Genomic DNA, 70,538 nt, shown 5'->3' on the forward strand with positions numbered 1-70,538 from the left:
GTTTTAGATGCCATTTGAAATTGTTTTGCTGCGATTGCGGGGAGTTCTAATGAGGATGCAAACAATGTTGGAGATGTGGCCCTAATACTCTTCCGTATTAAAAAAAAGTCCCTTAGTGATCTTTGTGCGTTTTGGGTTGTTTTTATGTGGCAACAGTCAGAATTGATATAGTCTCAGTCGCGGTCCAGTGTTTTGTGAGCGGACTGGGGTTAAATGCGGAAACAGCGCCACGCCCCGTCGGCCTTCATTCAGCGGTCGGAACGGGTAACTGCAAGCCCCGGCGTGTTGTTCTGGTCCTCTCAGCACGAGAGCCAATTGCGCGTGCGCAATGAGATGAATGGCCGCTGCACCTGACGGCCCACCAGGAAGTGTGGCGGACAAATCCTCGGCCGCTAATCCGCGCTCGGTAACGGTAACCGGTGGAGGTCTGGACAGTGGCATGCTCAGCTGGCCGGAGCGCTCAGCCTGACCGTCAGGACCTTCTGCGCCCCGGGCTCCGGGCCCGTCCGTCTCCCTCCCCCCCCACCCCCGCCGCCTGTCGGGCTGCAGACCGCCGCTGCCGCTCCGTGAAGCTCCGCGAGGCTCCGTGAGGCTCCGGGCACGTTCACCCTGACTGCAATGGGATGCTGCGGTAGCACGGAGGTAAGCCCGGCTCGGCCCGGTCGGGTCCGGCCTGGAGGTAGCCTCTCTCCTCCTCCGCGTTGTCCTTCGCCAGAGCGCCGGTGCCTGGTTATTCCCTCGCCGTGAAAGGGAAACCGGTCCCGGGGAGAAGAGAGGGCCGAGCTCGGATTAGAGCCAACAGCACCGATAATCCAATTAGCTCCTGCCGGGAGAGCGGGCTGCTTACTGGGGCCTGGTGGTGACAAACACCCGCTCCTCCACCCGCCGGCTGCCCGGCTCGGCTCTGGAGGCCGGAGTGGAGGCTGTGTGGACCGGCTCGGCCCGGCTCGGCCCGACCGGGTCCTGTCGTGAAGGCCGGGATGGAGTGTCCCGCTACAGCCCATCCCGACCCGACCCGGCTTGGCTCGGCTCGGTCCCGGAGGCCGGGATGAGAGCAGTGTGTGACCGTGTGTGTGTGTGTGTGTGTGTGTGTGTGTGTGTGTGTGTGTGTTGCAGAGGACAAAGAGAGAATGGAGACCGCTGGAGGAACGGAGCTGCACCGACCTGCCCTGGTTCCTGCTCTTCACAGTCTTCTGCGTCGGCATGGTAACCACATCCAATAATACAATCCTACTACAACAACACGATGACAAAACAGTAATGCAACTCTGCAGCAGAGCCACAATAATTCAATAACACAGCAGAGACAGTGTAATAACACAAGGATGCTACAGGAGCTAACAATAACACCACAGTAATGTTTTCACTGTAACGCAATAACTACAGTAATTGTAAATACACTCCTGCAATGACACGACACCTAGTCAACAGTACAATAGTGCTGTAGCAACACAAAATACCACACACACTCATCATCAGTGACACGTGACAGCCCAGCTACAGTCACTTTAATAATGCTGCAGACGTAACGTATTATACAGTAATGCCTGAGAAGTGTCAACATTACTACAAGATGGCTACAGCACTGTTGACATCACAATGCTATAATATAATAACAATACTTCGGCCACTCCTTTGTGTGACACGCTGATGCTCCAGTCACCCAACAGGAGTTCTCCTGTCACAGAAATGCCGCAGAATGTGAGGGATAACTGTACCGGTGTGTGTGTTTGAACAAGTTGTGTGTATATTTCAGCACCAAACAAGTACATGTGAGACAGTATGACAAAGTAAATACATTGCTGGGCACTTCAGGGAAAGAGCAGAAAAATCTACAGTTCCACTATTCAGCTGCAGGAAGCCTGGAAAAATGGAGAGTCGGTTGTTTCAGTCAGTCACATTCAAACCTGCTGATTCCACCAGAAGGTCCCTGAACTCATCATCTTGAAACTGTCACACCTCAGCCAATAATTAGACCAGGCAGTTTAAAAGATCTATGACAGCATGATGTTTACAGTAAAACATCACATGTGTGAATATTGTGATATGAAGCTATTAGGTGATTGATGACTGGTCAGTGTTTCCTGTCCTGGTTTTTTTTGTGGTCTTTTCACTTTAGCCTCAGGTTTAAAACTCAGAGATGAAACATTCAGGCCGCCCGATTTTCTGCAGACGCGAACGCAACAGCAGAGCAGGCCACTGATTGGCTGCTAGAGTTTCTAAACAGTGACGCCATTGGTCGGGTGGGGGGGGGGGGCATTTTAATTTTACATTTGAGGACAGAAATAGGAACATGAAAGTTTAATGGAGAGTGAAAAGAAGCCCGAAGAAACACGTTTAAATGTTTTTAGCAGAACATCAGGCCTCAAGACCAATACTGACGCGCCGAGCTCACTGCCATTGCTGCCAGTGATGATTGTATGTGTAGCAGACCACGTCTACTAATGATACTAGTACTGTTTAATGAAGTTCAGTCGAGTTTAGTGAAGATCAGTAGATTGGATTAGACACTAGCAGATCACAGACTTGCCCTCTGAACGATCCCCTGCTCTTCCCGTCCCGCAGGGCAGCATCTGCAGCTTCACCATCGTCACCGGCGGCGCAGCTCGCCTCGTCTTTGGGTACGACAGCTACGGAAACACCTGCGGCCGCCGCAACGAGCAGATCGAGGACGTGCGGCTGAGCGGGCTCGACCACACGGACCGCAGGTACCACCGCCGCCGTCATACAGCTGCATCAGTACATCATGATGGGCCAGGATTTACCAATACACCAAAATATCCTAATAGCTTCCAAATATTATTCTATTATATAGCAATAATACACCATTATCTACCAATAATATACCCTTATCTACCAATAATACACCCTTATCTACCAATAATACACCATTATCTACCAATAATACACCCTTATCTACCAATAATACACCCTTATCTACCAATAATACACCATTATCTACCAATAGCGTACCATTATATTCAATAGCGTACAATTAATACACCATTATATACCAATAATACTACAGTAATGCACTATAATAATCCAATAATATACTAAGAATCTTTCAAAGTTACCAGTAACACACCAATAATAATCCCATCACATGCGAGCGATACACCAAATAATACACAGTTATATACCAATAATATACATCGATTGCACAATAATATTCCAATGTTGCGCTGTAATGATTCAGTAACATGCCGTCATAGTAAGAGCATACCAATAATGTATAATAACATGATAATATAAAAATATAAATTTTTGGTATATATGAAAATATACCAATAATAATCCAGTAATACACCATATTTGACCTATAATGTACTCACACCAGCGTGGCCCATCGCAGCAGAATAGTCTGTGTTATCATGTACTTGTTGTACTGTGGTACTTTAAGTTGTGGTATTCCGTCACGGTTTCAGGTTTCATTGTGTTCTTCAGGTTTTTACTCTGATGCTTGTTTGTTTTCCAGGCCTTGTTGGTTTCTTTTAATATCTTTGTTCTATTTCAGAATAAAACTGTAAACTCGCCTCTTTACACTTAAAGTAACAACACTGTAGTATTATTGTAGTGTTGGTGTCACTTCACTGTGACGTCTCTCTATTACTGTCAGGTTGTGGTGTCTACTGAGGTGGGGGGGGTGTCCAGTGGAGATTTGTTGTTGTTTATCTCTGGAGTTTCTGTGTCTCCTGCCGGGTTGTATGTAATCCCCCCTGGACCCCCCCCCCACCCTCATTTGCGCTCTGCTGCTGCTATCTTTACTCAAACTGCCGCTTCTGACTCAGGTGAGGATTAAAGGATGATGATGAGTGTGACTTGTGTCTGTGCGGGACACACAGCTGTCACTTTAACCCCCCCATGGTGTAAAACCCTGCTTTTCTTGGCTCGGATGGTGTGAGCTCTGCTGTGACTTGGAGAAAAAACTGAGGAGGTCAACTGCTATTAAAAAAAAAATGGACATGACGGACGCTCCCTGTCTCCTGCAGGTTCGTCTTCTTCTTGGACCCCTGCAACATTGACATCGTTCAGAGGAAAATCAAGTCCATGGCCCTGTGTGTGACTCTTTGTCCCACCGAGGAGCTGAAGACCTACCAGGACCTGAAGAGGTTCGCCATGGTCAATGGTGAGTTCCTCACGTGGCTGCAGCTCCACCTGAGAAAGTACAAATGTGACATTGTTGTCGGCGTTTTTCCCCCGTCGTGCACAAGTGATCTCCCCCGATATGATGCGGAGCGAACGTCCATTGGATATCAGCTCAAATAATAAATTAAATAGTATATATTTGTATATATTTACTAATAATATTAGAAAATGTGGATTGTTACGATGGTGTTTCACTGTCCGGTGTTCTGGTTTCACTGGTGCCCCTGGTATCTGGTGACTTCTGCCACCAGCTGTTCGCAGCAGTTAGAATAAGACAAACAAAAGGCACAATACTTTAAACTTTAATGGAAGTGCGGTTACATGACGTTCGCCTGGACAGCTGCGGATTTTTAACATCTACTGTGAAAAGGGGAGGCGAGAGGAAGCTGGTCACCATTTAACAAGGAAACCAGTTTGTCCAAAACACTCCCGATACTCGTAGTGGGAAAGCGTCAATAGCGAGTCGAGTCGAATAAAGCTGAACTCGTGGAAAAGCTCCAGATGTGTTTCAACACTTAAAAGGTGATGGGAGGTGTCGTATTACGAGTGGGGTCATGATGTCATGTCGCCGGAGGTGAAAGGTTAAAGTGGTCAGATCTTCGCAAAGATACAAGTTCAGAGGTTTGTTGGCTGCAGAGGAAGCAGTGGTGTCAGCAGTTGGTTGTTCTCTGTCGTCATGGCAATGATTGAATGTCTGCAGACACACGCGGCTTGTAGTGAGGACACACTCACACACACACACACACACACATACACACTCACACACACCATACTGTAACAAAGGCAGCATTAATGTGGGTGGTATCGTTGGTGCCACTCGGCTCCGTTTGTCCCCCCCGTCCACGTCGTCGGTGACTCACAGCGTTCGGAGACGGGCGAATCGAAACGTGACGCAGATATCGGACCAGGTGACCTCACGTCCATGAAAGAAACCACAGTGGCTCAGAGGGAACGTTGGCCCCGAATGCTAACATGCTAACGTTTGTCTGTTTCCACGCTGTCCACATGAGGATGATGATGATGATGAAGAGGGCGTGATGGTGTGTCTTTTGTGTGTCCGTTTCAGGGTCCGAGTTGTGTTCGTACGAGTTAGCAGGTCATAAATATCCCGGTCTCCCTGAGAGGTTCGACAAGTGTCCCAAGCTTCCCGTCCCACCAAGGTGAGACGCTCCGTCCTCCGAGACCCTTCTCTCGCCTCACATCCTCTCCTGTTTAACCTCTGACATTCTCACTGTCCTTGTCCAGGCGCTTTGTCTCTGACCTCTGACTTCTGACCTCTGTCCTCTTAACACTCTGATCTTTGCCATGTGACCTCTGTCCCCAGTAAGCCTCTGCCGGTCTTTAACCGCTGCACGCCGGTGGACGTGTCCTGCTACGCACGCTTCGCGGAGGCCGTGGTGACGTTCGTGGGCGACAACAGCGTCCTGCACCGGCTGATCGCAGGCGTGGCCGCCAGTAAGGAGATCATCATCGGACTGTGCGTGCTGGCTCTGGGTAAGACACCCCCCGCCCCCCCCCCCCGAATCCCCGTCCCTGCCGCCCCGAGACAGACCGTCTCCTCACGCTGGTCCTCTTGTCTTGTCTTTTCCAGTGCTGTCCATGCTGCTGATGGTGATCATCCGGTACATCTCGGCGGTGCTGGTGTGGATCCTCACCGCTCTGGTGGTCCTGGGCTCTCTGGGTGAGCACCTCCGCCCGTTTCCGCAACACTGGGCGATGGGTGTCGCGCCTCACCGCTGACGCCTTGCCCCGTCTGTTTCAGCTGGAACCAGCGTGCTGTGGTGGCTCTACATCGACCACCGGCTCTCGGCCAACCACACGTCCACCAGGGTCCTGAAAGAGGCCAAGGAAGAGGCGGGGCTTGGCAAGGACAACGGGCAGGCGCTGCTCGTGTACGCGGCTGCCGCCACCGTCTTTACCGTACGTGACACACACTTTATGTATCTGCATTGTGTGCGTGTGTGTGTGTGTGTGCCACTGGATAAAAATCTGGCATAGCGAAACCGGTGGGATTTTGGACTGCGCCCGTCTCCTTCAACTTTCCTCTGTACAAGCCTTGTGGCGACGTGCAACGGCAGCAGTCTCAGGTCAAGAATGTGCGTAGGTGGGCCTCGTGGAGCCGTGCTCGCAGGCGGCAGAGGAATGATGGCCGTCAGTCGATATTGAAAACACACACATGAAAACAAAGCATTATTCATTTTGACGTTGTTTCGTGGAAGGTTAAACTCCTTGATCTGATTGAAACTCCTGACGGCTCCAGTCTTATAGGCTTATATTCAGGTGTGCTCACTGGTCTGGTCATTACGGTAAAAATACTAAGCTGACCAGAGAGACGAAACGGTGCACAGCTTATTGGTGTGTGTGTGTGTGTGTGTGTGTGTGTGTGTGTGTGTGTGTGTGTGTGTGTGTGTGTGTGTGTGTAGGTGATCCTGCTGCTGCTGATGCTCTTCATGAGGAAGAGGGTTTCGCTGACCATCGCTCTGTTCCATGTGGCCGGCAAAGTCTTCATCCACCTGCCCCTGCTCACCCTGCAGCCCTTCATCACTTTCATCGCCCTCCTCATCTTCTGGATCTACTGGATCCTGGTGCTGCTCTTCCTGGGGACCACTGGTGGGAGAGAGAGAGAGAGAGAGAGCGAGAGACACAGATTTCAATGCAGAGTGTAAATTTGTCTTTGTTTCTGATGTTCCGCCGTTTCCCCGCCTTCCCTGGTCCTGGTCCTGGTCCTGGTCCTGGACTGTGGTCCTACAGGGAACCCTATGCAGAATGAGGAGACGGGTCTGACAGAGTTCAGACTCACGGGTCCTCTTCAGTACCTGACCTGGTACCACGCCGTGGGTCTGGTGTGGATCAGCGAGTTCATCCTGGCCTGTCAGCAGATGACGGTGGCCGGAGCCGTGGTCACGTACTACTTCACAAGGTGAGTCCTTGAAACTCGGGGGAGCAGGAGTGCGTAGGTACGCAGCTTTATCCAGCTGTCATGTGAAAATGGCTGAGCTGGCAGATGGTCAAATGTCAAGGTGGATCATGTCGGAGGCTTTTGTATTTCAGGGACAAGAACCGGCTACCGGTGACCCCGATCCTGTCCTCGGTCCTGAGGCTGGTCCGGTACCACCTGGGTACTGTTGCCAAGGGATCCTTCATCATCACGCTGGTCAAGATCCCCCGACTCATCCTCATGTACATCCATAACCAGCTGAAAGGAAAGGTACCCAGCTCTTTATTTTACAACCGATGTTAGAGTGTGTGCGCAGTACACGCTGGACCCTCCGGGGGGCGTCGATGCAACGCAGTGAGAAGACGATGAGCGTCGGGCGATGCAGGAGGTTCAGTCTGGAAGAGATGAAGACGTTTCTGGTGTTTTACAGGAGAACGCCTGCGCTCGATGTCTGCTCAAAACCTGCATCTGCTGCCTGTGGTGTTTGGAGAAGTGCCTCAACTATCTCAATCAGGTGAGCAGCCGCCCCGGCGGCCAGAACTCGGAAAAGACCCGAAACAAATTTTTACAAATGGAACCTACCGGAAAGGGGAAAAGTGCCAAATCTGGAGCTCCAGAAAGGCATCGACAACACATGAGAGATGAACCTCGACAACTCAAACTGGGTCGGAAATACTTCATTTCTGTCAGGGTTAGTGGAACTCAATTACACGGCAGACAAGAAGCTCTTACAAAAACCACAGCAGAAGCGAAGTAAGGCAGTCCAAGGTCAAAACCAGCACAAGGTGACTGAGGAGAAAATCCAGGACGCAAAGTCGGGCGGGCAGAAGGTCGAAAGACACAAAGGCAACGCGAGGAAAAAAAATGGCGGGTATGAATGGTGTGAGAACGCAGACGAACTGGCAACCGGAGCTACAAGAGAGGGGAAGTAAATACACACACTGATGACGATTACAAACAGCTGTGACCAGGAGGAGGAAGCAGGAGAGCACGGGGGCGGAGCTAAAGGGAACACAGGAGGGGCACAGGAGGCAGACCAGATATGATACAGAAATCTATACAGTATTTTAACGACGGACACTCGAACGCCGTAATCGTGGACTTAATCATTAATTACTTTCCTGAAACGTACATTCGTTTGGGGGATTTTGTTTGGCGCCTCGCGGCCGCCGCACATCCCTCCCGCTCGCCGCTCGGTCCTGATCCGCCCGTGCCCGTGTCCATTTCCCAGAATGCATATGCAGCCACCGCCATCAACAGCACCAGTTTCTGCACGTCAGCGCGGGACGCCTTCGTCATCCTGGTGGAAAACGCTCTGCGCGTCGCCACAATCAACGCAGTGGGGGACTTCGTGCTCTTCCTGGGAAAGGTGAGCGGGCGGCGAGCGGCGTTTACCGTCCGTGAAGGAACCCTCCGCCACGCCGCCGCGGTCACCGTGTGCGTGTGTGTCGCCCCAGATCCTGATCGTAACGTCGACGGCGTTCGCCGGCGTCCTGCTGCTGAACTACCAGCGGGACTATGCCGAGTGGCTGCTGCCGCTCATCATCGTGTGTCTCTTCGCCTTCCTGGTGGCGCACTGCTTCCTGTCCGTCTTCGAGATCGTGGTGGACGTCCTCTTCCTCTGCTTCGCCATCGACACAAAGTACAACGACGGCACGCCGGGGAAGGAGTTCTTCATGGACAAGGCTCTTATGGTGAGTCCCGAAACGGGAAGTGACGCTGAGGGATGGGGGGTCAAAGGTCGGGCTGAACATTAAGAGGGTGGGGCTTAACAGTTAAAGCCTGTCTGCTCACTGATTCGTCCCGTCAGTACAGGACGGCCGCTCTTCTGGAATAATTTGGGATGAATCGTGGATTTTCATCTGTTGTTTTGGCCGAACAAAATCTTTTTTCATCCCGTCTGTAGAATTTAGTGCACTCTTTGATTTTTCCCGATGGTTATATTCACAAATATAGAAATATGAGGTCAAAATGAGTGTTTCCAAGAGCTAAAGTTTATTAATAATGGCATAAATAATTAAACAGGAAATGTAATATTGTGTTGTCAATTCAACATATCTGAATGATATTACTTGGATTCAATAAAGTAGTAACTTTATCATCGTGGAGTAAATAGTAAAGTAAATAGTTTTTGTATTTAGTGGAGCAAAAGTTGAAAGTACACAGTCATAATTACTTTCCAACTCTGGTAGATATTTAATGTTTAAGAAAGAGTTTTGTTCACTTCTGACGTTGACTTTCTTCACACGTGAGTGTTATTAATTATATTATATCAATTATACATTATATCTAATTATAATTATTATACATTGAATAGACGAGGAGAGATTTATTTACTGTTGATTGATTAGCAAAGAGTTTTACAGGGACACTGAATTCCAGTGACGTTCTAAACTCTTGTTGCTCTTGGCCCCGCCCCCCCCGCCGCCACATGCCCCGCCCCCTGCAGGAATTCGTGGAGAGCAGCCGCCGGTTAGAGCGAGCGGTGGAGCGCGGGCGGAGCCGGGTAAAGGAGGCGGCGTCGGAGGGGGCGGAGATGAAGCCCATGGTGAGTGACAGCGGAGGGGGCGTGGCCAGGCGGGACAGCTCACCGGAGGCGGTGGGGGTGGGCCTGGACGGCGGCGACGGCGGCGAGTGGGACGACCTCCAGGAGTTCCAGGTGTACTACCTGCTGGTGGGCGTGCTGGTGGACTGGGTGCTGACGGAGCAGAGCGACTTTGTGCTCTGCCTCAGCGAGGACGTCGTCCTCTTCCTCTGCGTCTACCTGCCCACCTCCACCCTCTTCCTCTTCGTCAGCCTGCTGCAGTCTCCGAGCCCCGCCCCCTCCAGCCGGCCAGCCGCCGTCACCGCCGCGTGCTAACACAAGCTAACAGATGCATGCTAACAAGACACCCGATGAACACTGATGCATGCTCTGATCCGTCCCCTTCTTCACCGCCGTCACCATCATCATCATCATCGTCGTCATCATCAAGGCTGAACTCACTCTCTATCTAATTTTCTACTTTTGTATCTCCAGTAAGAAGCTATTTTTCTACATTTGTGAACTTTGTTGAGTTTTTTTCTGTGTGTCGGCCTTTTGTTCTCACCGCCGTGCTTCAACCAATCAGAGCGTTCGACTCTCTGATGCTTCGTTTCTGTCATACAGAAGATAAATCTCAGCTGTTTCAGCTTTTTGTTTTATTTTTGTTTTTTTTTTACAAATAAAGTTTAATCTGAATCAGGTTTGTGTCCCGACTCCATGTGAGTAGTTTCAAAACCACATTCGTCACAAAAGTTTGGATCCGTGGGGGCGACCTAGCGTCGTTATTAAAGGAGGAGAATTCATTTAGTTTGATGGAGAGCCGTTTATAACTAACACTTACTGTCAACAACCATTTCCAATGAATAGCTGCTAAATCACCTCCATCATTTATCTCCACTTGTTATTGTTACAGCCACTCAGTCAGTTACACAGTTAATGATAATAATAATTATATTATTTTCTTGTAGTGAGTTTCCAACAGCAAACATCAGATAAAATCACACAGCTGTTGTTTATTACTGCCACACAGAAATAGCAACATGTTCTGTTAATTGCCAAACAAGTACAAAGACCCACAACAAACAAACAAACACAGCGTTGATTTTTTTTTTCTTTCTTGTTTGTATGAAATAAAAGTGAAACGTGACGTTGCCTGCTCGACGTGTTTGATTTCATCCCAACCTCCCATGATCCATCCATCCATCATAATCACCTAATACGGTGTGTGTGTGTGTGTTATTGTGAAAGTCTGCGTATGACAGTTTATATTTTATGTGTGTGTTTGAGAAAAAGAGCCAAACTCAGAATCACTTCGTCGCCGTGGCTCCACATAGAATAAAAAGGATCAGTAAAGTAATATTAAGCGAAGCTCAGCAGTGACGGTGCAGCAGAGCAGGATGAGATTAACAAGCAACACGAGAGTCACCACATTCTAAGAGGAACAAATGCACAGATTATTTCAAGAAAATGTGGCCAATTATGATAAACGTCTGTTTTATCTGAGGTCAGAAGGAGAAAATTCCAGCTCAATCCAGACTTTTACGTCTTTCAGACGGTCTAATTTGTGTTTTTTTCTGCATAACAATGGAAGATAATGGAGTGTTTTCTAATGATATAATATGAACAATACGGTTCCCAACACAGAACCCTGTGGAACGCCATGTTAAACTTTCGTCTGAATTAACACAAAGTGCATGATAAGTATGATTGAACGCAGTTTAGTGCTGCACCTTTACCTTTGATAACACGTTCCAGTCTCTGTAGGAGGAAGTTCTGATCAATGATCTCAAAATACAGGACTGAAATCTCTCGGTGTGTTTTGTGTGTTACTGACTGTAAGTGTGTGTGTGTGTGTGTGTTTTATCTCCAGGCTCCCGGGACGAGTTCAGCCTGATCTGGAGGATCTGCTGGGACGTTTTTGATGTTGTTGAGACATTCCAGAGGTTTTACTTTCAGGTGTAACATGTTTACTGAGCTTCACTCCGGAAGACGTTTTACTAAGAGCCCGCAGAGCTAACAATGTAACCCAGCACTTTATATGGACGCGCTGTTTCTAACCACCTGCGGACCACCTGCCCGGACTCAGCAGGGAGCCGGGGCGGGTGGGGGTGGGGGTGAGGGGGGGCCCTGTGGACCCATTTGTCAGGGGTCAGACTGCAGGAGCCGACACGCGTGATCGGCTGAAACCTCCACAAGCATCCGCCCAAGCTCTCCACTCAGAACCACAGAAGAAGAAGAAGATTGAGTAGTAAGGTGGGGGGGGGGGAGGGGGAGGGAGGGGGGTCGGTGTGTGGGCGGGGCTTCCTGTCAGCTGATTTCAGCAATAAAAACTGCGTCGCGTGACCACGTCAGGAGAACACGTCTTCCTGTTTCAGTTTGGTCCCGAAAGTCCACGCACATCGCTACGCCCAGCCGGGTGGCGTGAGGCGGCGTCGGCCTGAGGTTCACGATCCTCAAACAAAAAAAAACAAACAAAAAAAAAAAAGGGTGGACCGACCGGGAAACTACTTCCTGTTTCCATGTCGACATAGCGTCTGAATCTTGAGCGTCGTCCTCCAGACTGAAACTCCGAGCCGCCGTGTGAGCCGCCCGATCGCAGTGGAGTTTAAATATGTTCTAAGTTTGTACAACTCAGATTTAAAAAACAACAACAAAAAAAACTAAACAGGTTCATCCTGCTGACATTTTTCAAAAAAAATAAAAAAATCTTTTTATTACAAAAATCCAACAAATACCAGATCAAGCATTTAACAACAGCTGCTTCTGACCTGTTGCACTTTGACCTTTCCTTCATCTTCATGGTTCGTTACCATGGCAACCCACTCATGAAGCACAGAGCAAGAAAAATTATTGCACTGGTTAAAAAAAAAAACTGGAGAGTAAAATAGACCAATTTAATAGTTAATTGTCTAAATAACAAGGAAGCTGATTGCTTAGTCAGTGAATTAGCTGAATAAATCACTTATTAACTAGTTTTTTGTTTTGTTGTAGATTTTATATTTAGCGATTTAATTTCAGTTATTTAATTGCTTGGTTAGCTAAATAACTAGCCAGTTTTGAATGTAATTAGTTAACTGGTTGGTTACCTGTGTAACTAGCTGGTCATTTAGCTGAGTGGCTAGTCGCTCACTTAGGTCCTGTTTACGCGACAAAGTTTCAAGTGAAACCGCATAATTTTTGCTTTTTTCGTTTCGGAAAAGTCTTTTTTAAAACATTGACAATTATGTAATTTTCCTTTTGGGCCACAAGAGGGTGCTGTTTCTTTGCTGTTTTTTTTTTTTTTTTTTTAATGAATGAAATCACATACAGATGTACGTGGAGAACAATAAACGAGTAAACGATATTCGTCTGGAGAGAATATATGGAGAATATGGACTGGGTGCGTCACGGCACTTTTCTTATTGTCCATCGATGTGCAGACGTTGCAGCGTTGCAGAAAATTTCCCCATTTCCATTAAAAAAGTTGGAGAGTTTTCGAAAAGTTCCACCGTGGGAGCCGTTTTCAGTAAACGAACGCCCACAACTAATGTTTTCCGTTTTCACTTGACAGTGTAAACAGGGCCTTAGATGAAGCTGGTTATTGAGATGAAGTACCTAGACATTATGCAGGTCGATATCAAGATATCGACAATTAGCTGGTTAATTAGTTGCTCATTTCACTCAACAAGTTGTTGTCGAAGCTGGTTTCATTGACTCTTAGTGGGTTAATTTGCAGGTCAGATAGTTTTGTTAGTATTGTGGATTTAAAAAAAATGTAAAAAGCCGTAAAACTCAAGAGGAGAAGCAGGTTCCTGCTGTGGAAAACGTCCTCCTGTGTGACGGCGGCACGGCCGGGAGCCGGTCGCTTCAGTCTGGAGGTTTTGTTGACCTTCGACGTTCAATCGGACCGGCCGACACCTCCCATCATGCACCTGCCCTCCATCGCCGCACATCCTCGGGGACATCCGAGCCAAAGCTTCTGACGCAGATTGTCGACGGGGAGGCCGGGGCTTCGCCACGGAGCGCGTTCGCCGTCACGCCGAGGTTTTAAACGTACCGTCACCATGTATCCGTCATCAATCCGCCGTCGCGCCTCAGTGTCGCTTGTTACAGCCCGTCGGGAGGAGTCGAAGGTGTTCGGAACGACGTTGACTAACAGATTAAATTTCATTTAGTTAGAACAGAACTGAAACAAAAAAAAAAAAAAAATGTTGGAGGACGGTGTTATTAGTATCTGACGTACTATCAGATAAAGCATCCACGGACACATATATACAAATACATACTGCATATTCACCGAGATATAGAAACACTAGATACAAGCAAGACGTTCATGTTAAGACGTCCTGAAAAGAATTAAATTCTTTCGGGGAAATCAGAACTTAGAACACGTTTTAGTTTGGACCAGCTGAAGGAGAACAGGTTTAAAAAAAAAAAAAAAAAAAAACCCATCTGAATTTTTTTAAAAAGAAGAATCAGATGAAAAATCACAGGGTGATGCAGGACGTCAAAGATCAACTCAAACTGAAGTTAAATGGTGCGAAACGCATTTTTATCTGACTGTTAATGCTTTCTCATGATTACGTGTGTGTGTGTGTGCGTGTGTGTGTGTGCGACGTGTCTCACTGTGATGTCACAGACTATCAGTTCCATTTTATCACAATATGACACTGCAAACCGTTTTTTTTTTTTTAATTTAACTCCCTAAAGTTAAAGGAAACTTTCAGCTTTTCTCACCTCCAAGGTGTGTGTGTGTGTGTGTGTGTGTGTGTGTGTGCGTGCGTGCGTGCGTGTGTGTGTGTGGGTGTGTGTCTGCGTGCGTGTGTGTGTCCCACAGACGCTCCAATCACATCGATCCATCACAAGAGGGTCTCGCCAGGAAGTGACATCATAACTACCTGTGTTGTGAATTGGCTGTTTCTGCTGTTATTTTCTTCAGCTATGAATTTCGGCCACTTCATAATCGACACTTTCTGTCGTCAGTGTGTGGAGGAAACTGTCAGGGATCTGTCTTGCTTTTGTACGCTGTCATCACACGGGCGACGGTCACGCGTGTGACGGTCACAGGGTTTGTTACTCACAGATGCGACGACCACTAATGTGAAAATCACACGTGTGAGAGTCACACGCGATGATCTCAGATGTGATGATTACGACGGGATTCAACACAAAATGTGACGATCACAGAGGGATCGAACACAAATGTGACAGTCACAGATGTAATCATCACACAAGTGATGGTCGCTGATGTGTGCGAACACCAACATGATGGTTTTGTGATGGATTATTACAAATGTAATGGGCACGGATGTGATGACACAAGGATGTGATACTCACACATGTGATTGTCATGGGCCGGTCAGAGGTGTGACTCTCACAGGTCTAATGATCATATTATGCGAGTCACACATGTGAAGATCACAGACGTAACGGTAACGTTTGAATACAGGTGCGATGATTTGAGAAATCAGGCGCGATGATCACGGGAACGACCGCCTTCGACGTACGACGATCACTTATGTGAAACGAACGTCACAAATGCGACGGCCACTGACGTGAAGGTCGTCTATGTGCAGACGTTCACAGACTCTCTTGAGTTTCCTCACGTCAACTCACGAAAACTTGTGAAAAGCATCGACGCCTTCAGGCAAGAAAAAAAAAAAGGTGACCTCTTGAGTTTTTTGCGTCGCTCAAGATTCCACGTCGACCGTTCACACCTTTTTAACCAAAAAAAAAAAAAGTGGGGTTTCTTGGCGACTTATCTTGTCCCCGAGGTGACAGTCGTCACGGTAACAGTCCAATTGGTCCCCGATAGAATTTGGTCGTAATACGCGCGTGAACTTCCTTGTGCTTCCCCCGACGCCTGAGCTTCGGTTCCGACGTGTTTCCTCCGGAGCGAGACGCTGTCGGTCTTTTCTGGTGGGAACCGGGTCCACGTCACTCTGCCAACACTAGTCTGAGGTTTGAAAGGAGGCGTTGAGGCCTGATCGGAGCCGATGAAGGCCGACGACGACGAGGAGAGGGACTGCGCCAGATTAGAAAAAAAAACTAAACAAACAAAAACAAAAAACAAACCAAGTTGCATGTGGGTGTTTTGCAGCGCCGAGAAGAAATTTGCCGTTAGATTCACGTGACTCAAAAAGTCTACCGGTAGACGTCTGAGTCCTGGTGTCGTCGCCGCCACCGGCGGTTACCTAGCAACGGGCCGACACCTGCATCTAGGTGTCCGCTGTAACACTAGTGTTTCGGTTTCCTCTGCAGTGAGAAGTGGTTTGTAACATTCGAGAGCTTTCTCTTCTGTTCTGGGTTCAGTTTGTTTTTATATTTATCATTTCTTATGTATATTTGTTTTTTAAGAAAAATAATAAAAAAGGAAAATTTGACTCTGCGCTCATCCTTTTTGCTCAATTTCATGTCAGAAAAGTAGGTTGTTTTTTTTAATTATTGAATTTTTCCAGAACTGTTAGTTGTTTATTTTTCTTCACTTTAAGCAACAGACAGTGGTTAAGAAACTGAGCGAGTGAAAAATGAACACATGCAGTGTTATATTGGTAAATAACAATCGTTGCAGGAAGGCTCAACTGCACCTCCTGGGGTTAAACGTCAGAGATACTGTATGCATGGCTCCCTCTAGTGGTGGTGGTGATAACGGGAAAAAAAATCACAAATTTCAGTCAAACATTTCTATAATTACCAGAGCTCCAAGGTGAAATCTAGTCTTTGAATACTGAAACTCTTTTTTGTACTTGTTACTATGGCAACAAAGAGTTAAATGACCAGACTTGGATAAAAACCGCCTCAAAACCTCTCCTGAATATGTTTGATTCCATTTTTCTTTCTTTTTTATTAGAACACAGGTTCTCATATATAATAATTCGATCAAAATAGAAACTCATTCACACATTATGGCAACTTAATTCATGAACAGATTATTTGTTTTAACTTGAAGGTCTAAATAAGCATTTCAAGTGTTTATATAATAATTACCTTTCTGTTTTGCTCGAAAACGAGATAGTCTGACAATTCTAGGAATATTTGTCTTTATTTTTTTAAAGAAACAACTGCAGTGACTGTGTACGAGACATCTGGTTGTGTCTACTAAGTTACTTCACTTGTATTTGTCTGGCTTTGGTTTAGTTTATGCGTTTTTGTTCTTGCGTGTGGTTTTCATTTAAGTTTATGGGCCTTCGTGTGTGTGTGTGTGTGTGTGTGTGTTTTGTTTTTGTGTTTGCTGTTGGCCTGAAGCTGTTGTAGTATTGAGTCTTTATTTATCCAGCAGGTTTCAGATGCATTCAAAGAAAAACACAAGCAGACAAATAAAAGAACATTAAAATAAAATTTGAAAATTGAAAAATTAAAAAGAAGTGCTATTGTCAAATATACAAAGTTTAAGGATATGCACATGTGAAAAAGAAAAAAGTCGCCTGAGAACTTCCATCGCCCATAATGCACTTTGAGGAAACAGGGAACAGTTTGTGAAATGAACTCAACCACGTAAAACATTTTTTTTTCAGTTTCAGCAAAACTCTTGCTGCCTCTGATGAACTTTGCCACTCTTCTTCTTCTTGACAGATTTTATGAATCCTCGGACAATCTGAGGTCAGAGGTCATGGTGTTGGGGTAAAAGGTTCTGGTTAAGAGGTCGGCAGTCATTGATTTGAAGTCAGACTAGTTCAGGGTTAGTGTGTTTAGTTTGTGGTCAAATATCCTGATCTATGATTCTGGGGTCATAATTGTGTGTCAGAATTGTTGGTTTGCGATCAGACATCCTGGTCTGGACGTCCAAGGTCTTCGGGAGGTAAGAGTCAGATGTCGTCGTCATCCTCGCTGGCCGCCGTGTCCACGTCCTTGTCTTTGTGCTCGGCGCTTTCTGTGAGGAACGCCTTCTGCTGCTCCTCCAGCTCATGCAGCTCCCCCTGCAGGCGGTCCAGGTGAAACGTCCGGCGGTTTCTCAGCAGGCGGCGGGGAAATGGGTTCATGTCATTGAAGGCGATGTTGATCAGCTTCCTGCAGGGGCACGAGGGTGGACACGAGAAAAGCCGAGTCAGGAGTTTGAATAAACTGTCACGAGGATCTGTGAAGTCCTGAATATGAACAGGACTTGTTCATGTCCCCCATCAGACCCTCAGGTGGTGACAATCTCATGGTTCCATTGAGCTACCCTGAGTGCTGCACCTTCATTGCTGAATTTTCAGAGATTCATTTAAAGAAACTAAAAAAACAAAACCGTGTACCTGCCGTCAGAGATGGTCTTGGTGAAGAAACGCAGGTACTGATAGATCTCCACACTGTCACTGATCTTCAAGATGTCCTCCTCTTTGTATTTGAACAGAGCCAGAGCGTACCTGAACATCACCTGTGGAATGCACACACACCTTAAAAGCCCCTGTGGTGCACACACACACACACACACACACACACACACACACACACACACACACACACCTGGACATCACATGTGGTATTGTGTGTGTGCACCTTTCTTAGATTAGATAAATAGAAGAAACAGGAAGCAAATATATTTCAGAAGATTTCAATATTCATAAACAAGAAAGGATCTATACCACAACAGAGCACGGCCACAAATGTCTTCAGCCTAATTTTCATTTGGATCATAAGATCAATAGTTGATTTATGGACTTCCTTGCCCTTCATAAAGAGTAAAGAGTATTGGAGAACAAACATTTTGAGCCATGGTGCGTTCAGGTGCCCGTTACCTTGGTGCCCTCATACAGGAAGGCGTCCCACAGCGGCAGGAGGATATCGCTGGGTAGACTCTCCACGAAAACTACCAGGAACCAGTTGAAGGTGACAAGTGAGACGTCAATGTTCTTCTCCTCCAGATGAGCTGCCAGACGAGGGAGTTTCTCGATCATGAAGTCCTTCAGAACCCTCTGGTCCGCCTGTATGCAGAAAACATTGATCAGTCAGAGGCCAGGCTGTATGTCAAGGGTCCAGGTCGTACTGGGCTAGTCCATCCACCTGAGAGGCCACTAAGTTCTTGGTGTAGTAGTCCAGAGGCATGATGGACTCTACTACGGCCACGAGACACCAGAAGGCATCCTCTTCATTCTGGAGGACCAACAGAGCCACGGCTGCCAATCTGGGAGACACACAACCCGTCAGCAAACTTACATTCTTACAACATAAAGAAGAACTAGGTTTCACAGAACCTGTTGAGCCCTTGGCAGTAACCGATGGCTGGGTTGTGCCAGGAGAAGGCCAATAGGATGCGGCACAGCTGCTGGAGGGTGGGGCTAGAAGGCGAGAAGTGCTGATTGGTTGTCAGTGTGCGGTGGAGGTCCAGCTGGATCTGCCTGGAGGCCGGATGAGGGGAAGTCCGACTCTTCTCACACAGCTGAAAACACAGAGGCCGGATGACTCAGCATCCGCGAACACAGATTGGCAGAGTCACAAAGCAACAGGCCGGGGCAGGAACACTACCTGCTGGTAGTGCTGTGGATGGTGGTCTTGAATGGTCCTGGTTCTCGCTTGGACTATCCAGCACCACACTCTGGGTCGGTACTCAGGCGGGATTCCTCCTCGCACCAAGACTTTGAGTTCGAGGGAGGGACAGAGGTCTTGGTCCGATCTGCCGGCAAGGTACTGAGCCCAGCGGCTCAACAGGGGGTGCTCCACAGCCTCCTGCAGGGAGCACAGAGATCCCCAGAAATAGTCAGAACCCTTCGGAGACTATTGAAGACCAGGCGACCAGGATCAACTCTGTGTGGACGCTACAACATCAAATCACTTCAGAAGTCGTCAGCTACGACTTGATTTGTTTTTCAGGGGCTCTCTGAGGTCTCAGACCTGGTGCAGCAGGTTGTAGGACCGGATCTCCAGTGCCTGGATCTTTGCCAGCAGCTTCATGTCCTCCACCTCGTAGTCCGGGACAATCTTGAAGCCGTAATCGTCGTAATCCCTGAGGACGACAACGCAGGGTTTACATTCCCCACACAAATAGCTCACGTTGGAGAGTGAAACTACACCCGCAGAGAAAACCATGTCTGAAACAGATCCAGACCTATTTCCTCTTGATGCCCGAGTCAGATTAACTAGTTTTCCTGGTTGCCAGGTAAGCGTACCTATTCGTGTTGAGTTTGAGGACGCTCGTCAGTTTGCCTTTTAGGGCGTCCTCGATCATATTCTGCACGGCCTCCCGCTGGACCGGATCCAGAGATTTGGTATCCTGCAGTTGGCGCAGGACGCCCAAGTAACGGCTCTCCACCTGACAGTTTGTCGCCTCCAGGTGGGCACACTGCAACCAATCAGTAGACAGACAAGTCGCCACTCAGATGGCAGGATAGAAAGAGCTCATCGGCACAGAAGCTTCTTGATGGTGACAGTCGAGAGTATTCAGACCAGCTACAGTATAGAGACGGGACCTGACGCCTACCTTCACCATCAGGCTCTTCTCCTGCTGGGAGCTGGTCCGCCACAGTTGGGTCAACTGGTAGATCTCTGAGTTCAGGAACTTGTTCTGGATCTTATATGCCTCAATGTCATCCTGAGGAGAGGCACGAAGCTCAGAGGGTCAAGATCTGAATTGACCTGATTCCGACATGATCTAAACCTGATTCTAACTTGAATTAAACCTGATCTAAAGAATTTTCACACCTTTGATTCACATCTACTTTTGAGACCGGATCAAACTGATGGAAAATATCACGCAATTACAACAGCTGTTGGTTTTTGGGGCACCGTCGCCCCAAACAGACACTGACCAGAGAGGAACTAAAGAAGGAACACAGCTCATTGATTGCTCCGGATCGAAAGCAGAAGTCCTGTGGTGGCAAGGCTAGTTAGCTCATGGCTAACGGGGAGCCACAAACAATCATGATATATAGTCTTCACACCAGATATCAATGAAGCTTCCTCACTACTCCACGTCTGCCCACGAGAACCTTTCCAACTTTTTCTTTCTGCGTCTGCTTATTCTGATTCACGTGTTCACTTTGTTTGTTACTACCCAGAATGCATTGCGCACTGCGTCATCTCCTCTCACCCCACCCACTAGAAAGTTAATTTGTAAGGGAACCGAGACCCAGCATTTTAAGTGGACCAGAGAATCAGTTTTTCCCTGAAGAGAATTTTGGTCTGGATCAAACAGGGGGATGTGAACACACCTTATGTTTGTGTGGTGAGGTCAGATTTAAAGGAACATTGCAAGATGTTTCTGGAGTCCTCCAGCAGGAAGTAAAGCTCCTTCTCAGCCGTATTGGTTCAGACTAGAATAATAAAAGATGTTCTGGGATCTGAAGCTAAGAGGTGAGAGATGACAGTCAAGATGTGCTCATATCCTGACTATGATTGTATTTGTGACAATACAAAGACTCATTTAGGTGAACGCTAATGTCAAGTCTGTGATCTTACACCTTCAAAACTTTCGGAATCAGAGTTACGATGGAACGGGAAGCAGATCTATGACTGCAGTTACTCCACCTTCAGGTTCTCCACCTCCTGCTGAAGTTGCTTGAGGGACACAGATTCCTGAGTGTACCGGCAGCTGGGTGAGCCAGGCCACCACGGCTTAGACATGGAGGAGGTCACATGGTCAGACAGCTTGATGATGACCTGACGGGATATGGTCACAAGTTGAAAAAAACGTGTATGGGAAGTTTATCCGTCGGTGGCGGTCTGCGACGTCGGGGCTCCGCACTCACCTCCTGCTTGGCATTGTTCTTCTCCGTCAGCATCCGGATGTTCTGCTGCAGCTCTGACACCTGCGCCTCTCTACTCGCCGCGTTCTTCCTCACCGCCTCCACCGTGGCCTCGGCCTCCTCCAATTTGCCCCGCAGATCGGCGGCCTGACGCTCGCGGTGACGCAGCAGCTCCAGACGCTCCTGCTCCCCGTCCACCGACAAGAACTCGGCGCAGGTTCGCTTCTCCAGCTGAGACGCCTCCAGCGCCTTGTGGAGGATCCACACCAGCTCCTGCAGGACAGGAAACACAGTTTAGCTTCAGAGGCGCTACGATAGAGTGCTGACCTGAACTGTGTGTGTCTGTAGTGTGAGCTGGATGACCTTCTGAGCTTTGACCTCCTCCATCAGCATCTGGTTTTCCTGCAGCAGACGGGCCGTGCGGTCCGAGTCTTTGCGTCGCAGCGACATGGTGGGCGTACTTGGCGTCTTCATCTTCCTGAGGTAGCTGTCGAACAGCGACGATGACTCCTTGCCCTCAAGTGGAGATGACTGACCTGCCGGATCAACCAGTGGAGGGATGGGGGGCGGAGACGGAGGCTCAGACAGGGGCCTGGCCAGTGACGGCACTAGGATGTGATAAAAAGACTTAAATGCCTGCCTGAAACATGCCTGTGTAATTCTATGTGGAGGTGTGTCATAATGTAAAGTAGCATGTCGTACCGGCGAGGCTGGCGACCTCGGCGGTGCCCGCTTCGACTCTGGGCGGAGCTTCGACGTAAAACACGCTCTGACCGAAGTCCTGCGATGACCTTTTCCTCAGAGAGTGCACTGAATTTCTGTTCAGAAAAGCCCAACGTGAAAATCAGTGAGAACGGCGACGCTCGTCACACTGCTGGTGTGTCTGAGAGAAGTCCCTCACTGGAGCTCGATGAGCGGATGCTTGATGGACACATTGGCGAGCGGTGTACGTTGCGTGGGGGTGTTTGCCGCCTCCTCCCCGACAAAACCTATTGGGCTCTTCAACGCCGGCAGGAAGTCGTCTGCTCACACAACGAAGAAGAATATACCATTCAGGTTCAGCTTAACTACCTCATCAGTCTATTAACTCTTGACACCCTTTCCCCTATCTGGTTACACCCATGGTAATCCAAATGCCTTTTCAGAGAACTAAGGAGGAACTTCAAAAACTCTGCAATTGAAAGGACTCAATCTGTAAAATGCAATCTGTATGAAAAGAGTCTTAATTTTGTTTGTGTCTCAGAATCAGCTGTGTGTAATTACCTTTTCAGCCGACAGAGGGAGACAGAGAGCTGTCAGTGTTTGATGGAAGCTCTCACTCTCTCTCTCACACACAATTTCTAAGCCTTTTGAGCAGAATGTATTAACTTACATTCCTCCATTCATTCCCTGCAAACTTACACTCATTCAGCCCTGATAATAATCACGTGACCTTAACGACATCCTGCCGACAAAACACGCCTTCACCTCAAAAGTTATATTGGTTTCCCTCATCGGGACCCACATTTTTATCTTTGTGGTGACATGAGTTGTTATGACTGCAATTGAGTTTAGGTCCTAAGTAATACAGAACAATGACAGACACACACACGCAGGCCCACACACACACACACACACACACACACACACACACACACACACACACACACACACACACACACACACACACACACACACACACACACACACACACACACACACACACACACATGGGTGGATGCGGTCGAACCAACAACAGGAAATGATGTCAGCCTCAAAGAGTGCTTCGCTTCCTGTATTCATTACAGGACCCTTCCTCATGTTTACACTGTTGCCGTTAGTGTAAACAATTGCACAAGTTGAACAAATGCAAAAGTTGCCAGTTAAAAGGAAATTTTTTTCCCCCAGACTAAAGTTCCTCGGGCTGTTATTCCCCCTCATCAATCAAATGTATAGATGATTTTAATTGCGTTCCCTCAGCATGAGAGAGGCAGTCAGTCCGGTTAGAAAAGACACAGGAGCTCTGACTGTCAGGTCATAAAAGCTCACACCCACACTGGTCGTCATGGGAACCCTGTGACCCGCTCCAACCTGCAGTCACAAGCTCCGTTTTCACTGTGAGTTTTACTCTGACTTACAGTCACACATCCTCAACTTGCCTCGAGGAGGGGCCACTGACGCTTCACACAGTAAGAAACAAAAGAACCCAGACTGAACCACATCTTTACGGCCATCACAATACCATCACAAACAGTGAGATCCACCATCAGAACACTTTGCAGCACTTTAAGAAACCCTAATCCTAACCCTGACCAATAACAAAACCAGTTATTTTGTCAATCACAATTAGTTAAAATACCTATTAGATCCACCATCAAACCACTTGTAACTGCTATTAGACCCACTAAGACCTCCATCAGAGCCTGTTGGAATACCTTCAGAACAAGTGAGATTCTCTATCACAACTAGAACCCAGAATATTTATGGAAACCACTTAGATCCACCCGAGGAACTCGTTCGGAGCCACAGAAGAACCAGTATGATCACCATCAGAACCGGTTCTTACCTGCAGTGTTGTTGTTGTTGTTGTTGGTCAGACCTGTGCAGGATAGGTTCTGCCTGTGATGCCACCGCTTGATCTGGAGCTGCTGCAGCCAGTAGAGCATCAGCTCTTGGCTCATGGCCTGGAAGGGGTGGAGGGGTTGGGGGAGGGGGGTGGAGCAGGTAGAGAACGTACAGAGGGCAAAGATCAGTGAGTCACAGATCACCGCGTACCTCCTGCACCAGGTTTCTCCGAGTGGCCTCCTACCCTGAGTATGAACGTGCGTTCGGGCGTCTTGATGTGGAAGGTGCCCTTCTCCGCCTTCAGGGGATACGTGAAGGTGGCGCCGCTGAGCTCAACCCGGCCCAACGGCATCACATCCTGCGGCGTGCGGTAGTAGAACATCTGGTTCTTGTTCTCCTCGTAAGTGAACCAGCGCTGCTTCCAGGCCCTCAGCGGCCCCCCTTGCTTCTGCAGGAAGCCACACAGTTTGGGCTCGCCTGGAGAAGAAGCCGCAGGGTGGGGTGGTACCTGGTCACCGGAGGACTCAATGTTGAGGGCGAGGGTTTGAGGAGCCAGGAGGTTCTGCTGGGCTTCAGCAGGAGGATTCCGTTCGCTGTCCATGTCAGGAACAAGAGACTTCTCCACACTTTGGTCCTGAGAAAGTTCTGCTTGATGTTCTAGTTCTTCATTTGGTTCCCGATCGATTTTTTGTTCTGGTTCTGGCGTTTGCTCCGGTTGTGGTTTTGGATCTGGATCTAGGTCTTGTTCTGCTTCCTTTTTGGGTTGAGGACACTCTTCGCAGTTGTTCTGGTCTGAACAAAGAGGACCAGGTTTCAGTGGATCTGGTGGCTCTTTGGGAGGAGGAGTTTCGACAAGAGAAGAACCTTCCAGTCTTTGTTGCAGTGAAGCACAAGGAACTAGCCGTGTTTTATCTAATCCATCTGGGCGGGGGTCTTCTGGTTCTGGTTGATGGAAATCATCTTTTGAGGAGGTTGAATCTTCTGGAATAGGATCGTGGTTTCTAGGTTCAAAGATATTTCGTTCATCCAGTTCCTTTTTCATCGGTTGAGTCTCGGTCGAACTTTGTTCCTCCTGGTCCTTCTCTTGCTGGGTTTGGATTTTGTCGTGTTTCTCAGATGAGTTCAGTTTTTTCTCTGCTGGATTCTGATCTTGTTTTGATGGTTTTTGATGTTTCTCCACTGGTCGCTGGTCTTTCTCAGATGGACTGCAGTCTTTCTCTGGTGGACTGTGGTCTTTCTCTTGTGGACTGTGGTCTTTCTCTTGTGGACTATGGTCTTTCTCTAGTGTACCATGGTCTTTCTCTGTTGGACCATGGTTTTTCTCTAGTGGACTGTGGTCTTTCTCTTGTGGACTGTGGTCTTTCTCTTCTGGACTATGGTCTTTCACGGGTGGATCGTGATCTTTCTCTGGTGGACTATGGTCTTTCTCCGATGGACTGTGGTCTTTCTCTAGTGGACTCTGGTTCTTTTTCTCTGAAATCTGGTCCTTCTTTGCTGGAATCAGTTTTTTCCCCGCTGGTCTCGGGTCCTTGTTTCCTGGTCTCTGGTCCTTTTCAGGTGGACTGTGGTGTTTTGCTACTGATCTCTGGTCTTTGTCTGCTGAACACTGGGGTTTTTGTTCCCTCTTTGCTGGTTTCTGCTTTTTCCTCAATGGTCTCTGGTCCTTCTTTGCTGTCGTCTTCTCTTCACCCATTGGCCTCTGGTCCTTCCCTGCTGGACTCTGATCTTCCTGGCAGTTCCCCAAAGGTATCTCGTCTGTTGTTGGACTTTGGTCCTCCTCTAATTGTGTTTGGCCTTGTGGGTGACTCTCTGCTGGTCTGAGGTCTATATAAAACTTGGACAGATGGACGTCCTGACGTCTCCCCTGGTCTGCACCCTCGGACTGTGACATCTGGCCGGCCGGTCGTGGCGTCTGCTGTTCAGGGCGGGCAGGATGTGAGTGAGACAAAGCAGCACTGGGATTTCCTCCTGAGCCGCTTCCATCCATCCTAAAAAAAGAAAGGCAGCGAGAATTATCGGAGATCTGTGACGAGACGGTTCAGATGTGGACCCTCAGCAGTTCTCACCAGAGACTGGGGAAAGAGTCGACTATTTTTTTTTTTGTCTGTATTCATGAAAATGACAGCAGTCAGCTAAAGAGAGTGGCAGATTAAAGACATGAAGTTCGTCAGGTTGAAGTTTGTCTTTCACAGGAAAATTCAAGAGCTCAATAAAAATAATCCAATGCGGCGGTGAAGCAGTCATCTGGACTTCGGACCTTTTTATATTTCATATTTCTGGAGATCCTAATGGTAATTCCTGCCTGGTGGTCAGGTGCAGGTACATATGCTGGGGTGTTAGTAACTAGTAGTTACTGCTGAGTTAAGAGTGACTCTGCAGGAGATCAATGTGAGTCAATTCTACATCTAAATGTGAAAATGAAACTTGTGTGTGTGTGTGTGTGTGTGTGTGTGTGTGTGTGATAGGGCACATGTCTATTTGTCTATGAGATCATAAATGAATCATGTACTCCCTGGGTAAAATGAATGGTAAAATTCCAGTATTTCGCAAGAGCACTTCCATATATAAATACAATTATTATTTTCATTGAAGAAAAAGAAAAAGTAACGTCCACCTGCTGATGTGTCACTGTGGCAGTCATGTTGTAAAATTAACTTGCGGTACTTGAAGCCGCTCGGAGTTTAATCTGCTGAAGAAATCCCAGTTTATATTAGTTCTTCACTGCAACACCAGAAACAGACTCCTGAGTTCTGAGGGAACCTGAAGTGTCCTGCGCTGGAGTGCTCACCTGTCCAGGTGTGTGTTTACAGAAAGAAAAAAAAAGAAGTGTCCTGCCTCATGTGATAGTGCATCCTGTATCTGCTCTGTGACGTCACGTCGCTCCAAACACCAGTTGCCAAATACTGCAAATTATTCACAGTGAGAAAATCAGCTTACAGCCACTTATCCCAAATTCTCTCTCTCTCTCTCTCTCTCTCTCTCTCTCTCTCTCTCTCTCTCTCTCTCTCCTACATTAAAACATTTCTGAAGTATTTCATTAAAGTAATCACACTTGGCCGAGAGTACTCTTCCAACTGTTTTACCTATTCTATGGTACTTCTACTCAAAGTCAAAACAAACTCCGGGTTTCTCATGCTTGACGGGCGCGCGGGTACCTGGAAAGGGGGGCGTGGTCCGCTGACACCCGTCCGGGCGTCTGATTGGCAGCTGTCAGATTCTAAGAATACAAAATAAAGTTCCTTCTTTTTCCTTCTTCTTTTCTTTGCGTCTTGACTTCTGCTTTTTATTCTTCTTCCCCTTCCCCCTCTCTTTCTCTCTCTCTCTCTCTCTCTCTCTCCGCGTGTCCTCCCCTCGTCTTCCTGATCCCTCCTTCAGCCGGTTACATTCCTCCCTGTGGAACACCGCAACAACAATACGCAACTTCCGCACCTGCTTTTCAAAATGAAACAACCAACTAATCTCTTTAAACTATCCAAATTATCCCATGAAACAAAAACTTTTTTAAATTCAATTTTCATGAGCTACTGCTGCTTTGCCTATTTTGTTTATTATATTATTAATTATTTAATGATTATATTATATTATATTATATTATATTATATTATATTATATTATATTATATTATATTATATTATATTATATTATATTATATTATATTATATTATATTATATTATATTATATTATATAATTAATAACTATAACCTCATAAAGACAAACTTCTGTATTTGCGGCTCTGTTCTGAGGAGACTGAGGCTCCACGAGTCTTATTAAATGTCCTCGGATCTCAAAGGCAGTTTTATTTCAAGACACGAGGAAGTGATTTGCAAACAAATAAAGAAAATAAAACAAGGTGCTTTAAAAAAAGGAGAATAAAGTAAATACTTTATTAAGATAAAGTCAGCAAAATAAGTCAAATGTAAAGTTTAATGGAAAGGCTGAGTAAATAAACATGTTTTAAGTCGATGGAGAAGAAGTGAGTGCGTCAGAGAGTTTAGGAAGTGAAAGTTTCTTCTGTCTGGGGAAAACCCAGTTAACGACTCTGGATGAGATGTAACTCCCACACTGATTTACTGAGGCCTGTAAACACACAATACTACTTCAAATAAATAAAGAATTGTACTCCATGCACGGCAATAAGACTTTTAATCTGGATGCTCTGATATTACACACAATTAAAAAAAAATTAAAAAAAGCAAGAGATTGAAGCAGTAGTACCTCTGCCTCCCTGTAGGGGACAGTACTAAGCTGCACGTTTTTTTTTTTTTTAACTTTAACATTGTCCTTTGAATTAAACGTCTTAAGCTCTTCTTTTCTTCATCCCAGTCGGTCGCTGGATTGGTTCCGAGGTTAAATAGTTCCAACCTTTATGTATCAGCGGTGTTGTAACTCCCCTCCGTTGTGTAACCGTCCCCGCGGGCGGCCCGACTCAACGCTCCATCTCGTCGCAGATGTTTCCACTGCAAGACTCAACATGTTGCTGCGACTCGGGAAAACTTCAGAGGGAGAACCGGCCGCACGCCGCCGACCGTCTCACTCGGTTCCAGTCACACGGATTTACATGAAATGTTGTAGATATTCTATTGGGTTCAGGATGTTGGTACACTGAGAGTCTCTGTGTTTCAACCGCTTTCAATGTCACACAAGCAAAAGAATCCTTTGCGTTTCGTTTTGTTTTATTTCACCTCAAGCAAGTAAACAAGGGAGCCATTGTTTCCAGTTTGCCTCCCTGAACGCTGGCCCTGGTCCTGCTCACTAAATAAACCTCAGGTGCCAATAGAAGTATTTAATTTTACAAAACAGATGAGAATATATCAAAAAAAGACGACTGAATGGCTCCACGCCTCAGGAATTCCACCGAGATCTGAGCCTTTTTGTCTAAACACACATTTTCCATATTGAAAGAGATAATCAGATTTAAGATTAAAAACCCCTGTGGATATTTGTAAACTCATACAACTGACCTGTGACTCTCATCTGCGCTCACTTCACAACAAAACGTATTTCTTTTTGAAAGTCTTTGTTTAATTTTCTTGCTAAATGTGACGTTTCTTTTCACTCCCTCAGACACCTAGAATATATTACTTCTTTATTTTAATGATTGTGCCGAAGTCATTTAAATGCTGTCTTAGTTTATAAAAAACACACAGCTCATCATTTCATGTATTTGTCATGAAAGTGTGAAAGTTTTGAGACGGATTCCACTTTAATATGAATATTTTTTTCGTCTGTTTGCTAAATGAGATGTTTGTCCTGCTGAATGACTGTTGGTGCAATGCTGCCATAATAATAAGAATAAGAATAATAAGAATACATTTTATTTGTTAATGCCATTCATACACCCAAGGTCACTTTACATTAATTGCAGTTAAAAACAAGTAAAAACATAATAGTAATAAAACAAAACTGAAATAGTTTTAAGAAGACTAGGTATGTGTGCAGAACGCTTGTTGACACAGTCTTTGACAAACCAGCTGCTCCTGGATACAGAAGCTGACGCAAGACTAAAACAACTTACTTGTCCAAGTGAAAGTGAAAGTCAAAGCTTTATTATTATTATTATTATTATTTTTATTATTATTATTATCGATTATCATACAAGACACACAATGATGTCTACATTTCCTCCAGCTTGATATCCTACAGTGGAGACATAAAAAAAATAAAATAGAATATAACCCAAACATATCACCCAGAAGAGAATTAAAAAATAAAATAGAGAGCAACTATGGCGTCAGTCTGGTGGTTAGAAATCCTTCTATCATTTTCTCGTGTGAGGGCGTGTATTTGCACGCACACACACACACACCCTCCACGGGCTCCTGCGGGGGCCCGTCACCATCACTTCCGGTCGCTCGCGCCGCTCTGTCACGAGGACTCCCTGCACAGTTAAAACCTTCTTGACAGCTCCGGGTCTCCGGTAACGGATTTAACGGCAGCAGGAGGAGATGCGGCCCGATGACTCCGGTTCCTTCTGTCCGCCGGTTCAGGTAACTTTAAACAAAAACAACAACAGTTGAGAAGAAATTAACCTGCACGGATTTAATCAACGTTATTGGGCTTGTTTTCAAAGCTATGAATGCGGATATAACCTGATTTCTTCACTGTTTGAAGATTGAAAAATTTTTTCTGTGACAATACTGAAATGTTGAAACTTTAAAAGGGTTTTTGGTGTTAAATGCGTCATTCGTGGCGTTACAGGAACTGGGAGGCGGGGCCTGCGTCCTGTTCTGGCTTCTGATTGGCTACTGGCGCCTGTCAGTCTGTGGTCTGTTATCGACAGAGAGAGGGAGACAAACAGGAAATAAACTGAAAGATAACTTGAAGATATGCAGACACACAGAGATAAAACATTTCAGTATCACCCCGATAGGATCTGGAAATTAATCTGAATATAAAATATGTGCAAACATAATCTGTTACTGTGTGTTTTGATAGATATACAGGTAATTTATGTTCTTTGGGCTGTCAGTCATTTAAAAAAAAAGAATAGATTCGTTCATTGTACAATTATTGTAAATAATCAACATTAATTGCAGTTGTTGTTCATCTTTATTTCAGTGAATTAATCTTTAACCATAGAGCAGTTTTCCATCATTAAAAAGCACAAGTGAAATTTTGTTTTTTATGAAATGAAAGATGTAAATCCTTTACTGTGGCACAGGGAGACTATTATTATCCCACAAAACCCATTTACCACTGATACAATAAATGGGGCAAACGCCAGCTCACATTTTCAGGAAAACATTGATTTCTTAACAGTTTTCTTTAGAGTAGCGGCCAAAACACACCACAAAGACCACAAGATCATAAACAAGCATTTGTCTGCAAACGAAAGTATCATGGTGAGTTTGTACAATCACCAATAATGCAATTCACTGTATTATGAGCCATAAGGTGCCGTTGAAATTGGCTTTATGTTGAGATTATACAATTATTTTTGGTAGTAATTGTTGTTTTTTCTGAGTGTATGTGATGGAAAAGATATTTTCATCACATATACTGTGTGCCACATCAAAGAACAACTATACATTTTTAATTTAAAGGTTATTTTGGCCCTATGTTGCCTGTCGGGCCTGCTGGAGGTGAACTCGAAGCCCTGAACCGAAATGAGTTTGACATCTGATCTGTACCTGCATGAAAACAGCCAAACCGGTTCACACTGTTCAGGGTGGTGATGATTGAAGGAGCAGCACTCGTCGTTGCTCCACATGTCCCCTGAATAACAACATTCTACCATCCAGCGAGTGTCAAGTCTGGTTATCGTCAAGATGTGCTTATTGCCAGTATGTAGCTGACATACCAGGCCACCACAATCTGAACTAAAGAAAACATCTGAAGTTAAGTTGGGAAACAAACTTTGTCAAAGTCTCACGACTCCATAAGAACCCTTTTTTCTATTTTTAATACTTTGGTTCTCTTGTTCTGCATTTATGTCAACGGTTGTGCAACACTTGATAAACATATCTATTGTCATCGCTGTTGTTTTCACGAAAGAAAAACGCAAACCACAGAAGAAATACCACGTATTCTCAGTACCTCTTTCTTCTGGCTCGTTGGTTCGCTCTGTGGCCTTCATATTTGGCTTTTTAGGGAAAGGAAGTTGGTGCAATGGGGCGGCAATGATTTGTCTCGGAGGAGCAGCGACGTTACGGTTCGGAGGACGATCAAGTTACCATGATAGTTGTGTCAGATTCGATCATTTGGTTTTTACTCTCTGCTTCACTTCCTGCTTCTTCACTGGGGTTTCATGCAGTCTCAGCGTGAGTCAACATTATACAGACGTACATGAAATAGATGAGTCTTTTCAAAAGTTACGTTGGAGATAAACTGATAAAAATGTAAAATGTTGTACTGGAATGTAGCATCCGAGGCGAAGCAGAGACGCACAGGAAGGATTTTATTGTCATATTGATTGATTGATTGATTTTTTGAATCTCTTATGGAAGAGAAACTGTGATGAAACTCAGCTTCTGTGTTTTGGAGGCTGCAGAGCCGCTTTCCGGCGTTCAGCCGCGAGAATAGAGAGACGTGTGGTTGGAGGTCGTCTCCGAGCAGCGGTGGGTTTCCTGAACGGGAGGAAGTGAATTTGTGATTGTCGTCTTCTGCTGCGGTCCAAACCTCGTCGGGGATTTCCACTTCTCCACAAAAAAAACAAACAAAAAACAATAAAACAAACGGGTACCGGTACTTCTGATGAGCGGCCACATACAATCCGACTTCATCTCAAAATAACCTTTATATTGAAACTTTTCTTTTTTTCTTTCTTTTTTTTTCTTTTTTTTGGTGCAGAATCAAACAATTCCTCCGAAAAACTATATTTTTATTTTTAAAATTTTTTTTTCTCTTATGAGTTGTCTTTTTTGTAATTATTTGTTCTCAGAAAATATAACAATTTGAATTGAATGGTGTATACAAACATTTAATGCTGACACTAATGTCCCTTGGTATATTTGAATGCCTTTGATATTCTTGTATACGCATCAATAAAAAAATATGAAGATATACATATAAACATTTCACTGCATTTTTGCACAAGATGGTAAAATTGGCTTCGTATTGAGAACGCGGTAATCCTCAATGTCCCAACAAAGAAACGCTTTAAGGTTTGAATTTAAAAGTTATTCTGGCACCATTTTACCGCTCCAGTCCATTGGGGACGATATTACACATGTATGTGGCCTAATATTTGTGTTTCACAGCCCTGATTTAAGGAAATCGGAGTGATGAGTCATGTAAACGATGTTGTCTTAATGGGTTTGGAGCGATCAACAGCGCTTTCTGGTGTCTGATCTCGTCTGGCCTTTCAGACTGAATAATAAACAGCCTGAGTTCAAACTATATCCAACCGACATGATGTACAGGGAGAGCGCTGCTGAAGCTTTAAGTACCATACTGTAGTGTTGATTAGTGTTGAAGTCCAGCGGCTTCTTTCTGACTGAACAAACATCGGTTATCAATCAGTTACACATCTTGTATCTCACTTTCTTTTTGTCGATTTTCATCATATTTTCAGATTTGACGACGGTTTGTTTACACACTACCTGGAAGGACAGGAGTGGAACCGTCCGTCTGAGATTCAGTTCCGGAAGTTCTGAATAAGCAAACGTACAGTGAGCAGAAAGGAAGCGGAGGCTGATCCCAGCTCACGCGTGTGTGTTTCTTTCCTCCTGCAGGTGGCGGTGCTGCGTCAGAACATGGGTCAGCATGAGGACACAGTCGCTCCCTCGAAACCTGCTGGACTCCCGAGGTCAGACCTTTACCTGCGATTGACCAGGAGCAATATTTGTGACCCACAGCTTCACACACACACACACACACTTACAGGGCTGCGCTCGCGCGTGTGTGTGTGTGTGTGTTTCAGCTCCCAGGAGCAGCAGACACACTCTGTTGGATCTGAACTTGGACTTGACTGTGGACCTGAACCCAGCCATGTGTCCATCAAGAGCAGCCAGTCGATGGAGCCTCCGCTTCTATTCCGGCGACCTGTTGATAAAATGTAAACAATTGACATGTTTCCATCGAGCCATAACATTAGAATTACTGCTGACTCATCAGAATCCATACATTTTTCAAATATCTACCGCCATTTCTCGCTTTGTCCTCCTGAGGACTTCCAGTATCTGGAGCTTCTTCACCCAAGGGGAGATGTTTTGTAGGACTGTAGTCAGATGTGTTTCAAACTTCACGTTTGTGAAGGAATCACGGACATCTGCTGATGTCTTCCCCCACAGACCCGGGATAGATGAGCGCTGTCCCGACGTCTCCCCCGATTGCTCTGATCCAGACTGCCAGAAGGCTCTCGGGGTTTGTACAGACGCCCTGCTCGGAGATCTCTGTGCTCCACCGGATCTGATAGTCCACTCCATCGTTGTTTCCCGTTTCAGCGCCTGGAGAGAAACATCCTCGCCTTCGTGCGGCATGAACTCGAGAAACTCCTGCGGTTCCTGAGTTCAGATGACCCAGGGTGCTCCGAGAGCGAGACAGAGGACGAGGATCAGAGGAGCTGCAGAGAGGCGTTTCAGAAGATCGCGCTGAGCTTCCTCAAGAGCATGAAGCAGAAGGAGCTCGTTGAGCATCTGAAGAGCAGTAAGATGGACCTGAAGACGTTGGGTTAATGACACACCTTCTGACGTCTCCACAGACATTCATTTAATTGACTTTTCCCTGTGGTTCTGTTTTCAGGATCCTCGGTTCCCGGTAAACTGAAATCCACCCTGAAGAAGAGGTACCAGTGTGTGTCTGAGGGCATCTCTAAAACTGGAAACCCCACCCTCCTGAACCAGATCTACACTGAGCTCCACATCACGGCGGGAGGGACCGCAGAAGAACACGAGCTCACGCAGATTGAAACGACATCCAGGAGAGGCGACGGAGCAGAAACCAGCATCAGACCGGAAGACATGTTTAAGGCCTCGCCCGGAAGGGCTAAGCCGATCAGGATGGTGCTGACCAAGGGAGTGGCCGGCATCGGCAAAACGGTCCTTACCCAGAAGTTCACTCTGGACTGGGCTGAAGGCAGAACCAACCGGGACGTCCACTTCACGTTCCCGTTCACCTTCAGAGAGCTGAACGTGCTGAAGGACAAGACGTTCAGCTTGGTGGGACTCGTTCACCACTTCTTTCCTGATACCAAACAGGCAGGACTCTGCAGCTTTGAGGACTTCACGGTGGTCTTCATCTTCGACGGTCTGGACGAGTGTCGACTCCCTCTGGACTTCCAGCACGCCGAGACGCTGACTGACGTGGCGGAGTCCACCTCAGTGGACGCGCTGCTGACGAACCTCATCAGGGGGAACCTGCTTCCCTCTGCTCGCCTCTGGATCACCACACGACCCGCAGCGGCCAATAACATCCCGCCCGAGTGCGTCGGCATGGTGACGGAGGTCCGGGGGTTCACTGACCCACAGAAAGAGGAGTACTTCAGGAGGAGGTGCGCGGAGGAGGAGGAGCAGGCCAGCAGGATCATCTCCCACATCAAGGCCTCACGGAGCCTCCACATCATGTGCCACATCCCAGTCTTCTGCTGGATCACCGCCACAGTCCTGGAGGAGGCGCTGACGAGCAGAGAGCGAGGAGAGCTGCCCAAGACCCTGACTCAGATGTACATCCACCACCTGGTGGTCCAGGCCAAAGTCAAGGCGGTCAAGTATGACGGAGGAGCCGCCACAGATCCACACTGGAGTCCAGAGAGCAGGGGGATGATTGACTCTCTGGGGAAACTGGCGTTTGAGCAGCTGCAGAAAGGAAACCTGATCTTCTACGAAAGCGACCTGACGGAGTGCGGCATCGACGTCGCGGCGGCCTCGACCTGCTCCGGGGTGTTCACGCAGGTCTTCAGGGAGGAGAGCGGCCTGTTCCAGGGCAAGGTGTTCACCTTCATCCATCTGAGCCTTCAGGAGTTCCTGGCCGCCCTCCACGTCCATCAGACCTTCGTCAAGTCTGGCAGCAACCTGCTGGAAGATCCCAAAGCTACGTCCTGGATCTCAAACATCTTGAAGGAGAAACAGAAACTCCACCACCTCCATCAGAGAGCAGTGGACGAGGCCTTGAAGAGTCCGAGAGGACACTTGGACTTGTTCCTCCGCTTCCTCCTGGGTCTTTCACTGCCGGCCAATCAGGAGCTCCTGCGAGGTCTGCTGACACAGACAGGAAGTAGCCCGCAGACCAATCCGAAGACGGTCCAGTACGTCAAGGAGAAGCTGAGCGAGAGCCTGTCCACGGAGAGAAGCATCAACCTGTTCCACTGTCTGAACGAGCTGAACGACGGCTCTCTGGTGAAGGAGATCCAACAGTCCCTGAGGACGGGACGTCTCACGGAGGAGAAGATGTCTCCCGCTCAGTGGTCGGCTCTGGTCTTCTTCTTGCTCTCCTCCGACGAGGAGCTGGAAGTGTTTGACCTGGAGAAGTACTCGGCTTCAGAGGAGGCTCTGCTGAAGCTGCTGCCGGTCGTCAAAGCTTCCAGCAGAGCTCAGTAAGACCTCGACGTTCTGCTCTTTGTTTGCTCAGGCTGCTTCAACACCGAGTGTTTCTGTCTGTGTTTCTCCAGGCTGGGCGGCTGTAACCTCTCAGAGAGGAGCTGTGGAGCTCTGTCCTTGGTCCTCAGCTCTCAGTCCTCCAGTCTCAAACATCTGGACCTGAGTAACAACAACCTGCAGGACTCAGGAGTGGAGCTGCTGGCGGATGGGCTGCAGAGTCCGAACTGTAAACTGGAAGTTCTAAGGTCTGATGTTTGGCTTTGTGTTACTTTGAATTAGTAGTTAGAGCATTTTGTCTTTCCTTTCATCTTCTTCCTTTCTGAGCTTTGTACCGCGAAGAAGGACGAACAGACCCACAGACTCTTTATTCATTGAACCCAAATGTTGCATATGACCAAACACAGAACCATCATAATCATATGACCAAAGACGAGGAAAATTGAGTTTAAAATATTTTCTCGAGAGCTGATTGGTTAGTATATGTTCCCTGCTCATGTTCCAATTGTTTACAAGGTTAAATGGAAATATAAATACAGAACCTCAAAAAAAAATAAAAAATTAACCACTGTCATATGAGTGAAACTTTGAATTGACCTCACCGAGCTTCACAGTACAGATCTATATTCTGACTGTGTGTTTGCCCCCTTGGTTTCTGATTTTCCTGGTTCCTCAAATCAGTCGGGACTTTGGTTTTGTTACATCGCTGTGAAAATATTTCTCACTTGTATTTTTTGACTTGCATGGTCATCAATGACATCTCTTTGTTTAGAGGAGTACACACTGGGTCTGTATGTCTGCTTTTCGTTACTCTTCCACCCCTGCCACCCCGTCGCCGTTGGAGAAATGTTTGATGTTTCCTTATTCTGTTGCTCTTTTGATTTCAGACTGAGCGGCTGTAAGGTGTCAGAGAGGAGCTGTGGAGCTCTGTCCTCGGTCCTCAGCTCTCAATCCTCCAGTCTGAAACATCTGGACCTGAGTAACAACAACCTGCAGGACTCGGGGGTGAAGCTGCTGACGGAGGGACTGCGGAGTCCGAACTGTAAACTGGAGGTTCTCAGGTCAGACCCCAGTACCTCTGCTCTTCCTCATCTCACATGTAACCACTGATTTAACACACATTTCCTTTAAGACACTCTGGGTCCTCTCTTCATATCTGAAACTACTGTAAAAAACATTTCTACCAAGAAGGACGCCCGACAGTGTCTCGGGGTTCAAACGTCAGTTTGTGTCTCGAGGCTGTGCAGCATTTATTTCCCAGTAACTGCAGCTGAATTTCACTCGAGGCCTCATTTGCGCGACAACGTTCGTCATGGAAATACATCAAAAGGAAGGGCATCATTACTGCGCTTTGAAAAGTCTCAATGCCTATTTACGCAGAAACGGAAGAACCACTGAAAACTACTGTAATTTCCAGATGGAATTTCCTGAATATAAGACGCAACCACCACATAAAAATAAATAAATAAACCCGTTAACCTGTATAAAAATTCCTAAATTTGCCTCGTCATTGTTTAAGCTGCAAGGTTCCAAGTGGGTGGGAATAAAAGTAGCGGCTTATAGTGCGGAAATGACGTCATGCAGTTTGCATGGTGGGCCACTAAATTAAAGGGAGACAAAGCCTCACACCCTTCTGTGAAATGTTGTCCCTTTAAGTGTGGCCACATTCTCCACACCGTAGCTTCTCCATTGAGGTTAATGTTTAAACATCGTGATGATAAGGGATTGTAGTTGTGTGAGTGTGTCCTCGCATATCATTTGATACTGCAGGTATTTTACATTATGTTCTATCAAACTCGCTCACTGAACAATGGATGTGACCCTCTTTGCACGCCGTCCCCTCAGACTGGACACCTGTAACGTCTCGGAGGGAAGCTGTGGAGCTCTGTCCTCGGTCCTCAGCTCTCAGTCCTCCAGTCTCAAACATCTGGACCTGAGTAACAACAACCTGCAGGACTCGGGAGTGGAGCTGCTGGCGGACGGGCTGCGGAGTCCGAACTGTAAAGTGGAGGTTCTCAGGTCAGAATATAGCAGCGTCTCTGCCTGACACACATTTGAATGAGCTGGATGTAAGAGTGAAAAACACGCTCAAGAACAGTGAGAGCAGGAAATGGATTCTGACAGGTGAAACTACAGCAATGCTGCCACCCAGTGGCAGGAGTATTGATAAAAAAACATATACAGTACTTTTAATGAGCAGCACGTTCTTATTCTAAATCTCTATTTTTCTAATTGTCTTTCTAACTATATCACTACACAATATCTGTATATCTCTACACTCTCTCTTTTCCTCTGTATCTATCACCTTATCAATGTAATAACGTCTATAAATCTGGTGTATTTCCTGTGTGTGAGTGTGTTAATCTGTGCTCTCAGCCTGTCAGGGTGTCTGGTCTCCGAGGACGGCTGCGTCTCTCTGTCCTCGGCCCTGACGTCCACCGCCTCCCGTCTGACGGAGCTCGACCTGACTTACAACCACCCGGGAGACGTGGGGCTGAAGCTGCTGTCTGCTGCGGCGGAGGACCCGCACTGCAGAGCGCTCACGCTCAGGTATCTGCTACCGTCTCCACCCGTCGACGCCACGAAAACTAAAATCATCTGTAATACACATGAAAACTTTCGATATTTATTCCACAAATATCAAACAGCCAATAGTGAAGAATCACTGCCCTTGTGTTTAGCTTTTATCAATTTCTTTCTTTATCGACATTACTATAAACACTATAAATATTTCTTTTAATATTGTATGACACTGTTTTGTTTTATATTTCTTTTTCTTTTTTTTAAATTTAAGGTAGTGCAAATAAACAATACAAAACAGTAAACAATTCCAAAGATGTGTGAAAATGAACAATACGTTCTATATACAAAAGAAAGACAAACAAGTGCTACCTCAAATACTATTTACATAATGTGTGCGTGTGTGTGTGCGTGCGTGCGTGCGTGTGTTTGTATATGAAATACTAAGTGTAAATTCGTTATGTTTATGGAGGAAACAGAGGAGAAAGGAAATAGTTTGTATAGAAAGGAGCAAAAGAGAAGAAAAAGTGAAATGATCCATTTTGTAGCAATTTAATGAGTTTGTTTTGGAATTGAGGTTCTATTGTCATAAATCCAGGGAGTGTCGACTGAGATTCTGTAATAATATAGTCAGACAGCAGATTTTTCCATTGATGTATACTGATATTATTTTTTGATTTCCAGTTTGTGAGTTTGGTAGCCTCACTGTTTTGTTTCATGTGTTTCTATGTTTTTCTTCGTACCTCCTTGCTGCCGCTTCAGGTCGTCATTGTAAATCAGAACCGGTTTCAACCGACCTTCTTGGTAAAATAAAGGTGAAATTAAAATAAAATGAGTTACGAGGACTTAAGTCCATTAAAGCTGTCCAGGAACCAGTTAAACCAGTGCAATTAGAGAAGAACCTGTTAAAACCAGCTGAACATTTATTAGGCAAGTTTCTATATCCCTTAACTTCTGATCTTCTCTAGTTTCTCCCAAATGTATTGATTTTAAATGCCTGAACTGACCGAACATTTAAATATGATCTGATGATACATTTTTACTCCCTTTGCCTTTCGTGGATCAAAAGATGAATGTGAATCGGACGGCCGCATTTCAACGTGACAATACTAAAAAAGTCTTGAAACATATCCCCAGTGTTTCAAGGGTTAATTTATTTATGTGTTGCAGTGACAGTGAGGACAATATTTTACAGAAATAGTTGTTGTGCCATAAAAGTTGAGTTGTGGGGCGGATTCATTCAAAGTTGTGACATTAAAGACGTGTGTGTGTGCTGTGTAAAGGCGGTGTAACGTCTTTGTTGGTGTTGCTGCTGATCTGCCCCCCCCCCCCCTCCTCCTTTCAGGGTGCAGCCGGCCGGCGTCCAGTGGCTGAGAGCGGACCTCTGCAAATGTGAGTGTGTATTTATGCCCTTTATTTTTAATTTTTAATTTAATTTTTATTTATTAAAAAAAAGACATTTTTAAATACATTACAGTCATTCCAATGTGCTTTTATAGAGAAAATAGAAAAGCCCAACATATCCACACGAGCAAGCAGGTGTGTTTGCGACTGTGGAAAGGAAAAACTCCCCCAACAGGGAGAAACTTTGTAGAAACCAGAGTCAGAGGTGGAGGAATTCTGCAGACCGGTTGGGGTGAAAGGAGAGAGGAAAGACAGAGATAGACTTGGTGGGGAGATACATACAATACCCTTGTTAGTGCTACATTTTTGTGTGTGTGTGTGTGGGTGTGAATGGAACTGTTGTGGGGGGGCCCGCAGTACCACCCCGGGGGTGGTATGCCCTTTTTGACGGAAACAAAGCGGTATATTTCCCCACGTGGCGGCGACTGACTGCGTCTGCGTCCGCCGCCTCCCCTCAGATTTCCGTCAGCTGACGGTGGACAGGAGGACGGTGCACAGAGACATGGCGCTGTCGGAGGACGACAGGAGGCTGAGACAGACGCCGGAGCCCCGGGACTACCCCGACCACCCGGACCGGTTCGAGGCCTCGTGCCAGTGCCTGTGCGACGAGGCCCTGAGCGGCCGGCGCTACTGGGAGGTGGAGTGGAGCGGCTCCGTCCACGTCTCCGTCGCCTGCCGCGGCATCAGCAGGAAGGGGAAGTCCGACCACTGCTGGTTTGGGGGCAACGACCACTCCTGGAGTCTGTTCTCCTCGGGCGGAGGCTACTCCGCCTGGCACAACAAGAGGGGCACGTCCATCCCCTCCTCCTCCTCGTCCTCCTCGTCCTCCTCCTCCTCCTCCTCCTCCTCCGGTAGAGTCGGGGTGTACCTAGACCACCCTGCAGGCACGCTGTCCTTCTACAGAGTCTCTTCAGACTCCCTGATCCACCTCCACACCTTCAGCGCCACATTCACTGAACCCCTGTACGCTGGTTTTGGGTTCTGGTCCTGGTCCGTGGTGGCTCCGCCCTCCTCGGTGTTTCTGTGTCCCCTGGAGAGACATGATCTTCCCTAGATCCCCCAAACCCCCCCCCCCCCCCCCATTATTTTAGTATCTCGTTACTCACAGTGTGAACTTGGATACGCTTCTTTTTTTTAAATGTGAAAAAAAACAACGTGTGCTCCACTATCGGCTCAGAAAACCACTGCAGGTGATCTATAATATCTATTCTTCTGTATTTACTTCCAGACTTCATAAGTCTAGTGTACGGGTTTTATCAGGGACATAGTCTCGGTTAGTACAAGACTATTTAATACTGTAGCTTGGCGTGTATGTACATTTTATGGCCTGTCCTGTAAATACCCCCTGCAGACTCTAGTCTTTTTCTCTTGAACAGTTTTTATGTCTGCATTATTCTATTTATCTCAGTTTTTTTTAATTATCCTTGCACCTTCTACTGTTTGCACTTTTATTTTCCCTTTTTTCTCTTCTCAGGAGAGCTGCTATTTTAAATTTCATTGTGCTGAGAATGACAATAGAAGGAATTCTATTCTATTCTATTCTATTCTACTCTATTCTACAGTATAGGCTTGTTCAAGGTGGACTGATTGAAAAACTGTTCTGTCTTCAATATATGTGACCTTCTGTTTAACGTCATTTCTCAGGATAATTGATCGTATATCCGCCGCGTACTGTCACGTTTCCCTTTTTACACATTAATTCAGTAAATTCCCCGCAAAGCTGCGTTTTAAAGGGAAACACATCAAAGTTACTCAAACTGCATTCTGAAACACCATGAAATTATTGTATTTTAACCAGGTCGGTCAGTTGAGAACCAGTTCTCATTTCAAATGACGACAAGTGACTGAAAGGAAACTGAAATGAGGAGCAGAGGAACTAAATTACATCCAGCTTGTGAAGGAGAGTTTATATATCGCCTGGTGAGAAAAAACCCAAAACGTTTTATTACTATTATATAAAGTCATGAACTAATATTTCAGCTAAGAAAACCAGAAACAGTCTGTCTGAATCATCATAGGAGCTCATGCTTTTTTGTCAACTTCTTTTTTGTCATTTTAAAATATTAATATGTTTTTATGCCTATTTTAAAGTTTAAGACAGTTTCCTCATATTATTGTACAGAACTGTGGCTGAATGTCGGACTTCCTGTGTTTTCAATTATGTATTGTTGATTCACAGGAGGAAAAAGACAATTTAGAGGCTTTTACTGAAAGTCATAGCGATAGTCGACGTCGCGATACAATTGAAATGCAACAATAATAAAAAGTAGTGAGATTAAAGACGGTGCAGGAAGAAGCTGGACTGATTGTAGCACAAACCTCCAAGAGTACGGAAATATAAATAAAGTAATACCAGAGAGAGTAAAGTACTGTGACGTTTATCTGATTACAGCAAGAAGAAAACCTGAAAGAACAACAAAAACATGTTCTGCTGTCGGTACTTTTATAGGTAATCTTATGGTTCCAGTTCAGACTGATGACCCGAGAATGGGAATGTCATTAATTACGTCATTGTCACGTTATGTTTGTTCTGTTTCTTTCGTTGTTTTGGGTTTTGGTATTTTGGGTTTTGGTTTCTAAGTTGCACATTTTCTAGGTTACTCCATTTAACTTGTAGTTTAGGCATTAATAAGCTGCTTTTCTTGGTTATTTAAACTGCAAAGTAGTTTGTCTGTGGTTGTATTTTATACGTGTTGAACCGTCATTCATTCATTCGTAGTTTATTGTAGTTCGTAGTTTACTTAGACTAATTTTTATAGTCATACTCTTACTGTGATAGTTTCTCATTACGCTTCTCAGTAGTTCTACTACACAATTTATACTGACTTAAGCTTGAAGTATATTTATTATTTTCAGGTTTCAAGCTCATTTACTCAATAAATGACTTGTTGTCTCCAAATGCTTTCGACGTCCGCTCTTTAAAGATATACAATACAAACTATGCACAACAATGCACACTGCTATATCTGCTCACAATACAAGATGTGTTCTACACTACACACCATGCACCAGAAACTCTGTGCTCTACATTCCATACACACGCCACACTATCTGCACTCTACACTGGGCAATATGCACCATACCCTAATTAAACTATAGAGTATGTACTATGCACTATGTATACTTGATTTAACTTAAAAAAAAAAAGAAGTCAGTCAGATTGATTGACTTCATGACTTATCTATTCCAACGATAATGAGGAATTCTCTTTAGGAATCACAGTTTGACCCTGACATTAGTCTCTCCACCTCCTCAACATGCCTACAAATCATTCAAACTCCAGGTGGTAAATAACGACACACACTTCCTCTCAAAGTTCACGATCCTGCCAACATGCTTTACTGCGGAGTGTAAGTCCTCCCCAAATGTTGCTAACGTTAATGTTCATCCACCTCAAAGCTGCTGAGAGACGCGCTGGGATTTGCATTTCTCACACGTGAGCACCAGAGGGCGACGCACCTGAAGCCAGAGGCAAGGATTATGTCAGACTCAGATGGTTTATGGTTTCGACCTTTCAGAGACTCTGAGAGAGACTCTGTCAGACAGAGAGAGCTGGAAGCAACAGGACTGGAGGAGGAGTTATACTCACAGGATATCTTCAGTTTTCATAGCCCGTAGTCCAGATCCTCGACCCGGAGACCCGTGAAGGACTAATAATAATAATACTTCCCGAATACAGGAATCAGTTGCTTGTCCTGCTCTACTGCAGGGTTCAGTATCAACCACGGAATCGACAATACAGTCAAGAACAAGAACCTTTTACGAGCTGTAGTGTAGTAGCCTGTTCTATCTGATATAAAGAAGCTCCAGTGGTTTCTAGGACTCACTCAGGCAATAATACTGGGTACTACCTCTTCACAAACTGAAGTTCCGTCGGCAGCTTGACTTGGAACACTCCCCAGAACTCTGACCCGGGGGCCAACCAGCCACCTCCCGTCCCCTTGAAATGCTCGATCTCCCAGATAGTGGAGTCGTCAAGGAAGTGTTCTGCTTTTCGATCCCGTCCAATCAATGTGTCTTCTTTACGAGCAGCTGTTGTGATTGCGTGACGTTTTCCAGATCCGCAACCCGAACCAAATGAAGGTGGGAGAAAATTCTCCTTGAACTCACAGCCTGCACTGACACCAGGCCTGTTGATCTGGTTGATTCTGTCCTACATTTCATTACTCTCTATTTCATTCTACTTAAGTCTTTACACATTTAGATGTTTTAGGAGTGGAGTACAGAATTTCACGACGCTCCGAGCCACTGAAAACTGATCTAAAAAAAAAAAAAGAAAAAAAAAAGTTGTTTATTGAAGAGACTAAGAAAGCGTCGGTGTGCAGGAGAACAAGGCGAGATGCTTGAAGACGTGTCAAGGTTGACCGGCTATTCAAGCCTTTGTCGTCTGCGCAGGCTGCGGCGTTTGTTGGAGGCGCAAAGAAGAGGAAGAGGAGCAGGAGAAGGACGCGTCGCTGTGGAAAACAAAAGGAAAAGAGAAAGGAGGCGAGTCCTGCCGATGACGCAAAGCCAAGTTTCCGTACTTCACAGGAACCTGCGACCTGGTTACTGCCGACGGCTTAAGATTTCGCCTGTTTCTTTCACAGTCTCGTCACAAACACAGTTCAGCTGATGGCGACTATAACGACACACTAATACAGAGTAGTACAGAGAAATCTAACGTTGCAGGTGAGGTAAAAATCCTTTGAGAGTCCCAGTGTCCAGTGTCCATGGAGCTCCACAGGGTTCTGTGCTGGGCCCAGTTCTGGCTCTCTCTTACTTTACATTGTTGCAGGTTCCGACGGTGGAAGTGGAAGTTTGTGATCGAAGCTTTCAGCGAGTGGATCAGCTTTGCTGTCTGATGATATTTAGTTTTTTGCTCCCTACGTTTCTATCCTCTCAGGTTTCCTCTCGATAAAAAAAAAGTGTTTTTAGTTTTTCTCATATGCGGTTCTTGGATTTTTTTTTTTTTTTCCCCCCTGTAAAAGTGCCATAGAGCATTTTTATGTCATAACCGGCACAATGTAAACAAAGCTAAATACAGTTGAACACGAGGACAGTGACAGAAGACAAACGCAGCGATCAGTGCCGAGGACATAAAAGTCTCGAGTTTCACTACTGTGATGTCATGAAGAGACCGTTTGAAAGTCAGAAACGTGTAAATGTGTTGATCTGTCAGGCCGTTATGGGTTGAGACGGAGACCATCACACACCGGAGAGCACACAGATTTATACGTCCAAACATTTTCACCGGTGAGGGTCAGTTTCACAAGGAGCCTGTTGGAAAGGAGAATATTATGAGTGGGGGTGGTGGGGGTCACTCATGTAGCAGGAAGGCAGATGGGGCTGAAGCAGGCGGTACAAGACCGCACACAGTGTGTGTGTGTGTGTGTGTGTGTGTGTGTGCGTGTGTAATGATATTTTCCTCCTTCCAGTACACTGAAGGTCACCTCATAACATGGAAACATAACAATCTACATAAACACTAAAAACACAAATTGTGCTGTATGCATTGTGTGTGTGTGTGTGTGTGTGTGTGTGTGTGTGTGTGTGTGTGTGTGTGTGTGTGTGTGTGTGTGTGTGTGCGCGTGTGTGTGTATAAACCCAGCAGGTGTGATGAAAACAGGAGCTCCCTCTCAGCAGGTTCTTTGGTTCCTGCTCAGTTTGTCTTCACTGGATTCATTCGTCCATCTGCTCTGTTGTATTTTATTTATTATTTTTTTTTACTTGCACATTCAGCCTGAGACTTCCTGTCAGATTAAAGCTGCAGTCGATTTCTGATCTACTCTCTCTCTTTCTGCCCTTCTCTGAGTCGTCCAATAGGACTCATCTCCTGGGTGCTGAGAGCTGATTGGTGCTTGGGGACGAACCTTCATTCTTTAGTTCCACTTTTCTGACAACTATCAAGCATTATTTGAAATAGTTTATTGGCTATTTAATGTGGCTGCGTCATGGAGCCAATCAGAAGAAGACTTTGAGGATGTTGACAACAAATTCAAGTGAAAACGCAATGCGTTTTTTTTTGTCCGTCCATTTAGATAAAAACGGTTGTTTGGAACTTTTTTGAAAACTGCTCCTCAGGTGGAACTTTCCCAAAATGCTCCCATTTGTTCCGTTTTGTCGACGAAGGAAAATTTTCTGGAAACGCTTTTTTATTACAAAAACAAACATCTAAAAAAATCCCCAAAGAAAAAAAGTTATCCTTTTCTGTGTTTCTGCCCAGTAAATGTGGAACTTTTCTAAAACAAACAAAAAAAACCCGTGAAAACAATACGTTTTCACTTTATAAACGTTGGCGTGTAAATGGGGCCTTTGTCTTCCCACAGATTAACGCGAACACCTGAACGACCTAATTGGCTCCTTTTGTGCTGAATTGCAACCGCGTGAGGTTCAAAAACGATTTATTTAAAAACAACAAACACGTTTGTCCCGATGTGTTTCAGTCTGAAGGTAAAAATCATTTTCACTTCTCGACTAGTTGCAGCTCGTGTTTCTGTCTCTGTTGTCGTAAAAGGAGAAGTGAGGCTGGAGCGTTTGGGCGCCTGAGGCTGGAAGACAAAGCCGTGTTTGTGGCGGTGCGGAGGAGCTGCGGGGCCTCGATAACGCCGACACAGCCTCTCCGGTGCCGCAGCGCCTCCGCGGCCTTGAACGCAGAACAATGAGCTCTCTGACGGGTTTATGTTGTTCTCGTCTCTCTCGCTCCTCTCCGATCGCCCTCCTCCAGCCCTCCGCGTTCTTTTGTTTGTTCCCCCCGAGCTGTCAATTAACGGCAGGGACCCTGCGAGGCAGGAAGTGATGTCATGACAGGAGGTCTCAACCTGCGGCGGAGGTCGACTTTTCATCTCAGTGTTTCCCTTCAGGTTATTGTTGTTATGGGGTTACGTCTTATTTGTCTAGTTGAAGGCTGTGTGAGGTCATGTGAGCTGGACTGGACCTTCTCGCAGGCTGTTGTTTGACAGAGAGGTCTTTGAGTCAAGAACACGTTTATCGAGGTCTTGGTCGGCTAAAGACTCGGTCTTGTCTTGGTCTTAGGAGGCTCTGGTCTTAGGTGGTCCGGACTACCACGCTATTTGACACCTCTAGGAATATTCCTGCCGTAAATCCGACTGTAATGGTGCCACGTAGATGAATTTTCTATGAGAAAGAAATGACAAAAAACATGTTTTTCAGTGTTTCGTGGTTTATTAGTCTATTCAGGACATACGTCAAATAATCAGGGTTGTTAAAGAGGCCATATTGTACAAAATTCACTTTCCATCAGTACTAGTCGTCTCCACACCTGAAACGACGCCCCAGGAGTGAATAAAGTGTGTCCTCTCTCTCCCCGGCTTGTTCCAGGTTTTAAAAAGTGTGTTGCTCCAAGCAGCCGCTCAGAAATCAAACCCTATATAGTGTCATCAGGGGGGTTCAGCCAATCACAGTCAAGGTAGACTCCTCCCATTTTGACTCCTCCCAGAATCAGGCAGCTCTGCTCTGGCACATGGCACCACGAAAGGAAGTACTTCCTCCATCTTCCCATACCTGGGCATGTGTGGGCGGAGCCAGTCCAGCTCACACAGACACAGCAGATTCTGAATGCAGCTCCTGTGATCCAATATTCAAATGGAGGGAAAATCATCAAGGGAAAAGCTGGATTTTGGGGAAATAAACTTTAAATAGAACTTTTGTTGTATTATATGACTCCTTTATAGTGGAGCTCCTGCGGTTCTGCAGGATAAACGTCAGCTGCAGCACATTGATGATTAGTATTTGTGTTGTTAAGTTCGTGTGTGGTTGAAGGTTTTCGTGGCGTTCCACACAAGTTTGGTTCGGAGATGTGAGACTCTGAGCCGAAGCCAAAGCCAGCGGCCGCTGGCCTCGTGCTCCAGAGAGCTTCCTCTTCATGTTGGAGGAACGAGGAACATCTCATCCTGCTGCAGCCTGTCTGATCCTTATCAGCACAGGCGTCAGGCAGGGGCTGTAAATTCAAGCCAGCAGGGGGGGTGAGGAGGTGTTGGGGGGGGTTGACTGACTGGGCCTCTGTGGTTATAGAGGTGTGAGGAGGACTCTCTCTGGAGCCTTTTACATAAACACAGTGTGAGCCTTCACTGGGCTGGATTTTATCTGAGTTTATGTGCAGGAGTGAACTCCTGTCGGGCATAAAGAGACGCTGATATACTGCAGGAATCTGATGTTATCACGACGGGTCACAGCTGAACTGTCACAGGAACTTAAATACAGTTGGAGAGGGTCCATCAACTGTCTGGAGCCCGGCTCCACACTTCCACTCTGGGAACAGATCCACATTATAGAGGAAACGCTTTATAATGATGCATCGGGACATCACGTGACTCAGCAGAAAACTTTTTTTTTATTCAGCAGCAGTGAATACATAACCCAGGAATACATCATGTGACTTATAACGTCATTATGTGACTTATAATGACGCGGCACAAACATGACATGTCTATGCGCTACATCAAAACACTCTGCAGAATCAATCATAAGACTCACCGGTAAATCAGTTGACAGAGAAATGTGCTGACTCAGCATTAAATCACATGACTCAGCAGAAAACTTTTTTTCCGTTATTCAGTAGCAGTGAACACATAACCCAGCAATACATCACGTGACTTAGAAGAATGTTTTAATGACACAGCACAAAAATGACACGACTCAGCACTACATCAAACCACTCTGCAGATTCAGTCGTAAGGCTCACCGGTAAATCACATAACTCGGCAGAGAAATGTGCTGACTCAGCATTAAATCATATGACTATGATTGAAAATGACGAGACTCACCAATAAAGTGCGCCACCTGGGCTGGCAGAAATAATCACATGAAGGCGTTGTAAATCACATGACTCATCAGAGAATATAATGACCCAGCAGTTAATAACATGACTCAGCAGAAAAGATGACTCAGTAGTATATCAGCTGATTCATCAGTAAATAACATAACGAGAGTGAATCACTTCGGTCAATGAAAACATTTAATAACTCCCCATTAAAGGATATAACTCAGCAGAAAAATCATGACTCAGCAGAAAAATCACAGCGACTCAGTAACCTTTGAGACTGCAATGACTTTTTCCACATGAGCAATTCAAACCGAAAGTTTGCTGACGCTGCTCAGTCGAACCGTCCTGAGACGTTGTTATTTACTTGTGTATAATGTATGGCACATTCAGATTTCGCAAAACAACACTATTACTTCTATCAACAGTGCCACTTTACTTACTAAGTCTTGTTGTTCAGAGCAAACAACAACGGCTTTATAAAATGACGTAAAATGTGTGGAACTATGGCATTACCAACTTTTCATCTCCTGTCTTTTCAACCTGGCATCAGCATATGTCATACAGACATTTGGTATGGAAAAATGATTTATTCGGCATGTTTATGAATGATACATTTTGATTGATTGAATCTGAAAACGCCAGCTCAGTGTCTCCTTCTTCACCGCTCACTTAACCAAACATGGCAAAGGCAGAATGCAGCATTGTTTTTCGTGCCGCAGAAGCTGTTGACCTTGTTTATGCTTTAAAACATAATTTTCTGTTCCTCCTGCATCATCGTGAGCGACAGGAGGAAATTGAGAACGGCAAACGCCACATGGTCCGAGATCCACTGCGGAGAACCTTCTGCTTGCTCTCAGTGTTGAGTGTCCTGTGTGATTCATGACTTTTACCCTCTGTTGGTGTATTTCTGTATTTATGTGGCGCCGTTACAACGGCGCTGTGGCTTCCTCTACAGGTTCAGACATGGATCTATCAGAAAACGAGGCTCCAGTCAGTAGGACAGGGCAGAGTGAGAACCACGACGTGAAATCGGACGAAGATGATCAACACACAGAACAGGTTAAAGTGTAAACTGTATAGATGTGTTCTCAGAAACATTGTGCAAATGTTATGTTAACGAAGTGTTTCAAGGTTCATGCCTGGTTTAGAAAACCACAAAATGGCCCACAGTTACCCCTATAACCCGTAGTAATTGAAAACTACCACAGTATATCTATCTATTTGTAGAGATCTAATGCAGGACCGTCTTCACCAACCAACATATGGCACGCCCCTTTAATTTCACCACATTTATAGCCGGGATCATTTCTATAAGATGCAGATCTTTGCTGAAAATGATGTGAAAAAGCCAGAAGAGGAAATAAAACGGATGGTTGTCGGTGTTTCAGAAACTGCTTCTTGGATTCTCACACAGAAAAATGAAGATTTTGACACCAGATGTCAGCGGAAAATGGCCCGACTGGTTTGGGATGATAAAACGGCAACTTTTGGTCAAATCTTTGTTGCAAGCAAAGAAGACGGCGTTTCACTGCACATGACGAGGAACCTTGAGGCTGACTCTGCAGTTCAGGCGGCGGAGAAATAACGTTGCCTTGTCTGATGAGTCCTGATTGGAAAAACACACGTGAATCCACCAGCACTTGTCTTCTATTGGTTTCAGGTTGAAGCTACAGAGCCACTCCAGGTCTGATATGAATAGCACAGATTTTTTTATGCTGTTTTGTGTTTATTGACAAAACCTTCTGGAAATATACCCCAAACAAGTGCAAATCCATAATTTTTGCATTTTAATTTCAGAAGAGCTTTGTGTTTAAACAGCTTTGAAAACGATGGGTTCCAGAGTGGAGAAACTTGAAAATGCCACCTTGTATTTTTAGAAAATGATGATGTCATCAGCCCCCCACCCCCCACCCCAAAAATAACAACATGGCTGACGACACGCTCCAGGTCGTGCTGCAGAAGTTACTAATGCTAGTCTCACTTTCATATGTTGGATTTCTCCTTGAGGATGAGGAGGAGGACCTTTAGGTGGCGCTGTAAGCAACACCTAAAGGTCTGGCATATGTACTAGTCGTGCTCATAGTGACTTGTATTTAATTTAATTTAATTTAATTTAATTTAATTTAATTTAATTTAATTTAATTTAATTTAATTTAATTTAATTTAATTTAATTTAATTTAATTTAATTTAATTTAATTTAATTTAATTTAATTCTTATTATATTTTATTTTATTTTATTTTATTTTATTTTATTTATTTTCATCAACTCCTTCTCGTCTCATCCTGACCTCCTCCCAAACTCCTCATGACCTCCTGCTGTGAGGAATCCTGGCTGTCAACCTGTTGACAGACGTCTTTTTAAAGGTCAGCTGACGACTCAGGAATTTTTCTAAAACAACATAAAGGACTCAGATGTAAGTGATAAAGTCAGGTTCATGTACCTGTCTGGTCAATTAAAGGTATACAGGAGGATTTTCAGGAATTTTAGGAAAGAACCGCCCTCTCCACCATTTGAAAAAAATGCGCATGCGCAACGCTGTACCTGCTCCCGAGACGGAACGCCTACTAAAACGTGTGCGAGAGACATGCACGAGCCCAGTTCTCCTCGTGCACGCTCTGTTTACAAGTCACAAGTCGGCATCGCTCACATAAGCTCACTTTACAAGAAGATTTGCACCAGAGGGGGTGAAACTGTGTAAAAATGTCCGAGAACAATGCGTCGGGTCGGCCACCGGCATGATGAGGACCGTGTGGAGTGAGCTGCGTGCAGGGACGGGCACGTACGACGGGCTTACGTCATATATCACCAGAATGATTGACAATTGGGAGGACCAGTTATTTTGATGATCCACCCGGAAGAAGAAGATCCTCTACTATACCTTTAAGTTTAAGATAAACATAATAGTGATTTTTTTTTTTTTTTTTTTTTTTTTTTTTAACCATACAGAGGAAGCATTTTGGTATATAAAGGTTTCGGTTTCACAAATAAAAAGATGAAACTGAAAGAAAACTCAAATGACTCACAGAACATTTATCACCTTTGAGCTCTTCAGTAACAGAACATGTTGGGGTGACCAACAAGTCCATTGTCAGGAACTTTTCCACACCAAATGCTCACGATAACCGAGCTCCTCCAGCCGTCAGTCACTCAGTCACGAGTGTTTATATCTGATTTCAGTCGTTTTATAGCCTGTTCTGCTCATTCTGCGTTGTATTTGTGGTTCGGTATCAGTGGGAAAACTGTGGTTCAACTCTAAAGCATCTTCGTGGGATGTTTGCATGTTTCCTCAGAGGCTGTGTGTTGATTTCCTCTGACAGTCGACCTGTTTGTGTCTTGTGGGTTTTGTGTTTCTCTGAGCCCTCCGGGCCTCCGTAGCTTCCTGTACCAGAATGTGAGGACAGGCTCAGTGTGCCGTGGATTACACAGTGTGAGAGTTCCAGGAGGAGGGTCTGACTTTCTCTGCTCACGTTCACCTGCTGCCCTCGGCGTCATGCCCACCTTCTGTTAGGTTTATTTCTGGATCGGCCCTCCTTCCTGCTTCTCTCCTCTTCATCCCTCTGCTCTGCTCTTCATCCCTCATGATGACTGCCGGTCAGAGTTTCAACATGTTCACTCTTCAACTCAGAATCTGCTTCAAACGACCTGCGATAGTGTGATTCTAGTCAATTCATCACACAGGCTTAAAAAACAATAACAAACAAACAAACCCAAAATACTATTACACTGAATTTAATCCTGTAGCTGCTTGTTATCCTGAACCTTTGTAGTTATTTAGCTGTATGGTAACCTACATGTCTGTAGTCCTCTGGATGCATGCTGTCCTCCATGTTTGTAGTCCTCTAGCTGCATGATGTCCTCCATGTTTGTAGTCCTCTAGCTGCATGATATCCTCCATGTTTGTAGTCCTCTAGCTGCAAGATATCCTCCATGTTTGTAGTCCTCTGGATGCATGCTGTCCTCCATGTTTGTTGTCCTCTAGCTGCATGCTGTCCTCCATCTTTCTAGTCTTGTAGCGACATGATATCCTCCATGTTTGTAGTCCTCTAGCTGCATGATATCCTCCATGTTTGTAGTCCTCTAGCTGCATGATATCCTCCATGTTTGTAGTCCTCTAGCTGCATGCTCTTTCCCAGTATTTCCATGAATCCATGAAGTGGATGAATTTTGGGAATGCTTGTCTCTCTTCATAGCAGCTGTGTTATGTGCTGAATGTTCCCGTTAAAGCTCCGTGATGCCACACGTTCTAAATCTAGACGACCCCAAAATATTACCAACTAATTTCAAACTGCTTTCACGGCCAGAATTTTCTACCCACATTCTCAATCAACCGTCCGTCAAAACATTGTTCGCTTCTCTCAGCCAGTCTCTTGATGTAAAAGGACACACAGTTGGGAAGTTCCTTCTCACATCGGATCAGGTCCAGACCTGAACTCAGATCTGAGTAAAGTCGAGTTCACATTTCCGGACCAGATTCTCGACGGGCCTCAAACAAGCGGAATAAAACCAGTAAAAAAAACAATGGTCTTCACTTAATGACTTGTTGGGCGAATCATTTTCGCCATGTGATTCTTGATTCTCAGTCATAATGCAGTTTGCTGCAGTTTTGGCCTCAGTGTCATCAGGACACATCGCCAAATGGACGGGGAGTCGAACCAACCACTCGCTCTTCCCGCTGAGCGACACCCACCCTTCAAAGTAAGTCTAATCTAAAGACTGATCTAAAACTCATCCTTCAAAACGTGTGGTTTGTTGTGACATCCTCCCTGAGTGGATGCTGGTTCCACCAAACATTAAGCCATTAGGGGGCACAAATAACTGAATTCCACTTCAGTGGCTGGTGGAGCAGAGATTAGACCCCCCCCTCAAATCCTCCCTGGCCTCCCCCCCCCCCCCCCCCCCAGGCCCTCGATCCTCACCCCTCCAGCCTGCAGGCCATAGTGCAGCCGTACGCAGCGACTTTATTTACAGTGTTGACACAACATTTGAACAATGAGATTCCAGAGCGGCTAATGGAACGTCTCTACCAGGTGGAGACGACTTTGACGGGGAGTCCCTGGTGGCAGAGCTCTTTATCCTGAACAAGACTTAATTCTACGTATTGATCCTGGAGGGAACATCAAACAACGGCTTCTCTTACAGATAACAGACAGGAATCAAACAATCTCACCGGTAAAATGCTAAACAAAATTCTAAATTCTAACAGGCCTTGTTTACGTGACAACGTTTGCAGTGAAAACACTTTGGTTTTTTTGCATATTCGTTTCAGAAACGTTTTGTGTTTACACGGCAACATATTGAAAACGATGTTTGTTTACACGTGTAGTTAGCATGCCAGGCCAGGAGGGGGTGCTGTATTCTGCTGCTGTAAAACCCCGTTTAAACACAGAGAACTATAACACTTTGCTGTGAGTATTTTGGAGAAGTTTTGCCAGCGAGCAACATATTTTATAAGTTTTCTTAAAAAAAAAAAAAAAAAAAAAAAAGCTTAAATATATTTATTGGTACATTTCACTGAATCTTATGTAACCCAACCGTAACCCCAGTGTTTTCAGGTTCCAGGATAACTTGGAGAGTTTTGAGCACTTCTAAATGTACAAACCCGACAAAGTTTCAGAAACTCCTCTGATTGGGCGACTCCACATCATATCAAATGTCCTTAAATCTGTTTACAATAAAGCCCCATCAAAAACCTCCTCTCCTCCACTTCTTATCCTAAAAGTGCATTTGATCAAAATGTGTTTTCTTAGATGTTTTTTTTTTTTTTTTTTTACTTTTATTGTTTTCAAATGAGTCCAAATGTTGTCAGAAAGTGTGGAAGTTGCAGAGATTCTGTGCCGTTAAGAGAAAACATGTTCCGTCTGTCCTCGCCTGCACATTTGCCGAGTGAAAAACTCAAGTTTGACACTGAAGCGTGTTCGTCTGCTGTTTGATCACATGACAGGAGGAAAACCTTCTCACGCAGAAACAAACGATGGAGAAAAGTTTCCAACTCGTCGTCACAATACCACAGTTAATCTGACAACAAACATCAACTAACAGAGTTCAGTTTTTCTTTTCTTTTTTTTTCTTTTTTTTATATCAAAACCAGTATCGAAGCTCAGTCTGACCTTTAAAACACGACTTCATTGAAATATATGTTTTGGGTATAAATTCGATGAAGTCTCCACAATAACACACACACACACACACACACACACACACACACACACACACACACACACACACACACACACACACACACACACACACACACACACACACACACACACACACACACACACACACACACACACACACACACACACACACCTGGCTGAGGCCCAAAGGCTTGAGCCCGCATGCAAGAGAAAGGTGGGGGGGCATGTTACAATCTGGTGTGTGTGTGTGTGTGTGTGTGTGTGTGTGTGTGTGTGTGTGTGTGTGTGTGTGTGTGTGTGTGTGTCAGAGAGGAGGGCCGGTGTGTAGAAAGGGGGAGGAGATGGCCTCTTGAGGGAGTGCTGGAAGTGTCTCAACAGCACTTTGCTTCAGACAGCTAGAAGTTAGTATCATCAGAGACGACAGTACTACTACATAGTACTACTACATAGTACTACTTTCTGCACGGGATTTCGTACTACGACACACTTCCACACAGCACTCCTCCACTCTGGTGTGTGTGTGTTTGTGTATTTTTTTGGAGGATTTTCCAGTTGGTCCTGTTGGATGTTGTCGGTGCAGCGCATCATGGGGACGGTCCGGACGTGGTCGTGTGGCGTGAGGAGGCTCGGCGCCGCAGACGACTGAGACGAGGTCAAACGGCGAGGGGGGGAGGAAGAGTCGACGACGGGACGTCAGGTACGGTTCTCCCACCTGGGCTGCCGTCACTGATGTTCACTGCCACATGTTTACCCCTCAGAGCGCCGACACTCAGGAACCAACATATGAGAACCATCACACAGGAAGCAGCTCACACGAAGGACCCTATTGGGGACCTGATACAGAAAATATGAGACAGGAACCACTGAATGAATGGATTTATTTTTATTTTTTATTTTTTTTTACATGTGCATGCAAAATAAAATATAGAAATATATGTTAATCTTTTTGATGACATGTTAGAAACCAGAGGATGACATTAAAAAAAAGTCAGAAATAAGACTTATTTCCATAAAATAAAAATAAAAATCAAATCAAATCAAATAAATAAAAAAGAAACCATATAAAATATGAAAGGAGCCAGAATACGGGAACCGTCACATTGAAAGTGTCACGTCTCCACTAACCGAGGAACCAGACTGATGCCACTTTATAGTGCAGCTTTTCTTTACTTATTTGTACGTTATTTTGAGAGAGAAATGAGAAACTGCACTTCATTCTGCTGTGTGACAGTTCAGCTCAGTGCACCTCATGGAGGAGGAGGAGGAGGAGGGTGGAGAGGAGCATGTCGATGCACGCAAACACTCCCTCCTCTTCCTCCTCTGATTCCCAGAAAGTCACTCACTCTTGTGTCTTATTGCTTTTTTTTTTTAAAACTCTGCTGCACGTGTGCAGATCTTGTAATCGTTTCAAGGCCGGAGCTACTTTTTTTTTTTTTTCCTGTTGTGGGCTCAGTGGCCGGTGTCGGTGATGGATGTATTCTGAGATGAGTCCTGAGCTACAAGCTACCGTCTGATAAAGAAAGAAAAAAAAAAGTGATTCCCGTGAGCAGAAAGTGAAACGAAGGGGGTTGTTGTGTAAACGAACCCTGATCTGCGCCCCTCAACCTGCTCTGACCCGAGAGCTGCTAACACCTTGTAATTAAAGCTGGAAGTATGAATCAGGAGAAAAACAACAAAGAAGTCAACCTGCTAAATCTACTGAACATCTTCCATAAACATGTGTAAACTAAGACTGAAAAAAAACAAAAAACAAAAACAAACAAAAATATATATCTAAATAAATCAAAATAAATGAAAAAAATACATATATATATAAATAATTGAAAAAAAAGAAAAATATACATATATATAAAAATAAATAAATAAATAAATCTATCTATCTATCTATCTATCTATCTATCTATCTATCTATCTATCTATCTATCTATCTATCTATCTATCTATCTATCTATCTATCTATCTATAAAAATAAATGAATGAAAATAAATGAACATTTTATGTGAAGTCATCACACTTTATTTAGTTTTCTGTCCTCACAATATAGACACATTATTCACTCCATATAATTTGGGCCCCTTTTATACGACAATGTTTCAAGTGAACACGCATCGTTTTTTTGTTTTGTTTATTCTTTATGTTGAAAAATAATGTCAGTTTCGGCTAAAAAACCCCCCACAAAATAAGATAAATTTCCAGTGACTCCGAGCCTCATTGTGGTGTAAATTGACCCTGAAACAGAACAAAGGTTTTCCCGTTTTCACTTGAAAATAGTCATAATCAAGGCCTAAATTAGAGCCCAAAGTCAAGGAACTGTAAAATAGTTGTTTCAATAAAGTAATTCAAAGTAACTTCTGTAAAACAAGCTGTTTTTCGTGATTGGTTGATTGAGCTGTCAGGAAAAGTAAAAAAAAAAAAAAAAAACTTTTTCTGCCATTTGTATCACGTAGATTTTTTTAGAAAATGTCAGACTCTGATAATTGATCAGTTTCATTTTAAATGGTGAAAAAAAGTTTGACGGTCAGTGTTTAAAATGGCTTTTTCCTCCATGTTTGTAGTGGAAAGTGAAGGTACAGGAGCCTCGAATTAACAAAAACCCTTCTTATAACACTTTAATGCTGAAAGTTCAAACTTTTTTTCACCAAACGGCACAAAGCTCATTAACATGTGTTGATGCCATCTTTCTCGTCACTGCAAATGAAAAGCAACCAGTCGCTCCGTGATGCAGCGACGTCGTGTCTGACCTTGATGACAATGTATGAACCGTTGTGTGGTTTGACGTCGGTGAGCCGAAGATCAATAGAATAGAATCTCTGTTATTATGAATATATCTCCAACCATCCAGAGCATTTCTAACATACTGCAGTACTGTGTCACTGCAGAGGATCGTCACAACGGCTCCGAAGATCGTCGGGTTCACAGTTTGAACTGCTGCCATCAGGGCAAACGTTAAAGAACAAACACTTTTTATCCAACTGCAGCCAGTTTATATAACAGAACAATAAACAAATTAATGTGCAATATAATGTGAAAGAGACCAGTGCAGTGCAACAGGTTTTGTTTGTACATTTATTGATATTGTGAAGTTCTGATCTGATCAGATCTTGGGACCTTCTGACCTGGAACTGGACCAACAGACCTCCCCAAAGTTAAACTGTCACACCCCTATCCCCCCCCCCCCCTTCCCACAAACCCACCTAAACAAGGCTTCAGGGTCACACCCTGTAATTATGGCATTAGCTGTCAGAGCGGAGTGACCCAGCGGGTGGGATTTTGTGTATGTGTGTGTGTGTGTGTGTGTGTGTGTGTGTGTGTGGCTGTTTAGCATCAACTGCCCCCCCCCCCCCACCCCACCCCCCTTCTTACCCCCACACCCCTCCACCTTTCTCATGACATGGGTGAACCCTGCAGAGCTGAGAACCCCGGTGACAGCTGCTCACTCTCTGTTTCTATAATCCACCGCTTCCCAGAGTGGCATGGCGGGGGTCGAGGTGGAGGTGGAGGTGGAGGTGGAGGGAGGGGGGGTGGAGGTGGAGGGCTCCGGGTGTCGTTTACATGAAGTCCACATGTCTCAAGACAAAAATCCAGAAGAATTGTCTTTGATTAGAGGGAATCTTGAGACAATCAGAAAAGAACGTCGGCTTCCTTCCAGTTTGTTTACGTTTACTGTGTTTTGTTCTCTGCACACATGCTTGTGTGGTTTCATTACAAAAACAAGCAACAGCGCCCTCCTTGTGGCCCGGCAGACTAACTGCATTGTCAGTGTCTCTGCTGCTGCTGCAGTGTAAACCAACACTTTCCCCCCCCTTTTTTTAGCAGATTAGATGTCACGTTGTCAAACGTTGTCGTGTAAACGGGGCCTCCGTCACTTTCGTTTCGCTTCCTCACCAACATGTCTTTTTCTTTGCGTCGTCGGGGAGACGCTCGGCCCACCGGACCTCCTGCTGTGAGATTGATGCTCTGCTTGAGTTGCAGCTGCTGTTTTCCTCAGCTCCTCCCTGTTTGTGTTTGCAGGGTCAGGCTGCTGAAAACTTTGGTTTCTGATGAGTTTCCCTGCTTTAACTCTGCTGAAGGAAAGCGTGTCTGTAGTAACTTCGCTGCACTCATTTGGATGCATAAAAAAAAAATTAAATCGTAGAGATAATTAAATTAAAGGATATATTTGGGGGAAATTTTCTGGAAAGATTTGAATCTCCTCTCCTAAAAAGCAACGGATCTGCACTCGCTCCATCCCTCATCCTGGCATTTCCAGCCATTGATACTGAGACGGAGTTTTAAAGTTTTTAAAAACGTTCATGTTTAGGAACAGTTTTCAAAAAGTGGTATTTTCAGCGGCTCCTGGCACCGTTGTCATGTAAACAGACACCCAGAAGAGTTTTGCGTTTTCAGTTGAATATTAATCTGTATGTCCGACCATTGTTAGATCTCAATTCCAGTATGGAGTTGTTTAAAAAAAAAAAAGAAAGAAAAAAAAAGAAGGAAGTTTGAAGGTTTATGTACTTTAGTTGTTCAAACTTGCAGGATTTGGCAGGTTCACCCCCCCCCCCCCATCTTTACCTTATCTATTTACCACTTCTGTGTCTGATTACATGAAGATACAGTGTTAAGCTGAGGGAAAAAAAAAAAGTTTGGGTGGGATTGGTTTAAAAGCAGCTTTTAAAAACTGTGCGGAGAATCAGCGCTGTGGATCGTCCACACGAAGACGATAAAGCAGATACGGGCAGTCTCATGATGCTGTTGCCATGGCGACCGGTCGGCCTGATGTCAAATGTCGTCTGAGTCTGTCCAGACCTCCCAGCGCCGTGCGTCCCTTTATGATGACATCACACTCGTGCCTGCGGAGGGCAGGTCAGAGGTGACTGATAACGGCCACTCAGGAAGAAGGCAGTAAAACGAGAGTGGAGCCTAAGAGGCACTTTCCATAAATCTGAAGTAGTCTGAGGACACACACCCCCCCCCCGGCCCAACTTTTAATAGGCAGCCGACAGCCGGGCGACCAATCAGGGGAGTGAAGTTCTCCACACTTAGGTAAATATCAGATAACGTGTGTGTGTGTGGCTCCAGCAGAGCTTCTCTCTGATGAATGGTAATGCCCACCGAGCCTCAGGGACCAGATGGAGACGTGTGATTGGCTGATGGGCTGCTGCAGGTGAAGAGTGTGAGGGAAACTCGGCACAACGTGGAGAAATAGAACTTGTCATTTCACACCGAGCCCCCCCCCCCCGTTGACACGGAAACCGCAGGAACACTGAAAACAATGTAGTTGGTTGTTTTTGTGATAAAAACACACACACACACACCTGGCGGGTATTCCAGCAAGGAGGTTCAACAAACTCTGAGTCTCAACCTGAACTCTGAGTTTCCAGATCGACTGATCAGAATCAACTCTGACATTAGTTCTGTCTAAAACAGAACTATAACATGTAATCCAATAATTTCTAAACTATTGAGCGCACCTTAATATAAGCCACACCCATTAAAAAAAAAATTCTCGGAGTTACATGATGCACCTGAATGCATCACCCGTGCATCGGTGGCATGAAGCTTGTTAACCCGTCAAAATCCATAAATTCGCTGTATCAGTGTTTCAAAGCGACTTATAGTCCGGAAATTACAGTAGTTCACAGTCATACAGGCCGTTTACAGTCGTATTCTTCCTAAAATGATAAATACTCGAGTACAAATCCCTCAAAACTATTCACATATTAGTTACTTAAATGATATTTGCTTACTTTCGATTAAATGTCTTAAATTAAAACTTATTTTTAGGCCACATTTCTCTAAACAATTAAAACAGTGAAGGTCACTGGGGGATGCCACAGAACAGTAAAAATTGGGGGAATGCTCTTTACCTTTACAACCTTTCAGACAGCAGTAATGAAGTAAGTTCAAACAGAGTCGGGGTGTGTGTGTGTGTGTGTGTGTGTGGTGGGGACAGATTCCTTGTTGGTGGTTTATTTTCCCTCCTTGATTAAAAAAAAAGAAAAGAGAGAGTTGTTGTGGAAGTGACAGCTGGTGAAGCCTCCCCATTCATCACGGCGTGAAACCACAACCGCCTCATTACAGAGAGTCTGTAAACACTAAATCACTAAAAACAGCACACGACACAAAAACACCGATTTAGGTCGGCGCATAATTCAGACAAACAGGATGAATCTAATTAACGCTTGGATAAAGAGCCGTTATGTGTTGCTCTTCATTCGAGGATATTTTTTTTATGCACATTTAGAAAACAAGCTTAAGTTTAGAGATTTTACACCACTTTCAGAGGATTAATCCAAGTACGGGCTTGTTTTAGACTTCGGTTTTACATTTGTTCAAACCAGATCGCTTTGAAATAATAATTCTGGGTGACTTCTGTACATGAATTTACAGTTTTAGACAAGTTCTATATCCGTATGAGTTACAGACACTTTTAGACCTGCAGACTTTAGTTTTAGATTTAGAACTTTTGGATTTTCACCAGTTTGACAACTAATGATCTGTGATTTTCCCGACAAAGAGCCGATGCTCCTCCTGCTGAATGTCCCGCTGTGGAACGCCGAAGGTGATGAGTTGGAAGTCCATGTGAGGTGAAGTGAGGACTGTGAACATGTGTCTGAGAGTGTGTGAGGCGGATGAACGGTGTCGTGTTTTACGAGTGGGTCTTTTGAAGCTGCCCGAAGTGCTTTGTGAATGGCCGGGTTTCAGGTGAACCTTTCAGGTAAAAAAGGGGGCTAATCGCCCAACAAAACCCAGGAAACACAGGGTGTTGATGAATATGAGCGCAGAGGCAGCTGGGTCGGCCAGTTTCAACACAAAAGGCAAAAAAACCTTGCAGTCTTTTCACTGCGTCATCACGGCCGTCCGGATCTCCTTTTGTCCAAACAGATGGAGGTAATTTGCCAGCACTGGCCCCGCCCACTCTTTACAAACCACTCCCGCCTTTCAGCGGCGCAGCTGCAGGATCCAACATGTCTGCCAAAAGGCGTCGAGCAGGAGGGGCCGAGACACGCCCACGTCTGAGATTATTCAACAATACAGACGGATTCAGGAAAGCAACCAGCAATATCTACGACGAACCAGCCAACACTCAACCTACAACCAACTCGCAACACCTACAACCAACCGGCAACAATAACAACCAACTCGCAACACCTACAACCAACTCGCAACACCTACAACCAACTCACAACACCTACAACCAACCGGCAACACGAATAACGAACCATCAACAACTAACCAGCAACTCCTCCAACTAACCAGCAACATCTACAATCAACCAACCAACCAACACTAACAACTCACCAGCAACATGGATGACGAACCAGCAACATGCAACTTACAACCAACCGGCCACACTGACAACCAACTAGCAACACCCACAACCAACCAACAACTCACCATCAACAACAACTAACCAGCAACATCTACAATCAACCAACCAACCAACACTAACAACTAACCAGCAACATCAATGACAAACCAGCAACACTCAACTTACAACCAACTGGCAACACAAACAACCAACTAGCAACACCCACAACCAACCAACAACTCACCATCAACAACTACTAACCAGCAACTCCTACAACTAACCAGCAACATCTACAACCAACCTACCAGCAACACCAACAACTCACCAGCAACACTGACATCGAAACAACAACCAACTAGCGGCATCAGGAACTAATCAGCAACGTTTCACGCGCTGGCGGACAGGAACAGGACGAATTGACGTAAACCAGCAACTCGGTCAACCGGCCAACAACACTTACAATCAACCTGCAGCAAAGCAGCAAAACCAACTTGCAACTAACAGAAACAACTGCAACTGACCACCAACCAACCAATTTGTTCACTGGGAAGACTTAAGACGTGTACGTACACACGAACGCACGCCAAGAAACAATTTTCTCGTCAAGCGTGAGGCAACCAACAAGTGGTTGCAGGTTGGGACACACAGTGTGTGGGAGGAGAATGTTTTTAGATTTGAAGGGTTCGACTGATCGGCATTTTTTTCTTAAAAGAAAAAACTCTGTTTCAAACTGTTATAGACGGAGTCATGTTGCACCCGGGGCTACGTTTGGTGTCCCATCGTTCTTGTTCTGTGCTTAAACATGTGCAGTGTGTCTGTAGTTCCACCTACGATCCTGCTCCTGCTCAAAAAATAGTCACAATAATAGAATAATAAAAAAAAGAAAAAGCTTCACTAAGTTCCCACTGCTCACTGAACTGAGACGGATTAGTTGTGTCCACAAAGCAAAGCTTGTTATGATGAATAAAATCCACCTGAAAGCTAAAGTAACTCCACCAGAGAGGATTGCTTCATACATCATCATGACAATCCCTGAGCAGCTGGACGAGCCATCGGATTGGTGACTCAGCAGTTTTTTTTATCAAACGGGAGCCAGAGCGTGTAAATACTGAGCGACCCTGCCATATATTAAATATCTTATGGAAAAATCCATGGCGGAACCCGTCTGAGACGTCGGGATGATGCGACGCTGGGAAAATTAGTCTGCGAACATCTGAAGTCTGACGAAACCCAAACAGGAGCCTGAAGCTGAAATTTGATCGTCTGTCACCTTGCGGGAGGAGATAGCATCCCCCACATACTCCCCTTCAACCCCCCCCTGAGCAACCACTTGACCCCCCCCCCCCCCCCCCCCCACACACACACACACACACACACACCACTGCTGAGACCAGCAGCACCAGCAGACCTGCACACACTTTAAAGTCTGCACACAATCTGACCAGTGTTTCGCAGATTTCTTCCTGCAGAAGAACTGAGTCTCCCTCGTGCCGACGTGTCAAATGAAAGACGCCAGAATACAATTTTGAATATTAAATTTAAACGAGAAACACTCGGATTCCCGGGTCTGATTGATGCTTCTGCGCAGTGACATTGAATGAGGAGGTGCACTATTTGGCAAAGTTCTCGTACTTCATTCAGGTGGCAGTTCATTCAAGCAAATTTGATTTAAAGACACTTTGAATTAATTAAAGAGAAAAAAAATGAGAATAAAACCAGCTGAAACTGAAGTTCAGAGAATCCGATAAAATCTAATATGACCCAAAGGAGAGGAGAAACTGGCAAAAAAACAGATAATGATACATTTTATACGCATAAAATATATGCTGTAAGGATACATATGCAAACACATAAAACAAACTTCAAAAGAAATAATATATTGCTATAAAATGTTAATATGAGAACGGAAATGATACAAAACTGAAATTAAAACACAAATATACAACAAAATGCAAAATATAAATGGAAGTAGAAAACTTGAATCATCGATAGAATGAGTGAGTTAAAAAACAAACCACAATTAAGCATGAATTAAAAGCAGGGGAAAAAGACAGCATAACACCGGTGTCACACATCCTCCATGTGCTCCCAGCCGTTACCAAGAGGATTCCTGGTGTCATTCCTAAACAGATTCCATGAATAATGAATGGACATTTGTCTTCAGAGCGGCGAAAGTGGTTTGCACTCTTGCCTCGCGCGCAGAACATGGCGGGTTGCAAGTCTGGACCGGCGTGAACCCTGCCTTCACCCACCGATAGCGAGGAGTCGGATAAAAGTAGTGCAGAAGATGGATTGATGGATGTTTGCTTTCACGTTTGGCTTCGCTCCTCTGCTCCTCTGCTCTATCACAGTGAGGGCGACAAACATCCAGAGACACTGACTCTGATAACATCGACTCGGCCATTACTGCTTCAACCTGAAGCATGAAGACGAGACAGATACAGATCGTCTTCAAACATCCCCCGGGGGGGAGGGGCAGGGGAAAGTGAAATCGTAACAGCGGTTCACGAATTTGTCCCTGAGCTTAATCAGACTTTAATTGGCTTTAATGAGAGAATCTGACCCGCACACTGGGCAGGAGCAATGCCACAAAACTACAGTCACTGTGTGTGTCCATTATGGAGACAGGAGCTTTAACCAGGTAACTTACTTGAAAGTGAAAAGTTACTTTTTGTGGCGCGTTTAAAACGAGTCTTGCCTCACTCGAAGCCGACGCGCACACATACAGTTTGCAGTGAGATCAGCGCCGAACCACCCACCATTGTCTACATAAATCAAACTATCATACTACAAATCCTCCTCATAGCTGCGCGCTGACAAAGGCTCAGCAGTGATCATTTGGATAATACTTGTTGCACATATAATTAGGGGGATGCCACCTGTCTGAGAAGGTTTCAGGCTGTTCTTTGCCTCTGAAGCAATGCAGAGTCCTAATTTTTTTTTCTCTATGGACGAGTCGGGACAGGCCTGGCCCCGGGCCTCTGACTCTACTGTGTGTTCACTTGTTGGTTTTGTGTGTGTGTGTGTGTGTGTGTGTGTGTTGAGCTATGTGGGAAGCGTTCGCAGTATTTACACAACAGCCTCGAGTCCCACTGTTATAAGTCTTGTTCTGTAGCCGATTCACATTTGTTGCATTCCCGGTTCAACTGCATGAAACTGAAATCGTCTTGTTTCTGTCCCTTTCGCAGCTCCGTGGAGCGTCGGAAGATGGCCGCCCCAGGGAGGACGCTCATCGCTCTGGCTGCGGTCCTCCTGCACGCGGCGAGGTGCGACGGCATCGTGGGAAAGCCAAAGGGCAGCTCTCCGCTCCGGTTCACGCACCACCTCTACAATGCCACCATCAACGAGAACTCGGCACCGCGGGTGTACGCCGAGACGCCAGTGAAGATGGGCATCCAGATGATCGACCCGTTCTGGAACGTCAAGTATGAAGTCGCGTCCGGTGACGATGACGGCTTCTTCCAGGCGGAGGCGCTCAGTGTCGGAGACTTTTGCTTCCTGAGGATCAAAACCCGCAGCAGTAACTCTGCGCACCTCAATAGGGAGGTGAGAGACTCGTACACTCTGACCGTGGAGGCCATCGAGAGCACCTCAGACCTCCAGGCAAAGGCCAAAGTCATTGTCCAGGTGCTTGACACCAATGACCTAAAGCCCCTCTTCTACCCCGCCTCCTACAATGTGGCCATCGGGGAGGACGCCCCTCTCAGGTCCAGTGTAACCCGAGTCAGCGCCACGGACGCGGACATCGGCAGCAATGCCGAGTTTTACTACTCCTTCACCAGCAGAGCCCATCCGTTCATCGTGGATCCATTCACAGGCGCGGTCAACCTGGCCAAGATGCTCAACCACAGCCGCACGAACAGATACGACCTCACGGTGTTAGCGGAGGATCGCGCCAAGAAGATCTCCGGAGTGCAGAAGTTTGGAAACGTAGCCAGAGTCACAGTTAATGTCCAGAAGATGCACATGAAAGCACCACTCATCCACCCGCCCTCCAAACCCAACTTCTCCTCAGATGGAGGAGTGACCATTAATGTCCACGTCGAGGCGGGAATCAAGCCTGTGGACTCTCTGACGATCGTTGGAGGCGATCCCCACAAGTATTTTGAAGTAATCCCCTCAGGTGTCCAGGGCTCTGACTTCCAAGTGATCTCCACAAAGAGGATTAACTGGGCTCTCACTCCTATGGGGATGAATCTGTCCCTCCAGGCTAAAGACTGGAGTTTTCCCAGTTTACTCTCTCCAGTTACAAAACTCCACATTCCTGCATATCATTACAGCCCGCTGGCATTCATGGAGGACACCTATATTGTTACCTTGAGTGAGTTTTCTCCTCCTCAAACGTACGTCGTGAGAGTTTCTCTCACCTCAAGTGGTCAGAATGTCACCTTCAGCATTAAGAATAATCCAGACACTTCTAAGTTCAAGATGAACCCGCGGACGGGGATCATCGTGACCACGGAGAGGTTTGACTACGAGGCAAAAGATCGGTATGAGTTTGACGTGGTGGCCAATCACGGTGAAGCCGAGACTCACATCGTGGTCGAGATCACAGATGAAAACGACAACAGTCCGCAGTTCATTCGCTCGTCCTTCGAGGCGTCGTTGGACGAAAACTCGCCGGTTGGAAGCAGCGTTTTGAAGGTTTCGGCTTCAGACAAAGACAACGGCAAAAACGGCTTTGTGACCTACGCCATCGCAAACGCCGGCCAGTCACCTTTTACCATCGATCCCTTCACGGGGGTCATCGCCACCTCTCAACACCTGGACTACGAGCTAATGAAGCGCAGATACCACCTGAGAATCTGGGCTTTAGACAGCGGTGCCCCCTTCAGTCATGTCAGCGAGTGTCCCGTCACGATAACGTTGAACAACGTCAACGATAACGTGCCCCTGTTTGAGAGGGTGAACTGTAACCTCACCGTGCCCCCCGACCTGCCGGTGGGACATGCGGTGGTCGAGCTTTCCGCCATCGACTTGGACGAGCTGCAGCAGCTGCAGTACGTCATCGAGTCCGGGAACGAGATCCAAGTGTTCGCCATCGACTCAGCCTCAGGAGCTATCACCCTCCAGCGGCCCATCCCCCCTAACCAGGGCTCGTTCACGCTGAAGGTCATCGCCTCCGATGGGAAGCATCAGTCTGAGGCGTCGCTGGTGAGAATAACCGTCACGAACCGGGGTGACGAGCCGGTGACCCAGTGCCGGGAGACGGGAATCTTCAAACAGCTCACCGACAAACTCATCGAGACAATCAAACCTGATTTGTTGGGTCTGGAGGAGGACACCTTCTCCGACGTCCACATCACCAACCGACACTCTCCCAAGTTTGACCAGAGCGTTCCCAGCTCTCTCGACCTCTCCGAGGATCACCCACTAAACGCCACCATCGTCCAAGTCAAAGCCACGGACCTGGACTCGGGATTCAACAGTCAACTCGTCTACACCTTGTCAGGAGGGAACGAAGATGGCTGCTTCTCCATTCACACCTTCACAGGTGAGTCACGCTGCGCAAAGTAATAATACTCTGAAATTCATGCACTAATTACTGCAGATACAGTGGAACTAGTTATTTGCGATGGTCACACGGCTGAATCATCATAGTGTTGTTGTGACACATAAGCAGAATGTTCAGCATCGTGTGCATCAGACTGATTCATTCACTAAGTTCAGCTGAAATTACAGAGTGGATGTTGGCACATGCAGACATGCAGACAGGGACACTGCCTGCTATTCAAGCTGCTAATGCTAATCACAACTGCTGCTTATATTCAGTTCAGCCATGTATGAATTGATTTTAATCAAATTTAATGTTTTTAACCAAATACATACCAATAAATAAATACATGTAGACAAAAACATAACCTTCCCCCAACTTTCGTTGGCTAAGGTAACAATCTATAGAGACAAGTGTAATCAGACTACTGCTGGGGATAAATGCCAGTGAGATTGGATTACAGTTAGACATCTTTTATGTTGCTAATCAGGACGATTGAAATGGTCCAGGAGTAATGAAGTGCTCCTCGTCCATTAAAAAGGAGTTTAGTGCTAATAATGCTAATGCTAAAGCTAAAAATCAGCCTGACAATTGAGAACAGTGAAACTGAGTTACTAATTTATTGATCGTGAGTCTCTTCTCAAAGCAGCAGGGTTTGGGTAGAATTCCCCTTTAACTTTGTCATTTTCCAACATCAGGCGACTTGCAGCTGGTTTGTCCGCTGGACCGGGAGGTGAAGGAATTCTACATTTTGAACATCACCGTGTACGATCTGGGGTTTCCCGCAACGTCCGCGTGGAAACTCGTGGCCATCAACGTGCTGGACGTCAACGACAATCCTCCAGTTTTTGACCAGGAAAGATACGTCGTCCACGTTTCGGAGAACACGGAGCCGGACTCGGTGGTGTTCACCGTCCGGGCGGTGGACTCAGACGCGGACCTGAGTGGGAACGTGGCGTACTCGCTGCTGACCTCCGCCGACGCGTTCAGGATGGACAGGGTGAGCGGGGAGCTCACCTTGACGGCCCACCTGGACCGAGAGAGCTCGCCCCGGCATGATCTTTGGATTGAGGCCCGAGACCAAGCGAAGCCGGGCTCCCAGCTCTTCTCCGTCACCAACCTGGTGGTGGTGGTGCAGGACGTCAACGACAACCCGCCCAAGTTCATGCCCAAAGTCTACAGGGTCAAAGTGCCCGAGGACGTCCCTGTGGGCACCCTGCTGGTCTGGATGGAGAGCGTGGACCTGGACCTGGGCAGCGGAGGCCTGGTCACCTACAACCTGAAGACCACCGAGGGCGGGACCTTCCAGCTGGACTCCTCCACCGGCGCCCTGACCCTGGAGCGGGAGCTGGACTTCGAGAGGCGGTCGCGGTACAACCTGACGGTGCGGGCGGTGGACCACGGTCTGCCGCGCTCCCTCTCCTCCTCCTGCGTCGTGGAGATCCAGGTGCTGGATGTCAACGAGAACCTGCACCGGCCCGCGTTCTCCGAGTTCGTGTACGAGACGGCGGTGATGGAGGACGCAGCGGCGGGGACGTCCGTGGTCACGCTGACGGCGTCAGACAAGGACCTGGGCAGAGACGGGGTGGTCCGGTACTTCATCCAGGACGGGTCCGGACTCGGGGTTTTTGCCATCGACCAGGAAACGGGTAAGAAACACTCTCACCTGATTTTACTCTTTCCTCTTACCGGATTTAAATCAGAGGGCCGACAGTAACAATAAATCACACCGTGCCTGTCACTTCATAATGTGTTTTTCGTTTGTTACCATCAGTCTCAGTTAAATTTAAAACAAACAAACCTTCTGATCAGCCTGGAGGAGTTTACAGGAGCTGACATAACAGTTTGGACTTGATTCATATTATAGGTAAATGATGTGCGAGGAGCTCATCTCAGAGCCAAACACGTTTAACAAGGGTTGGAACTTAAAAACACAACGGCGCTCGTTAGATTATTGTTCCCAGTCCCCCCCCCCCTCCACCCCCCGGGTTCAGATCCAGTGCTAAACTAAAACTTGACAAGAGCAAAGTGAGTTTTCTTCCGGTGCTTCTTCAGGTCTTTTCTCCCCCCAGGGTGAGATGTGTGAGTTTCCATGAGACGGTGGGGGTTGTTTTGGGGGGGGGGGGGGGTCAGGTGAAGGCCTGCTGTCAGAGCTCAGATACAATCAGGAGGTTCTACATTATCTCTTGACCTGCTTCTCCAATCGCCACGCGCTGTTTTGGCAACACAAACCTGTCAACGGAGATTTGAGGATCCAGACAGGTCACACATGTGACCCTCCAGGCTTCAGCCTGAACCAGGAGAGAAGACGGAGCCATTGATTGATCCTCCAGACTGTACGAGCAGATTCTCTCTCTTACTCTTGTTTTTTTTTCTTCGCTGCATCTTGTTTTTTCCCCCATTCCTGTTTGCCGACTCCGCGATGGACGCGTTTCTTTGATGTTCGCTATCTGCTCCAGATTGTATGTTTCTGTATGCTGATTTCATCTCCCTCCCTCATCGTCCCTTTACATTTTTACCATTCTCTTCATTTTTCTCTGCCGTCTGTGTTGTTGACCCCCCTCAACCCCACCCCTCCGCCTCCTCTCAGGTGTGATCCGGACCACGGGGCCGTTGGACCGGGAGCTGAGGCCTCATTACTGGCTCTCTGTCTATGCCAGCGACCTCGGGACAGAACCCTTACTCTCCTGGACCCACGTGTTCCTGGAAGTCCTGGACGTCAACGACAACGCTCCCGAACTCTCGCAGCCGGTGTATTTCGCCGCCGTCCGGGAGAACGTGGAGAAGGTGTCCTCCGTCGTCAAGGTGTCAGCGTCCGACGTGGACTCGTCCTCTGAGGGGAAACTCTCGTTCCACATGCTGGAGTCCCAACGGACCTTCTTCAACGTGGATCCAAAGACCGGTCAGTACCGTCGCTGCACTGCAGAAGGCGCTGTTCACTACACGTAATGTTCGCGACGGACACGATTACACAAAGTATAAAATATACAAAGCACAATGATGAAAAGCAAAAAGGTGAGAGATTTGACTTTCCTTTCTTGTCTGAGGAATTTTAAAAGCTTCACGACTCAGGACTGTGTTTCCACGACAACGTTTTTGGCCGAGCGTCCACGCGGGGTAGCGTTCTAGAAGCTCCAAAAAGTTCTTTCTTTTTTTTTG

General features: G+C 45.9%; 4 protein-coding genes across 5 annotated transcripts in view; 3 read left to right on the forward strand and 1 right to left on the reverse strand.

Moving 5' to 3' along the window:
* Positions 1 to 506: 506 nt before the first annotated feature.
* On the forward strand, positions 507 to 11,649 carry slc44a1b (solute carrier family 44 member 1b). The gene is made up of 16 exons (XM_080502289.1): positions 507 to 642; positions 1,117 to 1,206; positions 2,566 to 2,708; positions 3,993 to 4,129; positions 5,216 to 5,309; positions 5,474 to 5,643; positions 5,741 to 5,830; positions 5,912 to 6,069; positions 6,573 to 6,759; positions 6,901 to 7,069; positions 7,201 to 7,357; positions 7,518 to 7,601; positions 8,319 to 8,456; positions 8,545 to 8,781; positions 9,537 to 9,635; positions 11,482 to 11,649. The coding sequence occupies exons 1-16, from the start codon at positions 619 to 621 to the stop codon at positions 11,503 to 11,505; spliced, it is 2,001 nt and encodes a 666-aa protein (XP_080358415.1). The 5' UTR covers positions 507 to 618; the 3' UTR covers positions 11,506 to 11,649.
* Positions 11,650 to 16,844: 5,195 nt separating this feature from the next.
* Positions 16,845 to 27,090, reverse strand: tbc1d2 (TBC1 domain family, member 2). 2 transcript variants are annotated; one of them, XM_080502264.1, is made up of 17 exons: positions 26,950 to 27,090; positions 24,039 to 25,782; positions 23,796 to 23,913; positions 22,152 to 22,272; positions 21,953 to 22,068; positions 21,614 to 21,858; positions 21,254 to 21,523; positions 21,033 to 21,164; positions 19,987 to 20,097; positions 19,676 to 19,848; positions 19,401 to 19,512; positions 19,035 to 19,235; positions 18,764 to 18,948; positions 18,573 to 18,693; positions 18,308 to 18,493; positions 17,825 to 17,946; positions 16,845 to 17,597 (listed from the first exon to the last, which is right to left on the reverse strand). In XM_080502264.1, exons 2-17 carry the CDS (start codon positions 25,779 to 25,781, stop codon positions 17,396 to 17,398), a joined length of 4,158 nt encoding a protein of 1,385 aa, XP_080358390.1. In that variant the 5' UTR covers position 25,782; positions 26,950 to 27,090; the 3' UTR covers positions 16,845 to 17,395. The 2 variants fall into 2 exon arrangements, with proteins under 2 accessions (XP_080358390.1, XP_080358391.1); XM_080502265.1 differs by having other exon boundaries at positions 17,522 to 17,593.
* Positions 27,091 to 29,657: 2,567 nt separating this feature from the next.
* Positions 29,658 to 40,745, forward strand: LOC308134624 (uncharacterized protein; the record flags this gene model as incomplete). The annotated part of the gene is made up of 12 exons (XM_080502396.1): positions 29,658 to 29,782; positions 32,969 to 33,042; positions 33,157 to 33,291; positions 33,527 to 33,599; positions 33,680 to 33,881; positions 33,978 to 35,766; positions 35,842 to 36,015; positions 36,655 to 36,828; positions 37,613 to 37,786; positions 38,144 to 38,317; positions 39,633 to 39,679; positions 40,150 to 40,745. The coding sequence occupies exons 1-12, from the start codon at positions 29,741 to 29,743 to the stop codon at positions 40,743 to 40,745; spliced, it is 3,654 nt and encodes a 1,217-aa protein (XP_080358522.1). The 5' UTR covers positions 29,658 to 29,740.
* Positions 40,746 to 55,073: 14,328 nt separating this feature from the next.
* fat2 (FAT atypical cadherin 2) overlaps positions 55,074 to 70,538 on the forward strand; it is a 65,621-nt gene continuing 50,156 nt past the window's right edge. Inside the window, exons 1-4 of the mRNA XM_080502261.1 lie at positions 55,074 to 55,288; positions 65,074 to 67,379; positions 68,078 to 69,028; positions 69,970 to 70,281. Coding sequence (XP_080358387.1) covers positions 65,093 to 67,379; positions 68,078 to 69,028; positions 69,970 to 70,281 — 3,550 coding nt within the window. The 5' untranslated portion in view covers positions 55,074 to 55,288; positions 65,074 to 65,092. The remainder of the gene's footprint in view (positions 55,289 to 65,073; positions 67,380 to 68,077; positions 69,029 to 69,969; positions 70,282 to 70,538) is intronic.

The sequence above is a fragment of the Blennius ocellaris genome, assembly GCF_963422515.1.
Source record: "Blennius ocellaris genome assembly, chromosome: 9".
Taxonomy (NCBI): domain Eukaryota; kingdom Metazoa; phylum Chordata; class Actinopteri; order Blenniiformes; family Blenniidae; genus Blennius; species Blennius ocellaris.

Coding starts and splice junctions, on each gene's coding strand:
- slc44a1b (XM_080502289.1), top strand. CDS start 619: ATGGGATGCTGCGGTAGCACGGAG. Junction 643..1,116: donor GATGCTGCGGTAGCACGGAG/GTAAGCCCGGCT, acceptor TGTGTGTTGCAG/AGGACAAAGAGAGAATGGAG. Junction 6,760..6,900: donor GCTCTTCCTGGGGACCACTG/GTGGGAGAGAGA, acceptor GTGGTCCTACAG/GGAACCCTATGCAGAATGAG.
- tbc1d2 (XM_080502264.1), bottom strand. CDS start 25,781: ATGGATGGAAGCGGCTCAGGAGGAAATCCCAGTGCTGCTTTGTCTCAC. Junction 21,165..21,253: donor AGAACAATGCCAAGCAGGAG/GTGAGTGCGGAG, acceptor ATATCCCGTCAG/GTCATCATCAAGCTGTCTGA. Junction 17,598..17,824: donor AAGACCATCTCTGACGGCAG/GTACACGGTTTT, acceptor GTGCCCCTGCAG/GAAGCTGATCAACATCGCCT.